We start from the raw sequence: 72,089 nt of genomic DNA on the forward strand, positions 1-72,089 counted from the left end.
GTTAAAGGCTAAGTACTTCCCTACTTGTAATCTGGAGGATACAGTGTTTCCAAATGGAGCGTCACCAACATGGCAAGCTATAGTGCATGGACTTGATCTTCTAAAACGTGGCATAATTTGGAGGGTGGGCAACGGCCGGTCCATTCGCATCTGGAGGGATCGCTTGATACCGAACGGGGGCTCAGGCAAACCTATCACTAGGCAAGGAAGATGCCGGCTGCGGAGAGTTTCTGAACTGTTGGATGACCGAGGAGCTTGGCGTGTAGACCTCCTGCAGCAATATTTCTACCCTGTGGACGTGGAACAGATTGTAAAAATGCGCACTTCACCTCGACTAGGAGAGGACGTCCTGGCATGGGAACCGGAGCGCAATGGTGTCTTCTCGGTTCGGAGCGCGTATCGGCTGGCGCTCGGCGATCGTCTTCGTCCATCATCAGTCGCGGTGAGCAGGGCACCGGACGGGTGACGAGCCGTCTGGGCTTTTTTATGGAGGTGCCCTGCTCCTCCTAAGGTGCGTGTGTTCGCATGGCGGGTGGCTACAGACTGCTTACCTACATGGGTTAATAAGCAGCATCGTACACTTGAAGTTTCTAATCTTTGTCCTGTGTGTGCCGCCGAACCGGAGGACACATTTCATGCTCTTTGCAGATGCCCTCGAGCAGTCGCGCTGTGGCAGGCAATGGCGCAGCAATGGAGTATTTCGGACGTCCGACGACTGGTGAATACAGGGCCGGAGTGGTTGCTCCAAGTGCTAGCGGAGTTGCCGGAGGAGGAGCGTGTGTACACGCTCATGACGATTTGGCGATGCTGGCACGTGAGAAATGAGATCGTCCATCACAAACGGCCGCCACCAGTGGAGGCAGTTTCTCTCCAGCTACATATGCTCCTTACTTGCTTTGCAGGCCAATCCCAATGGTGATCATGTTAAAGGCAAGATGGTGACTGTACCTCAGTACGAGAGGCGTGCATTATCACATGCAGGTGACGTAGTAAAGAAAAGGCAGGGATGGGACGCGCCGCCGGCGGGCTGGACGGCGTTAAGTATTGATGGCTCATTTTCAGAGAAAGATGATACAGCAGGGGCTGGGATGGTCCTTCGGGATGATAGGGGAGCGATCATCTACTCGTCTTGCTGCGAACTAAGACGGTGTGCGTCTCCATTGGAGTCTGAACTACATGCATGTTGGGAAGGCATTTCCCTTGCCATTCAGTGGTCAGCCCTGCCCATTGTTATTCAAACTGACTGCTCAGAAGTCGTCAAGCTAATCACTGAAATGGGAGAGGATAAATCGGCACACATGATGATGGTGCAAGAAATTAAGCAACTTCTTCAGGAGAATAGGGAATTCTTAGTCAAGCATATTAAGCGAGAGCAAAACATTGTTAGTCATTACCTAGCGAACTATGGTAGAATAAAGAAGCGCACTGCGGTGTGGCTTCGCTCAGGACCCGAGAACGTACCTGACCTATGTATTGCAGACTTGGCTGCCGCTTGATTAATGAATTCTCATCCCCCTTGCAAAAAAAAAGGAGGTATGGGATGAGTGATATGCCACCTACGTGTTGCCCATCCACCCCGGCAAAATCTTTGAGCAGAACGCCGATGGGCAGGCGCGGCCGTCAAAGAGGAGCGCTGCCGGATGGCTCCCCTACAACAAGGCACAGAAAAATTTCACAGCGGAGCAGTAGTGCGTCACATGGCGCCAATTATATTTGAATATGGTTCGATTCAAGGAAACGAGTCACACCATATTGGGCCTTGCTCCCATTGAGAAAGCCGTCTCTGACCTCGATGACTACACGAGACAGGAATAGGACGAAAACGAAGTCACCGAACCGTCACACCGCCGCGCGTAGCGGATTTTCTTTATTAGGGAAACTTTCAAGACATGCTTTATTGGTTGGCAGAAATAGTTACAACGCTGGATAGACTATCGACAGAGAAAAGGAGACATGTAAACTAAACTCCATGGGATCTACCTGCAGTTCCCCCTCAGCGTACAATTAGCTTTCCCTAGGCCTATGTACTCAAAGATAACATGATCAAATCATGAGATAAAAGATGTACATTTTTCATGAATAACTGCCGCCGGTCCAGCTGTGTTCTCATCACTACTAGGAAAAAGGCTACAGATGGAATGGACACTAATGGCGCACCAGACATGTAGTGCGCCATTACTATATACTAATGGCGCACCATGTGTCGGTGCGCCATTAGTGTCCAAATACTAATGGCGCACCACATCCCTGGTGTGCCATTAGTAACAATTTTTTTTAATTTTTTTTCAAAACTACTAATAACGCACCAGGGGATAATGCGCCATTACTAGTTTACTAGTTAAACTAGTAATGGCGCACCACATCCACGGTGCGCCATTAGTAAAAAAAAATTCATTTTTTTTTCAAAACTAGTAGTGGCGCACCAGGGGATAGTGCGCCATTAGTAATTTTAACTAGTAATGGCGCACCACATCCACGATGCGCCACTAGTAAATTTTTTTCAATTTTTTTTTCAAAACTAGTAATGGCGCACCGTGGGAGTGGTGCGCCATTACTAGTCCCAAAAATTCCACCGAATGCACCCCCCTCATGTGGACCGCCTTTTCAGTTTTTTTAAAAAATAAAAGAAAATGATAAAAATGTCAAAAAAAATAAAATAACTTTCCCATGTGATATGTGGTCTAATTGTTGGGAAAATTTACAAATATGAATTTCAACTTTATTTGCAAAATCTTTCTGGAAATTTGTAAAATGGGCATAATTTTTGCATACGAACTCGGATTAAAAAGTTTTTTATATGAAAAATCATCTACTCGAAAAGTTACATCCGAATTTAACCGGGGGAACCCCGTTAAACATTTTCAAAATCCCCAAAAACCTAACAGAAGAAAAGTTACGGGGCTTTCAAGATCTAGAGGCAAAAAAAAAATTTCAAACTTACTAGTGGTAAACCGTGGATGTGGTGCGCCACTAGTAACAGAAAAAAAATTGGTTAAAAATTTTTTTTTTGAATTTTTTTTCAAAAAATGATACGTAATATGACCGGAAAGTTTGATATATTTTTCAAAATTTCATCATAGTCATGAACATGAACAAAGTCCTAGACATCAACAAGGTATAATAGGATTGATATGCTACATATATCAACAAGTGCCTGTGAAGTTTGACCACGGAGTGCGATTTGACCTGAGATTAAGCATATTGACCCGAGATTAAGCCATAGTAACCAGATACTAATGGCGCACCGTTGGCTATACTAATGGCGCACCACAGGTGCGCCATTAGAAAAAAAATCTAATGACGTGGTGCTAGTGGCGCACCTGTAGTGCGCCATTAGAAGCGAAAACAGGTGCGTCACTAGCAGCCCTTTTTCTAGTAGTGCATTGGCCGGTTAGAGCATCTAATCCAATCTATTCCCAGAGAATACATTTGTGGTCGTTAAACAAGCGTACTAACTGAAAAGCCTTGTACAGTTGCAGGAGCAAACGCCATAACTATTGAATAATTTCAAGCGTTGGTTAACTCGACGTGATCAATAATGCGTAACGAAATCTTACTTAGCCAGCCATGTATGGCTTGGTTGGTAGTAGTATTGTTAGCCCGACAAGGGCATGTTATTCGAATCATACTACTAATGCATTGGTATACCAGCTAGTACTGTACGCAACGCAACGGCTGGCTAACTGTACTTGGTAACCAACTCGATTATCACTCGTCAGGATCTATCTGTGCGAGCTTGATTAGTTAGCTAGCGAGCTACCTGGCGAACCGCTGAATCATTTGCGGCCGCACATGGCCATTTGGTGGTGATGATTGTGTACGCAGGAGGAATAAAATTCCAAAGTACTACTGCTGATCATGTTCACGACACTGCATGCATTGCTCCGTACGTGCAAGTTGCAAAGTATGTTATACAGTGCTGCATCTCCGATAATACATGCATACGACTTTGATTTGACCGCTGATTAGTTTGCAGTTGGTTTTGGAGGAATGTGCATTATTGTACCTGAATCTTCTGATATTGTTTCTCTATGACAAGATTAATCATGCATGCCGCGGCGTCAATTTAAATGGTTTCTGCTACGTCGGATTCATCTTACTTTGCCGAGTTCGCGGGTGGTTTATGAGCTCGCGAACAGTGGTCACGAAGCAACCATGTACAGTAGATTCCAAGATGGGGGTAATCAACATCTTGGTTCTTATATTTTTCCATGTCAAGCATTTATGAAACCGACTACAGTCCCATAAAAATAGTACTCCCTCGTTCCGAATTACTTGTCTTAGATTTGTCTAGATACGGAGACAAATCAAAGACAAGTAATTCGGAACGGAGGGAGTACCTATGTACCTTCACATTGCACATGATTTTTTATTTTTTGCGTGGAAACATCGCACATGATGTTAGTTAGCCAGATCCACGGGTGAGTAAAGCTAGCCAGATCTGGCTCCGGCTGGCCGGAGGTTGGTTTGATTCCACGGCGGGCGCAGCAATCATTTGCTTGCTCATGTGTATGTGTGGGCGCTTCGGGTAGTTTAATCGGATGGTGACTGTGCTCTGGACTGGGAGCATGTCATGTGCGGCGGCTCGGTCGTCGGCATGCCAGGCGCGCGCGGTCGTTCCACCCTGCTCCTTCACTCGGCAGTCGCCAAACCATCCTATTTGACGCAGGATGTCAAAATGGATGGATGGATGGGGCGACACCCACGCGGGTCGCCCATTGGGTCGGCCCATCTCAGCGTCTTCTGCTGTTTTTCGTTCGCTAGGCTGCTGAAGCGTTTTCTTTTGGTTTATGACTTTATGTTGTCATTCCAGTTGATTTTGGTTTTTCTTTCTGAGGTTTTGTCATTTTTTTTCTGGTTTTGTTCTGATTCTATTTTGCGGCATACTTCTTCTATTACTCAAATCAAAGGGCACAGTCACGCTTAACAGCGTCCAAAACGACATCTGGCCCCGACCCAAGCCATGTAACGGTGCGGTTTTTCCTGCTGTTTCCTTACATTGCTTCAGCTTTCTTTCTGCAGTTTTTCTGTTGTGGTTTCCGTTCCGTTTTTGGTTTACTGTTTTTTTATTTCCCTACCGATTTCTTATATTATTTTTAATTTCCATATTTAATAAATGGTGAATAATTATTTAAATATGGCAGACATTATGTCAATACACGGAAATATTGTTTCAATACATGCCGAACAACTTTTATTACACGGCGGACACTTTCATTAAGCCTGATGAACATTTTCTAATACATGGTGAACTGTTTTAATATACAGTAAACATTACCTAAATACACGAGGAATTTTTTTCGTATACGGAGCAATTTTTTAAATACATGTTACACATTTTCTAAATGCGTGCATAACATTTTCCGAGTGTTTACAGAAAGTAGATCATAAAAAAATCGAAGCAAAACGAATAAACTGAAGAAAACACGTTACCGAGCGTTGCATCGTCGTGTCAAACGTGTCGACATATTTTGACTGTTTTATGCTATGTTTACATCAATTTGGCATTGTTTAATTGATACCATGTACTAACTCCAAACTAAAATAATTCCTATGTATAAATGTCTTACATTTCGGAATGGAGGTAGTAACTACCAAACGATGTTTAGCATTTTTAAAATTATTTTAGAACTGCAGAAATATTGATGGGCACCAAAAGAATTCAACCTCAAATTTGAATAGTTTGAACTAAATTAAAATCCAATTTTTTATTTGATTGATATTCAGTGAACTTTGATCAAAATCGTTATAGTCTTTTTGCGAATAAAAAGGATTGTATTAATCAACGGAGATCATTACAATCCTGTTGGCAAATGGTGCCAATTTCATTAGGTCCATGGCGAAGCCAAACAGCGGTACGAGGTATAGAAATCCTCATCTGAGCTAGGGAATGGCTAGCTTTATGAAATTACTTGGTGGGCAGCGAAATATGTCGTACATGGAAATTCCCGGTTAGATTCAAACTAAATTAAAAATATATTTGGTCAAAATTTAATAACATGTTTATGCTCCGTACGTATATCTTAATCCTATTTAGTTAGAATTTGTTTAGGAGGGGTTTGCTTCGCCCATCACCAACCCCCCCCCCCCCCCCCCCCCCCCCCCCCCACAAAGAAATTGCCTACATGTCTTGAATTTTCATCGGATTATGTTTGTGGCCCAAAATCTACCTATTTTGTTTGGACAGGCACAACTACTGTTAATCTTCTAGACTTTTTCAAAAGTCCCATATTTTGAAAAAATTCTCAAATATAATCTTTTTGCTAGTTCCTATTTTTCACCACATTTCATTTTTTAATAGTTCATTGAAAAATTGTGTAATTTCTCTAAAATCTCTTAATTTTTTCCCAAATTTATATTTTGATTAGTTGACTTAAAAGAAAAACCCGTATGTCATGTATTTCTTTCCCTAATTTCTTATAGTTTTTCCTAAGTGGACCCGCGCGTGTTATGGACGATAGAGATGCTGGGTGGCCATGGATGATGAGAACATCTACAACCTGGCTCTTCAAACGGCCACATATGTTCGGGCGGACAACCTAGTCGGTGATTGTTCACAAAATTGTGACCCAATCGGTCTTCCCAAACCGGTTCTATACATTCGGGCTGACCGACACCCTCCATATTGATCCATATTAGGGGTGGATACGAGGAGGCTTGGACGCGCCTCGGCACTTCCGTCACGTTAGACTGACATGCGGGATCCATGTAGACACCCGTCGTTGCCCAGCAGTCCGATGAGGCCGTCGCTCCTATGTGCTTGAACGGCCAAATCTGGCTATTTAAGCGAGACGCCGGCGCCCAACCCTAGCCAGAGCCCAATTTCCCTCTCCTCCGCACATCCACCTCCCATTCGCTCACAGCTCGGACCTCCGGTAGCCATGGCCCGACAATCACCACCTATGCCATGCTCACTCTGGAGCACCGGTGGCAGCTTCTAGAGGAGATTTAGGCCCGGTGCGCCACTCAGATTGCAGCCAGCCTACCTCCGGACTCTCCGGAGCATGATGAATGAGGAGAAGAAGGCGCTAGACGCAGACATGAAGGAGGAGGAACAGGAGGCGGATCCGGCCCCTCCGAGTGCCGGATTTAGCATGGGCAACGCGCAAGTGGAGGCAGTGGCCGAGCAGCAGGCCATCCTCGACTCCAACCAGTAGGAGGTGAAAGTGGAGGCGAACCGCCGCTTCCTCTCCGAGGCGCCAACGGAGTGCGTTGAACTTTTCGCGGACATGGAGTCCGAGCTGTAGGTGAAATCCAACGACCGGGAAGCCGGTCCGTACGGCACTGCCGGCACAGAGATCGTTTATATCTTCGATGACGAGTAGTAGTAGGCTAGTTTGTAGCTAGTAGTACGCAGCTTTCAGTGTTGCATGATATTGTATGGATTTAGAGTGTTAAATTTGACGTATATGGTTGTAGCGGACGAAAAATGAGGGGTGAGCAGGCCCTGTCCGCGCGCACATTCGGACGTGTCCGCCACCATTTTCCCCCCCTGATAAAGGGTGTTTTGTATTGACTCATAATATAGTATTGAGGGATACAAACATAATGAGTACACATCCGGCCTCTGTATAGTTAGGATGCAAACAGACAACACTAACACACGCACATAAAAGATCATGCTGGCGAAAAGCTAAGTCAAACAAGACCAAAGCTATACCAAGCGAAGAGACAAAAAAAAAAATTGATCCTCGCCGAGCCGTTGCTGAAGCAATAAAGATGAGGTACGCCAAGAACCTTTTATGGATCCAATACCAACTGTTGTTGCCTGGCGAGAGAAGGCAAAACCGCTAAAATCTCACAGTGTCCGCCACCATCAGAGAGGTCAATTCTGTGATATGCGACTGGCTGGCAAAATTAGCCGTTGGCCGTAGATACAAGCACCGTATCGGTCGAGTATACAGATGGTTGGATCAGTAGTCCACCACATGTAATTTCCCGACAGTGGCATGTGGCGGAAATCATGCATGCATGCCTCAACAAACGACTGAAGGCAGGCGTGCGGGTGATCATCCGTCCATCGGACGGATCCGAGATCTGTGTATGTAAGCAGCTCAGAACTACTGGCGAGCGGTCTCATCATGGTGGATATGATGAGTGGGCAGCCACACAAGACTAACCGTCGAATCATTGCTTCCGCACCTCGCACAGTCACCCATCGATCACATGGTTCTTGGTCTGTCAGACCGTCAAGTGTCCCTAGCCCTAGCCGCTGATGATCGATGCCGTCGTTCGCGGCTGTCGACTAATAAATGATTCTGCCACCAAGCTCGGTCGTTAGTATTAGTAGTGGCTAGCTAACTAGTCGTTGCGGATGTGCGTACGTGCAAGTGATAATATTATACTCCCTCTGTTTGAGAATATTTGTCATCAAAATGGGCAAAAGTGGGTGTATCTAGAACCAAAATGCGTCTAGATATATTTTTTTTATTCATTTTGATAACTAGAAGCTAGCATTATGCCTGCAGATACATGCAACATACAGTATATTGCTAACAATGCATGGCGTGCGCACATAGTGTGATGAAGTATCAAATATATGCTTCATCTGTCAATAATTCTGTTTCTGAAAGAAGAAGAAGAAGAAGAAGAAAATAGCAGTATCTAACACACACCGGTTGGCCGTTGTTCTTTTCAGCATACTATGATGCCTAGTTGCCGAATGGAACAACCGTGCATCGAAAACAAATCCACTATACAAATGGAACAGGCCCACTATCATTTAACGGCGCACACCGGTCCTACTGGGCCTCTGCATAGAGTGCTTTGAGGACTTGTGTAATGAGCATAAAAAAGGGTTGGAGTTGCTATGAAGAATAGTCAAGATCTAGCAGCAACTAACAAAGTAATCAATCAAACATGGAGGGAGGGGGGCAGGGACATGATAGAGGGAAGGGAAGCAGAGGTAGAGGGACGACATGAAGGGGCCAGTGGTACAGGAGTTTTTATTCAAGCCAGCGGAGGAGATACCATTTCCCATTAATCATAGCTGCTCCTGCAGTGCTCTTGCCCCTGAATAATTCTCTTCTCTGGGAGGGACGAAGAGCCGAACGACGGAGCACGTAGCCGTATCCGTATGCAGCAGGATGAATGGCGCGGGCGGATGTGGCAGAGCCGGAGAATCCCGAGGCGCGCCAGCGCGGACGTCGGCCGGCGCATTGCCAGTGGCTTCCGCGATCAGCACACAGCGAGATGCAAGCATCTCGACGCCCTAAATGGGCCACCCATAATTACGCAGGTGCATGTATATCTGTTTTTCTTTTTGGTATACATCTTGGAAAATAATATCAGTACATATGTTCTAAAATACTTAATACCCTTCAAGTTTTCAAAAATAATAAAGCAGTGTAACATTTATTTTAGTGATATTTAATTAAAGTGTTGAGAGCACAAACGATGACCATGACACTGAAAATATGTTCGCGAACTTAAAAAAAATGCACGTGATGTATTTGAAAAATGATATCCAATGGAAATAATTTTGCGTGTAATTCAGAAAAACTGTTTTATAGCGTTCAAAAAATATGTTACGTTTTCAAACTAGTCACGAGCTTCAAAAGTAATTTTTCCACATTTGAAAAATATTTATACAGCATAAAAAATATATCCGCATAGAAAAAATAGTATCATTCAAAAAAAAATTCAATGTGTATTTAAAAACTATTTCACATGTACTTGAAAAGTTGTTCAAAGAGATGTATTTGAAAAATGGTAAACATGTCTAAAAGTATTTCACATGCACAAAAAATGTACAATGTGTATGAAAAAATAGATATGAAGACATATGTTTGAAATAAATGTTAAAAACGATAAAAATGTTCATTGTCCATAAAAAATGTGTATGGAAAAGTAGGCTTGTGTTGTAAAAATAAAAAATAAAATTCAAAAGGCAACAAAATCATAGGAAAACCGGTGAAAGCCGAAAAAACTGAGAAAACCACAAAAACAAAAAAGAAACAAAAAAACCCGGAGAAAACAGGAGAAAAACAGAAAATTTTGAAGCAAACAGTGAATATCAAAAATGAAAAACACATAACAATAAAAAAATGCATGCAAAGGCATGCAGCTACAACACTGGGATGACCCACTAGCGTCACGGAAGAGGTGAGCCAGAGCTACGTCTCGCAATAAGTGAAACATAGCTCCCACGATCAGCACTTGCGAACTAGGGCAGCCCCTAGGTCATACCGAGGTTTTCAAAACCCGGTATGAATGTCAAACCCGTGCCAAGGCCGAGAAAATGATGATCTTGTAGTAAAAATATTAGAAGATTATTCAGACATAAGGTAATGAAGCATTACACCTAATGTTCTTGAAAGAAACACCCTCTCATGTTTTTTTCGGCATTTCGGTTGAGCTTCGTGGGGAAAATCAGGGCCCAACCCTGGCATGGACGCCGGCCTAGATGCTAGAGTTGCTCAACTCAGGTTTAGTACTCACATCCTGTATATGGAGAAGTAAGGAAGACCTGAATGCATAGCGGGCTCCTACCTGGCCCAATAAAGGTGAAGAACTACCACCTCCTCTTCCTTGTTCTTCTTCTTCTTCTTCTTCTTCTTCTTCATTTCACACACTCCACTCAGAAATATGAAACTACGTCTTATAATGAATCCAATGATATAGGTTTGGCATTCTAGATGTACATGTTTTTCTCCTCAAACTTGATCAAAATTTCCGAGGTTTGACTTTTCAAAAATCTATATGCACTATATTATGTAACGGAGGAAGGAGTTAGTAATATGTTGTTCTGTGCAAAATCGAAGCAAACGCCATCCTCCGTTAGAAATATATTTTTCATTTGATTTAGCTCTGCAGATTTTAAGAAGTTCAAGGGGGGCATAGTCTAAACTAAGTACAATAAGTCAGGTCATACAGGCATGACCCATATTACAGTACAGAGGTTTGTTAAGCATCCACGGGGATGAATGGATGATCATGGCCGTGACTCGGACGTAGAGAAGTTAATTCCATGGTAGTACGGTCCGATTCTTGTGACTGTACAGTCCAGCTAGCTTAGCTACCTATCCGTTGGCCGGTTAGAGCATCTAGTCCATCACGAGAGAACATATTTGTGGTCGTTCAACATGCATAACTGAAAAATCCTAGTATACAGTTGCGGGAACAAACGCCATAACTACCAATCGTTAATCATGCAGCATGATCTCTAGCTACAGAATAATTGCAAGCGCTGGTTAGCACATACTCCCTCCGTCCTTAAAAGAGTATACTTCCAACTTTGTTGGAAAATCAAACTTGGTTATGTTTAACCGTATTTATACAATAATAGACCAACATTTATGCCATCAAATTAGTAGCATTAGATTCATGATAAAATATATTTTCGTCATATACCTATTTCGCTTCACAAGCATTGATATATTTTTATGCAAACTCAGTTAAACTTTAAGATAGTTTGACCCTCCAACAAAGTTGGAAGTACACTCTTTCAAGGATGGAAGGAGTACTGGGCCGTCATTAACTAGCTGGCTAGCTGACGCGACAAATAATGTGCAACTAGATCTTACTAGTTATGGCTAATACTGGCTTGGTTGGTATTATTAATTATTAGCCCGATCGACAAGGCATGTTGTTCGAATCTTTATTTTTATCTTTATCTTTATCTAATATTAAAGGGAGGACCCAGCTAATTTTCGTCCGTCGTGGAACGCTGGCTATTTTTCTCGTCCGTGATGGGACGCTGGGTTAATTTTTTACGTACGTCTGTGGATGTCATACAACAACGTCACACTACAACCAGTTGACCTAGCAAACTTTACTGGTTATTAGATAGTGCAAAACATCAAGAACCAATCTCCAGTGCAGATACGAATATTTTTTAAATTTCGAACGCAATTGTTTTTGTTAAAGAATACCACAATATTTTGTGAAACAAAGACACTTTACAATTTGTAAACATATTTTAGAAAAACTGAAACATTTTCTGAAAATCATGAACAAGTTTTCAAACCGGAACATTTTTTTAAAATTCCAAAACAAAATGTGAAAACGCAAACATTTTTTAAACTCCCGAGAAAAACTGGAAAACACAAAAAATGAAACTCCTGCAAAAAGAAAAACATGAACATTATTTAAAATTTTGTGGAAACGGGATTTATTTGTGAAATTCCACAAAAACTCTGAAAAGCTGTGAAAGATTTGAACAAAAAAATTCCAATTTTTTAAAAACTCCAAGAAAATTTGAAAACACGTTTTTAAAAACATTTTTGAACAATTTTGGAAACAGGAACATTATTTGAAATTCCTGAAAATGAAAACATGAACATTTTTCAATTTGTGAACAATTTCTGAAACCAGGAACATTTTCTGGAATTCTGAACATTTTTTAATAGTTGTGAAAAATCAGAACAAAACCATTCCGAACCCTATTTCAAAAACACGAAGATTTTCTGAAAATCGAAAACATTTTTAATCTATGTACAAATATGAAAACACGACCATTTTTGAAAAATTTAAAAGCGTGGTCATTTTTCATATAGAGAGGGTTTGCTTGAATACTTATCCCACCTCGATTCGATCCACAAAAATCCACCAGTTTATATACGCCGAAGAGTTGTTGAGTAATCATCAAGCCCAACGAAGGGTAAGGTGCGGGAGTGAAGGAATTAAGATTGTCTCTAATTAAATGAAATTGTGAGAGTAGAGCGTGACGAAAGAATTAATGTTGGCTCTAAACATAAATGTAGGAAGTATGGCTGGATTATTGTTTCGTGATGTGCTTGCATGTCCCATGCAGTGTATGATATTGCTGAATCTAACTAACAAAAGATACAATATATCTGGTTGCAGTGGTATATATAGCTGGTGAGTGACGGTTGAATCTTAATACACACTAACAAAACAACCACCGAGATGTGTGCAACACGGGACATGTTGCTGCCTTCTTTCCATGGGATCAATCGGATCTCGCTAGCAAACTACTCAAAATCGAAAAAAGAAGCAAACGACCTACCTCCAACTTTGATTTTTGGGCGGCTTGTTAACGTTTTCAATGTGCAACGGAATCTTTTTATTTCTCGGTGTTTTTGTCGCTATCAAGTTTGACTGTTTTGAAAGAAAAAATACCGGGTTAATCTACATGCAACTTCGATCGAGCATTGTTGCTACAAACGGCACACACAACCATTTTAGGCCCGCTGCTATTGCACAAAGCATAAGACAATGCTGGAAGGGCAATCGCTTGCTACGTCCGGAAGCATGCCAATGGAACACCCGTCACTGCTATTATTTTTCTATTGGGAAGTTGGACCGTCGTGCTGCAAAACCGATTACATAAACGCTGCCAGGACAACAAATCACACGGACAACGTAGCAAAGACGACCACATGGACACAACAAGGATGACCGCCATTGCCGAACGCATGTCGTAGCAAGGTCAATCAGTGTTGCTACAAGTTGGATGTGTGGAGGTGTAAAGCTAACTAAGTGTAGATGTGAGGATTATAAGGAGAACTAATTGATCCTTAACACCGGTGTTAAGGGTTGTTGCGTGATTAATGGTTGACTGATATGTTTTTTAGAGTTTGATGTGCGTCTCCCTGCCGTGAATCTGAATGCTATCTTGCCACACCGATGGACAAGTTAATTTTTAATTTCATTGCAACATACGGGCATATGTGCTGGTCATATTAATGCATGGTGTGCTACTAATGCAACGGCTGCCTAATTGTACTTTGTAACTAACTGGGTCATCGATCAGGTGGGGGGCTCTCCCTCCCATAGTCCCGTTGATCGGTGGGTGCTTAATTAATCAGCTTGAGCCAGCTATCTGGCGAACCACTGAATCATTTGCGGCCGCACATGGCCTTTTGGTGGTGATGATTGTGTAGCTCCAAAGTACTGTTGATCATGTACACAACGACACTGCATACATTGGTCCGTACGTGCAAGTTGCAAATATGCTAGAGGCCAGTGCGGCCTCTGCAATGATACATACGACTTTAATTTGACCGCTGATTAGTTTGCAGTTGGTTGAGGAATTTGTATTATTGTATCTCAATCCTCTGATATTGTTTTCTATGACATGAAGTTAGCTAGCCAGATCTTGGGTGCACAAAAGCTAGCCAGATCTGCCTCCGGCCAGCAACCCCTACGTACAGCGACGCCATAAATATCGGGCGGCCGGAGGTCGGGAGGGAGGTGGTGGTTTGGTTCCACGGCGGGCGGGTCGGGGCAATCATTTGCTCAGGCGTGGGGGCTCGGGTTGTTTAATCCGACGGTGACTGTGCCGCACGTACGCCGCTGGGACTGGGAGCATGTGCGGCTCGGTCGCCGACATGCCAGCTGCGCGCGGTCGGTCCAGCCTGCTTGTTCAGGTTCCAAGATGAGATCAGATTAAGTTAGGTTGATCATAATGGGCAAGAACATAGTCTAGTAACTTACACACTTCTCTAGACCATGTTACTACCTCCATAATGGGTAGGAACATCTATGTAGTGTCATGCAACAATGTATTTATTATATTATAGACTCATTATTTCTTAGAGTGTGTGATGTTTCGGTAACTTAGCTAGTTACCACAAGCATTTCTCTCTTCATTAAATATGTGACACATAAGCAAAGTTGTATTGGAGTGTGTGATGTTACTCCTAAGTTCCTCCCCATTGTGACCAGCCTTAGCACCACAAGAGAAATCGCGCAGTTCGTATATAATTAAGCACATGATTGTACAATCAATGTACTAACAAGTGGGGATTAATAGTACCATAATCTCTGCGCAAGCTGTTGCATCGCATGATTACAGCTTTACCATGGTGCTTTTGGAGGAGATCAGGGCTGTGATTATTAAGCCTCATTCCAGAGGTTCCATCATGAAATTGGCATAGATCGCAACATGGTAGGGGAGGACCAGCTGGGTAGTTTTTTTTTCACTTGCACGCCTTTGATTCCTCCTATGCGTGTTGAAACTAATCATGTCTGATTGTTCTTAGATGTTGAGTAATGGAGTGTCTACGGCGCATGCAACTTTTTGTTGAGTAAAGTGCGGTTACACAACCAAATTTGCAGTTGAGCAGACGGTCATTTACAGGGGAAAAAAAGAGTGATCGCACATACAAACTGTGCATAAAAAAAGGTGCAATCGCAACAAATATAAAAATAAAATAATAACAAAAGGTGACTAAAATGCATATATCGATTGAGACACCAATAAACAAAAAGGGCCCTAATATCTGGATGGCTTGTCGATTTGACAAGCGAACGTTTCGTTCACTACGGAGCCAACGAACCAGCCCAGAGAGGCCGCCTTTAGCTTCCCCAGGCCTTTAGGCACAACTACATTTATTTTATACACAAAAAATGTAAAAATAAGATTTGCCGTGATGTATATAAAAACTAAATAAAAGCCATATCCGATCAAAAAACTGCCATCTTAGACAAAAACAAATTTGTCCCTGATCTGAATTATGAAAATGCCATGCTATTATATAAAAAATGACATTGCTCTAATTTGTAAATTTACAATGAGTATGATAAAAAAAATCCTATGATCTAGAAAATAAAATAAAATTGCCATGCTAAACTATAAAAACTGCCATGCTATAAGGATGCCATGTTAAACTTTAAAAACTGTCATCCGGTAAAATGCCATCCTGCAAAAATGCCATATCTTAAAATATAAAAATGCCATCTCTTAATAATAAAAAACATACATCTTTAATAATAAAATGACATAACTTAATAATAATAATGTCATCTCTTAATATTAAAAATACCATTCTTAATAATAAAAATATCATCTCTTAAAATATAAAAATGGCATCTCTTAATAAAAAATGGATTCTCTTAAAATTTAACAATTCCATCTCTTAATAATAAAAGTTGTCATCTCTTAATAAAAAATGGACTCTTAAAATTTAACAATTCCATCTCTTAATAATAAAAGTTGTCATCTCTTAAATAATAATAAAAATATAAACTACCATGTTATTTTTTAAGAAAAAATTGCCATGTAAAAGGAGATACCATCGTGATAACAAAAGAAAGCTAAAAAGGAGTGTCTGGGAATCGAACCCATACTCTCAATAGTTCAAATGTCATCCTCTCAATAATAAAAATGCCATCCTATTATTAATAAAAATGCCATGCGCTTAATAATAATAAAAACTCCCATGCCGCTGAAAATAAAAATGCCATGCTCTTAATAATAAAAATGTCGTGTTATTAATTGTTAAAATCTCATGCTCTTAATCAAAAGTGCCATCTAAGATAGTAATAAATGCGATGTTTTGGGAGAAATAATGTCATATTTTTAATAAAACCAAGTTACGTATAATAAATATCCACATGACGAGTTTAGGAAAAGAAGCACCAATAGAAAAAATTATTTACAAAATGAAAAAAACAGGACTTATGGATTTTTGTCCAAATGAAAAAATAAATATAAAATCAAATATTCAAATATACGTACACAAATATGTTTGTGCGCAATTGTTCACAAATCCAGCTTCAGCCCAAGTGGTCAGTGTGCATGGTGCTCCCCTGTGAGGGCGCGAATTTGAGTCCTCGTGGGCGACCATTTTCTTTGAAGAAATAAAAAAGGTATGTTCGCTAGCATAGTTGAAATAGGGAACGACAAAGGAGAGCTGACCTGGCACCCAATGTGCGCTAAGATTTGTGCCGCCAGGTCGGACCATGGAAAGGGCATTCGCTGGTTCTTGTCTCCAGGCTGACGTATGCCAGGTAACATTTCTCAACTAAAAAGGTAACCAAAGCTTCAAAATCTCTTTTTAGTGCCACATATATAAAAGATCCTCCCTGTGTTTCACCAAGCCTAGCCCAATAAATTCCACTCATAAATACTCCATCTGTTTCCTTATATAAGGTTTATTTGTTTTTTGATAAAATTCCACAATGTAAGATGCATTTCTTCTAATTCCTCGTAATTCCGTTGTTAGCTTTCAAATAAAGAAAAGTATGTTTCCCCTGATTGCATGCATCTCTTATTGTAAAGAGGAAAGGGAAAGTATCTCTCTTCTGATTGCGTGCATCTCTTACTTTCCTAGCATAAATGATTTAGTTGCCGCTAATCAATGATTTAGACAAGGTTAATTTCCCCCGAACATGTGTAGAACTATGTGCCTTGGTTACCGTGTAAAAAATAATATACACCTTACATAAAGGGATGGAGGGAGTATTGTAGAATTAGCAAACAAGGTTCATATTTGCACCGAAATTTTGGGGAATACAAGAATATATAGGAATTAACAAAATATTGCTTACGTTAAACTTGGGATGGTTTCAACCAAATTAACAAATTACTGTTTGTTTAAATCACATTGACTTACGATAAAAATACCGTTACATTTATTTTCAATGTCGGTATTTGGTAGGCACCAAAATATTTTGTACGTAGAAACTTTTTGGTTAGATTCAAACTAAATCAAATTTAGTTTATATTTGACATCTACCGTATATTTGGGGAGTACTCCCTCCATTTCTTTTTAGTCTGCATATAAGGTTTGATCAAAGTCAAGCTTTGTAGAGTTTGACTAACTTTATATTAAAAATATAAACATTCACAATATGAAATCAATATTATCAGATGCACCATGAAACGTATGTTTATACTATTTAATTTTAGTATTGTAAATGTTCATATACTTTTATATAAATTTGATCAAACTTTGTGCAGTTTAACTTTGACCAAATTTTATATGCGGAGGAAAAAGAAATGAAGGGAGTATATACATGCACGGTTAGATCAGTTCTGATCAGCAGTCCGCCCTGCCCCCATATAATTTCCCTTTGCGGCAAATGGCATGTGGTGGAAATCATGCATGCATGCATCCATCCATCCATCCATCCATCCGACCCGAGATTTGTGTATCCATCCAGCTCACAACTCGCAAGCGAGGCGAGCTCATCATCGTCGACATGATGAGCGGACTAGGACCAACACTAACCGGCGAATCATTGTGTGCTGCATGCGACGGATCTCACACACACACATCACATGGTTCCTGTCTCATCAGACTGTCAGGTGTGTCCCTATCGAGCTAAATGCGGTCGTTGCTGTCTTGCTGGCGACTAAGGGGTTGTTTGGTTTGTGACTAACTTTGTCAAAGGTTGCCACACCTAAAGTTAGGCAAATTTGACTAATTTAGATGAGTGTTTGGTTCAATGGTAAGTCACATTTGAGCCCTACATAACATATACACAAAAAGTGTGGCAAGATTCCCTTAAGCTTGCCAACTTGTGACTCTCATTTTGATGAACTAATCTTAGGCAAGGTTGGTAAAAATGTGTGGCTAAAGTGTGACAATACTAGGCCTAGAACCAAACAACCCCTAAATGATTCTGCTGCCTAGCTCCCTCTTTAGTGTCGGCATGCAACGGCCTCTCTATTGCCACCGCCGCTATTGTAGCCGGGGCGGGCTGGGTGCATGTGGGTCGGGGGCGACGTTCCGGCCGACGAGCTCCCCCCGAGCCGTCGAGGGAAGGTCTCGAGCGTAGCCTCGCCTTCAAGCGTTGGGCTCGAGGAAGGTGCTTTCGTTGCCTCGAGCATGGCCACCAAGTCAGTGCATGCCGTGATCCATTCAGATGCATTTGCTGTCGTCGCCCTGGTCATCAGGAGAGGTTCTGTCGTGCTCGCTCTCCGGTTGCTCGCGATCGCTCTTCGGTCGCTCGCGGTGGCTCTCCGGTCACATGTGCTCCTCGTCAGCGGAGCCGCTCCCCGCCCGTCCAGCCTTGTCCTTCGCTGGCCAGGAGTTGGGTTGAGGTTGTGGGCCACTCGTCGTTGTGTGTGTCGGTGCCGCCAAGGTCTCAATCTGGGTGTTGCAAGGATTCCAATGTCTGCACCTCTTTGGTGTCTGCTTTGGAGTCGCAGCTTGCCCTGCTGCGCACGGAGCTCCTTCAGGAGGTTGAGCTGCTCCGCACTGAGCTTCGCGACCCTCTAGCCAAGTTTGAGGTTGCATCGGTTGTGCCTTTGCTGCCTGAGCTCCAGGTTGGTTCCATTGATGAGGATGCTGAATGTTGCTTTGGAGATTTTTCTCCTCGTGCTCTGCATGTGACGCCGCTTGTTCGTGGGAATGTGGTTATCACGGAGGTCGTAGCTCCAGTTCTGCAGATTATGCCCGAGTTGCAGGAGCTTTATGAGGAATCATCTATGGTGTTACCGATGGAGTTGAGCGCATTGGAGTCCTTGGTGGTGGCCATGCCACCTTCACTACCACCGTCAGAGTCCTATCAGTCGCCCGCCATTCCGGGTTGTGGAGACTTGGTTGGTTCTGTCAATGCCTCATCTATGGCCATTGTGCATGTGGCGTCTTTGAGTGGTGAGGTTGATGAGATAGGTGTGTTGGCACCTAACTCCGAGGCTCTTTCATGTGAGCAACTGGAGACGCTTGAGTCCATCGTGCCAGTGGTACCCGTGACTGATGATGTTGAGGCGGTTGGTGCGTTGGCGCCTGATCCTTCGGAGCCCAACCAGTCGCTCGCCTCTGTTGAGCGTGGAGGTTCCGATGTTGCAATCACCCACTCGCATGTGACCATTGGGCAGGTTTCTGTGCGTGACAAGTTCAATGAGATTCTCTTCGAAATAGAGCTTCACAGCTTGCTCAAACGTTTGGAGAGGGTGAGCCCTGGATCTGGCAAGGAGATTGTGGAGGAGGCTCTCAGGAGCAAAGGAAAGAAGAGTGACGCCACAAGAAAGGCTTCCGCAGCTGCTTGATGGATGGTTACCAATCTCTTGGGTTGTCCTTATGGTCTGGCTTGTCTTCGTGGATTTGGTGGTGCCCGTGGTTTTCAGCAGAGTTACTCTCGTTGGTGTGTCTTCATGTTGTAACAGTGTGCGGGTTGGTGAACGTTAGGTGTTGGGTATGGTGGTCACTCTGTGAGTAGTCCATCTGTAGTTGGTCTGTATCGATTTTTGCCTGGTTTTCCGTTAATTAACTGCGCAATTCTCTTCTGCTTAATTAATTGATGAGGCAAATCTTTTGCCTCCGTTTCGAAAAAAAAAACTAGTTGTTGCGGAGGTACGTGCGTGCAAGTGAGAATATGGTATTACTAGCTAGTAGTATTATTATGTGTACAGATATACATGTTCAATATATATTGCTAATAATGACATGTGCACATAGTGTACTGAAGTACCAGATGATTCTCTTCCCACATTTTCTTCAGGAATCGCATCCAAATATTCGCTTCTTCTACCAATGGTTCTATTTTTGTGTTTCATCAGTATCTAACACAAGATAGGTGGCGATATTTTTATGTTGATATACCAATGAAACTTATGTGCAGCAAAATGATTCTCTCCTAACATTTCTGCACCAGCATCCAATTATCAGTATCTAACACAAAACAGTTGGCTATATTTCTCCATGACAATTTTGTGTGTGTGAAAAGGCGTAAAGGCCATATATTAAGTATCACAGGTCCTTACAATCACATCCGTACAAAAAGATAAAACACGACATATTCTTCATCCCATTATCAGTATCTAACACAAAAATATTGGCTGCATTTTTGTCACTTTGTTAGCATACATACTAATAAAAGAATTTCTATGCTGTCAAAATTAATCAAACAGGAAAAATCAATAAAAATAACCAGCGAAAAATCCAGTATATATACACTAATTATTGAAAAAGTTTACTAGTATGGAGTATAAATCCACCAAAGGTATAGATCCTACTTGGGCCTCTATATGTATGTTTTTAAGTCATACATACAAACATAAATGGCATATAAAAAGGGTTGGACTTAAAGCCACAGATTTCCCTAATTGTGCCTTTGCATAGAGTATTTTAAAGCCATTTATAAATGTGATAAAAAAAAGGGGTTGGACTTGCCTTGAACAGCAGCCCTGATCTAGCAGGAACTAACAAACTAATCAATCAAACAGGTAGAGGAACGGCGGGAAGGGCCAGTAGTGGTACAGGAGTTTTTATTCAAGCAAGCGGAGGAGATTCCATTTCCCACTAACCATTGCTGCTAATGCTCTGGCCGCTGAATAATTCTTGGGGACCAAGTCGGGGGCGAACCAGCATGTAGCCGTATGCAGCGGGCGCATGTGGCGGAGCCGGGGAATCCACCAAACAGGCCGACCCAACACTGTAGATACTGTATCGGTTTTAGAAAGGTTCTATGGATTAGGACGGACAGGTTTCAGAACCTTTCGTGTGGTTTGTTTCTGCTTCTTTTATTTGTTTGTGTTTTTCTATCAGATTTTCTTTTCTTTTTCACCACTTGTTTTTGATACATGTCGATTTTTTAACCCAGGCTGTGCATTTTTCGTGTTCAACTGAAAAAATACACATTCAATAATTTTCAAATACATGATTAACATTTTTCTACATACGTGTTTTGTACATTATTTTGAATATGTGCTACAGATTTTTTTTAAATACGTGTGGAAACGTTTGTTCAAACGACGAGAACATTTTGTACATTGTATACAACATTTTTAAAATGAATATTTTTGTGAATGCGTTAATATTTTCTTTGAATTACATACAATTCTTTTCATGGTAAAAATATATTTATTAAAAGTACATTTTTAAATTTTTTTTTGAATGTGTGAACATTTTAAAATGTCATAAATTTTCTTTTGAATGCTAGCAGCATTTTTGAAACCATGCTAATATTTTTTAAAATCGTTAACATTTTTAAAATTAGCATTTCAAAATTTGAAGTAATTTTAAGTGTGGGAATATATCTACTAGAATATTTCCCAAAATATGAAGACACAATAAGAAGAACGAACTAACGTGCAAGAAGCTACTTGGTCAGGCCCAATAGTAGCGACTGAGGGCGCCCTTGAGGCAAGACCACCTTCGGTCCCGCAACAGGTGATACATAGCTGCTCCCGGCACTAGTCAACTCGTTGGGCATCCCATGGGTTGTACCGGGCTTTTCAAAACAAAATATGAATGTTAAGCCCGGCCCAAGGCCCAGAAAAAGCTGTTCCTAGACCAACAATATGAAACAATGATTTAGAGATAAGATAACAAAGAATCAAACATATTTTTCTTAAAAGAAACATCTGCTCGTGCTTTTTCAGTTTTTACGCTGAGGTTTAGTGGGAAAATCGAGACCTGAGCCATGCCTGAACACCGGCCTATCAAGCGGGGTTGCTCATGCCAGGTCTAGTCGGCTCATACTCTACGTGGAAAAGGAAGGAACATTTGAATGCATAGTGGGCTCTTACCTGGGCCTGTCAATGCGAAGTATTATCACCTCCTTTTCTCTTCTTCATTTCACACACTCCACTCAGGAAGATATCTTTGAAAGAGTGCTTTTAGGGCTTGCACTACCACCTTCCCTGCAATCTTTGGAAGAGTGATATGACATATGTGTCACTAAGCGAGGAACATAACACATAGGACCCCATAAACATAATCTCCCCGTCCACCGCCTTTCGCCATCGGGCCCTTGGTACTTTTATTTGGGTTGAGGGATGGGGTGGGGTGTAGGCAACGAGCAACAACCATACCACCATCGACAAGTAGATCACCCTCGAAACCAGAAAAAACACAATGGTACTCCACCGAGAGAAACACACGTTATATGAGGAAGTAAAAAATGGGTTTCTTTTGTTTTGAAACAACAAGTGCCATATATTAGAGGCACCCACCATCTAATAAAAATTAAATATTACACATAAGTCATAAGGGAAAATTGATGTTGTCTTCCTCCTGCGCTCTCCGTTGGTGCACCATGAGCGATACTCGATGCCCCATGTAGACCTCCCAAATACAATTGGAGAAAAGGAAACATTTTTGAGGTAGTCGTCGGAAAGTCACTGCTCGGAGCTATAAAGCGCTACAACAGTGATATGGTAAAAAGATTGTCATCCCAAAGAAGAGGTATAAACGACCACCCCAAATCTAGCGAGACAGATCCAGGGAGACCCAACCTCATAATCTCGGTGACAATGAAGCTAGCTAAATGTCGCAAGTAGGGGAAGGAGCCAAAGGACCAAGACACAAAGCAGAACCGTCCGCTCCACTGAAAGAGGCCTTCGAAGAGCACTTCGTAACAGGAAGACACAATCATATCGACCACCCTAGAAGACCAACAACAAGACGATACATCGACCTCCTCTACCCCCACCAATATCACAGAAGATGACGTGGACCGGGAGTCAGGGAAATCTTATTCCTGATCTGCATGACGCAGCGATCACCACCATCACTAGCGTTATTGCCACAGACCTAACTACAATGTTGCAACAGGAATCGGGGGTTTCTACCCTCCTGCCGCTGAAGTGGTAGACAGAGGAGGAGTAGACATGTGGCCTCACTATCAGGGAGTCAATGGGTGGAGCAATGGCGGCTAAGGTTTCTATAGAGGGAGACAATTTGAAGACCCAAACATTCACTCCTTCTCTTGCTGGTGCGTCACCGGCTCAACTTCCTAAACATTCACTAATCAAATATGGGGAAACATGTTTTCATTTGATATCTATGCTTTTTTAATAATTAATAACACAATGTTTTGTAAATCGATGCAAAGATCATCCTCCATTACCAATATATTTTCCATTCGATTTAGCTATGCAGATTTTCAAAAGTTTAGGGGACATTTATTTAGTCTAAAGCAAGTACAACAAGGCAGGTCATACACGCATGATCGATATACAGAGATTTGTTGGCATCAACATGGACGAATGGATGATCATGGCCGTGGTGACTCGGCCGTAGAGAAGTTAATTTGTCGGTAATTCCATGGTAGTACGGTCTGATTCTCGTGACTGTCCAGCCCAGCTCGCTTAGCTACCTACCCGTTGGCCTGTTAGCGCATCTAATCTACTACTCTATCTCGAGAGAATATATTTGTGGTCGCTAAACATTGCAGAACAGAAACTAAAGCCTATATAGTTGCAGGAACAAACGCCGTAACTAATCGTTAATCATGCACCATGATCTCTAGTACAGAATAATTGCATGCGTCGGTTAGCACATAGGAGTATTTGATAGTCATTGACTAGCAAGCTAGCTCGCTGACGCGACAAATAATGTGCAACGAAATCTTACTGGTAGCTAGCTAGCCATGGCTTGGTTTGTACTAACCTTGTATTATTAGCCCGACAAGGGCATGCTATACTGTATATTCGAATCATATAAATGGATGGTGTGCTACTAATACAACGGCTGCCTAAGTGCACTTTGTAACAAACTCCATCATCAGGGGCCCTCCCTCCGATCGATCTATCTGTGGGAGCTTGATTAGCTAGCGAGCTATCTGGCGATCCACTAAATCATTTGCGGCCGCACATATCCCTTTGGTGGTGATGAGTGTATAGGCAGGCAGGACTAAACTCCAAAGTACTGCATACATTGCTCCGTACGTGCAAGTTGCATGAATACGTTATACAGTGCGGCATCTCCAATGATACCACGTACGACTTCCATTTGACCACTGATTAATCTCTACCACATTATCGCAGCGTCAAGGCATCTTTGCATTGGTTTTTTTTAAGCAATCTTTGCATTGGTTGGAAGGAATGCGTGTCATCATTGTATCTGAATCCTCTGGTATCGTTTTCTATGAGATGAAGATGATGAACCAAACATGTCGTGGTGTCGATTTAATTTCTCAGATCCGCAGTTGGGAGAAAGCTAGCCAGATCAAGCTCCGGCCAGCAGCCGCTACACCTACCTCGAGTCAGCGACGCGATAAAGATCCTCCTGGCGGACAGCGAGCCGAGGTGGTGGTGCTCTCCGGTGGTTCCACGGCGGGCGGGGCAATCATTTGCCTGCCCATGTGTGGGGGCTCGTGTAGTTTAATCCGACCGTGACTGTGCCGCACGTACGCCTCCTCGGGCCAACTCCACCTTGCGATTCCAAACGAAAGTCTGTTTTGTCCGGATTCTGTCCGTTTGGGTAGGGATTTGGGGTAGTGTCCGGGCGTGTCCTGGGATGCGATGGGCGCACGGTCCCGTCCCTTTTGCCCCATCCTGTCCATCGCGGCCAAAAATGCCTATATTTCCATCAAAACTAGTTTTTACAACCCAAATGTTTGTCTGAAAATTAAAATAGTTTTACAACCAAATCGAAATTGTCTGCACTGAACATAAAATGGACCAATACATCTATTGGTTGCCAATGTGATCCCACACGTGCTCTACCAAGTCATTTTGAAGATTCAAATGAGTGTGCCAATCACGCATCTCACGGTGGAATTGGGCAAACTGTTCAAATATGGCCGGGTCTTGGTGCAGGGGCTCAATATTTTCACCTTGATAATCAAATCCTTGGTCGAAGATACTCTCGCCACGCTCGTCCTCGACAATCATGCTGTGCATGATCACACAAGTAGTCATCACCTCCCAAAGCTTCCTTTCATCCCATGACAGTGCAGGGTTTCAAACGATACCCCAGCGGGATTGAAGCACACCAAAAGCACGTTCCACATCCTTTCTAACACTCTCTTGCATTTGGGCAAATCTCTTTCTCTTCTCACGTTGGGGTTTCGAGATTGTCTTCACAAAAGTTGACCACTGAGGATATATACCATCTGCTAGATAGTATCCCTTGTTGTACTGGTGGCCGCTGATCTCAAAGTTGTCAGGTGGGGAGTGGCCTTCTGCAAGCCTCGCGAAGATTGGAGAACGCTGCAGCACGTTGATATCATTGTGAAAACCTGCCATGTCGAAGAAAGAATGCCATATCCAAAGAACCTGCCATGCCGAAAAATGTCGAACACCTTGCGGTCGTGGTGGCGAAGAGGCCGCGATGATCACCTCGACGCTGCAGGGGTAGTTGCCAGCCGGCTACTGGCCGCTCTGGAGCTCTCATCGGAAACTGCCGAGGCCGCCGTGGTACATCACCGTCAGTCGTCTCCCCTCTGCGACCGGCAAAGACGGTGACGACCAATCACCTCGATCGACGGCCAAAACTATGGCCAAAGCCCGGGCGCGGTGGCGGCCATGTCGAGACGTGGTTTGGTAGGGACGGCCGGGGGCTACGCGGTGAGGAGGCGGCCGGAGAATAGCGGCGGCGCCGGCGGCGGGGCGGGGCGGGAGAGAGAGGGTGGAAGCGTTGGGAGCGGAGGGACTGCTAGTGTCCCCGACAGGCGGGCCACGGGGGGGGGGGGGGGGGGGGGGGACAAGGGCGTGCGCCGAGGCCGTCCGCGCGCGTCCATTTCACCCCAAACCTAGCGCAAGTTTGAGCCGGGGATGGGTCGAAAACGGACAGAATCCGGACATTTGTCCGTTTGAGGCCGCGCGCTGGGCCGCACTATTCGTCCGTTTTACCCCAAACAGACGCACACAGACAAGATAGGGTCGCGCGATGAAGTTGGCCTCACTGCGTCGGAGCATGTGATGGCTTTGGCTCGGTCGCCCGACATACCAGGTCCGCGTGGTCAGTCGCATGCGCGCGTACTCGGCAAACTGCCATCCTCAGTCAATTTTACTACTCCTTCCGTTCTTAAATAATTGTCTTTCTAGACATTTTAAATGGCTATCACATACGGATGTATCTAGACATATTTTAGAGTGTAGATTCACTCATTTTGCTCTGTATGTAGTCTCTTATTGAAATATCTAGAAAGACAAATATTTAAGAATGGAGGAAGTATTATTTAGGGCCTCTTTGATTCACACGATTTTAAAAACATAGGAATAGAAGAAAAAATGTAGGATTGGAGTGGGGCACCCACTTGAATCCTATAAAATAAGTAAGAAGTGTTTGATGTCATAGAAAAAATTATAAAGAAATTGTAGAAAGAGATTGAAGTGCATGTTATTAGATTACCTATGCAATGTAGTACAAGAGATTTCATAAAAAAAATTCCTATAGGATCCAATCCTATGAATCAAGGGACCAACATAGAAATTTTTTCTAAGGATTTCAATCATTCAAGAATCAAATAGAATTTCTTTGAATCAAAGAAGCCCTTAGTGGAATCATCGGTCAGTTGGCTGCACTAGGCTCGCAGGCCGACTTTCCGCCGGATGCAGAAGATTTGGTCCATAAGCTTGTGTTTTGCTTGGGCCCTGTGGGGACAAAAAGCTTGGCCCAAATCCAAACTCATCAAGCTGGCTCGGGGGCTCATCTCCACCCACCATACAAGTGTTTCTCGACACAAACCCTATTTGCCGCTCTGTGTCCCCTCAAAAAAAAAAAAGTGCCGCTCTGTGCAGCAGACTGTCACCCTGCCACACAGAGGCTAGCGAGCGATTTGGTCAGCCCATTGACCGGAAGAAAAAGTTGTCACGTAACATAAAATATGCCAGCGATTTACAAAAATTAGCATCCACGTGACCTGAATAAAATGGCTGTAGGAAAGTTCACGAGTTAACATTTCACGACATAAAAGGCCAGCGAAAAGAACTACTACCAGCCTATGTGGTGCCGTCAGAGACCTCCTATTAGGCGTGTGATGCTTTGGCCCATGAGCAAGGCTGGATGATCCCTGTTTTTTATTTGCTATTTTCTTTTTGTTTTTTCTATTATGTTCTTTTTTTGTATTCCCAGTAATTTGGTATTTCGAAAAATTTCTATTTTTTTTATAAATTATGTATTATTTTTTGAAATCATAATATGTGTGAGATTTCGTGAAAATGTTCATATATTCAAAAAATGGTCATGAACTAAAAAAATCATAATTTTTCTAAAAATCTTCACATAAATAAAAAATGATCGTGAATTATAAAAGGAGTTCCATGATTCATAAAAAATTATCTGATTCGGGAAATGTTTATGAATTCGGAAAAATGTTCACCAAACAAAAAAAATGTTCATGAACTAAAAAAATATCGGCCAATTCAAAAAATCTTCTCCAATTCAAAAAATGTCCAACGATTCAAGAAATGTTCATCAAATCAGAAAAAGTTTGCCGATGTAAGAAAATGGTCATATATTGTTAGAAATTTGTTCACAAAAACTAACAAATGATTGTGAATAAAAAAATGTTCATCGATGCAAAAAATGTTCATTTATTTCATAAAAATATACATGCATTTCAAAAATTGTTTTCTAAATTCAAATAATGTTGATTTTTTTATAAAATGTTCAGAAATTTAATTATTTTGTTAAATTATAAAATTATCCGCTAATTTTGTTGTAATGTTTGTGAATTTAGAAAATGTTTATAATTTCATAAAAACGTGCAATCGAATTTTTATCGCAAATTACTTTTTTCGTGATTTCAGAAAATATTCATGAATTTTAAAAAGTCACAATCATAAAAATACGAAATCATTAAACGTACAATATTTGAAAAAAAATGTGCACGAATGTGAAAAGATGTTTATGTCGAAGAAAGGGAAGTTAAAATTAAAAATAAAATAAAATGAGAAAGGAAATGAAAATAAAACACTGACAAGAAAAAATGAAAATAAAAAACGATAAAGAAGAAAGAAAGGAGATATGACTAAAATAAAAAAAAGAAAAAACCGTAAGGGGAAACAATAAAAAAGGCAAAAAAAACCCGGTCTGGGAGTGGAGCTGGTTTGGGCGGGCCCAAAATCAGTACGTAGCGGCCTAGCGGGTGCGGAGGGTACGCGGTTAGCGACCTGCGCGTGGTATAGGATGGTGCCCGTACCGTCATCGGCGGCTCGCCATTCGACCCCAGTCAGTCAGTCACATCTCCACCCCCTTCCTTGGTTTGTTCTAGCCAGTGCCCCGCATGCTCTGCATCTTTCGCAGCAACCTCCGGCGGCTCTCCCCCGATGGATCCGGAGGTGGTCGGCGTCGGCGGCGACGGCGAGGGTGGCTCGAGGCGGCGCCTTTCTTGCCTCCTCCTCGCCCGAAGATGACAGGTAGCCCGCGACTTCCATCCACCCCGTGAGGTTAGCTCTGGGGATTTTTGTTGGGGGAATGGAACCGCTGAGTTGAGTCGATTCAGTAAAGATAGCCATTCCGCAGCACCGGGGATGTCTATGCTTAGGATTTCAGTGCAAAAGCTTCTATGCCTGCCTAATAATATGCATCACCCCTTATGTTTATGCTTAGGATTTTTGTTTGTGCTAGGCATTACCATTCCTGCACAAAGAGAAACTTCAACCTCAAATGTGCTGCACTTCACAATCCATCGTTCACCAACGGGAATTTGTCACTAGTAATTAGCAACCAAGGTGTCCGCGTCCGATTCAGCGTCACAATGTGCAAACTAATTAGCCATCTGCTTTCGCTGTTTGAAAATGAGTAGATAGATTGTCTTCCTTTCACGCCACGTTTAACCAAAGGTGTTTGTGTGTTTCTGTCAAACGAAAGGAGCCCCCTAACCTAAGACACTAATTAGAGGCACAAAAAACACATCACGCAGGGCAGGATGTGCCAAATAGTCCACATATCACATATGCCAAAGGTATGTTTGTTTTTCTGTCAAACGAATCGATCCATCAAACGAGGTCAGCTTTGGGGATTATTATTTTTTTGGTTGGAGGCGAGTGGAACCACTACATTGAATCGATTCAGTGCATATGCCAAATAGCCCCACATATGTTTATGGTTTCTGTACAAAGGCTTATGTGGTTGGATGAATAATCTAAATCCACCCTTTTTATTTGTACACAAAGGGAAACACCAACCTGAAATGTACTCTAACTCACAGTTCGTCATCAACAGCTGAGGTGTTTGCTTATGATTCAACATCACAGTATAAACACTGATTAGTCATCTTTTACTGTTTGAACATGTGTAGATTGTCTTCCGTTCATGCCATGTTTAACCAGAGTCCAAAGGTTTGTGCATGTTTCTGTCAGAACTTTAGTGTTAAAACAGAAGGAGCTCCCTCAGCAAAGCAGCAGCACAAAAAAAAAAAAACCGAATCATGCAGGATGATACTACCTGCCTTGTAGAGCAGACACTGTCACATCATTCGCACTAGGGGGCTCTTCCTCTGTTACCCTTATGTGGAAATACGCTGGGTGCTTAGGTTCGGGCAGGGTCATACTTTCACTGCTTAGCATCGCAACCACACTTGTTGTGGTGGGCCTGTCAACTGCATTCTCTTGCACACAGAGCAGTGCGATGTTGATACACCTCATCGTCTCTAATGTGTCAGACTCTGAAACTATTGATTCATCGACGAACTCGAGGCATCTTTCCTCTTTCCACAACTTCCATGCCTAGCAAGAGTTTAGAGACATACAGTATTAAATATGGTTTTCAGATAATCAAATAATTTTAAAAATTATATACAAAAAAGTACTTACATATCCAAGAAGGTTGAAGAAGTCCCCAAATTGATGGAAACATGAGTTCCTTTTTCCATGGATGATCTCAAGAATCAGTACACCAAAGCTGAATACATCAGATTTGATTGAGAAGAGACCCTCTGAAGCATACTCGGGAGCCATATACCCACTGAAAATATAGGGGAAAAATAAACTTCTATTTCAGTGTTTTGTATCTGGCTGACTTGTGCAGGATGCACTAATTTGTAAGAAGAGCTTACTATGTCCCAGCAATCCTTTTTGTGTTCCCTTCAGTATCATTTGAGCTGAATATTTTTGCAAGCCCAAAATCTGATATTTTAGGATTCATTTCACTGTCCAAAAGTATGTTGCTAGCTTTAAGATCCCTATGTATGACACGTAACCGAGAGTGCTTATGCAAATATAGAAGTCCTTGTGCTATCCCTTCGATAATCGCTTTTCTTTTGTTCCATTCCAATAAAGCCTTTTTAGTTTCATCTGCACACAAGTTAATGATATATGTATATTAGAGGGGGAGGAAGGTTGTGGGGATAATTTTAGTAGATAGAGTTAACCGATAGTCTGTAACAGGAAACTACAAGGAGTAATGCCAAAGATAAAGAAATCCAAGCTTTTATTTGCCAAATATTCATAGATTAATACTTTCTCTTCTCCTTGAGAGCAACATCCCAATAGCCTAACCAAATTTGTGTGCTGGAGCTTGGCTATGAGTTGGACTTCATTTTTAAACTCTGTGAAACCCTGCCCAGACTGCGAAGCTAGTCTCTTAATTGCTATTTCCAAACCTTCAGGAAGCTGGCCCTGTAGAGGTTTAAAAGAGCTTGATCAGTGATATCATCTTGCAAAATAGAAGCGGTTTACTTATCTTCTGATCAGTAACCCCCCATGCTTGTGAGTAAAATTAAAGCTACATGTATAAAATCCACTAGGTCGTACAAATTAGTTATCGATACAGACTAGGTTCGATTTTTGTTCTCTTTGTGTACATGGATAAATGTGTTCTTTTACCTTGTATACTGGTCCAAAGCCACCTTGCCCCAATTTATTTTCATCTGAGAAGTTACTCGTAGCATCTGATAGTTGTGAAAAGTTAAAAAGCTTGAGCTCTGAACTCCTCCCTATCCCCCAGACTAGCTCTTCATCTTCCTGAGAGCTCACTTCACCAAAATTCAAAAATCAGAGTTTATGTAATCCTTTCAGGTAAGCGAATATATATGAATCTAAACAGCCTAAGAGATTTGTGAGTACAGCAGCATTTCCATAACTAACCTTTAATGTTCCTTTTGACTAGTTTAAACCATACGATGAAGCACAAAAATGATGCTAGTAGAAGCATAGCAGTGGTAATGATCCATACCTTTATTATATGCCCTAAACGAAAGATTTCACACAAACATAGGTGGTTAGTTGATTAGACAAATCAACGAAATGTAACTACACAATAAACTTTGATATTTATGTTTTGAGGAATATTCTAACATATTATAACCTCTTGTTGCAAAAGTTCACTTTTCAACCTTAAGATCTGAAACCAGTTGTTTTTAACCTTGAAAGATTGAATCTGTTCACTGTAGCCCTTTGGCCCTATCCCAAGCGGTTTTGAGCTGATTTGGATGACACGTGGTAGACACGTAGCATCACTTCTGCATGGCAGCCCCTTGCCATGTTTGCAGCTTAAGTGAAGATAAAAAAATATGAAACATTTAAAAAATGCAAAAAAACCAGGGAGATCAGAAAATAGTATTGTGAGAATTAGTTTCTGTGTTTTTTTTACTCAAGCTACCGAGATGGGAATTTGCCGACGTATAGAGGTACATCACGTGTCGTCTGAGTCAGCTAAAACAACTTGGAACAGGACCAATGGGGTAAATTGAACGGATCCAACAGTTCAAGGCTGAGCACAACCGGTTTTGGATGTTAAGGGAAATACAAACTTTTGTAATAGTTTAGTGTTGAAAAATGGACATTTTCTGTATGTTATAAAGAATATTTCAACATACAATATAGTCTAAGGCTGCATCGCAAGCATGGTTGTTGAATTAAAGCGTTGATCAAAGGGTATCAGTCACCCCACCCAGGTGAATTAATTATGTCTTCCAGAATCATCAAAATTGATTTGCGGTCATTAGATCTATACGGGTGAATTAATTATGTCTTTCAGAATCATCAAAATTAATTTGCGGTCATTAGATCTATATCGAAAGGTGCTCTGTAGTCTGTACCCATAACCCGCTCACTGTTCCAGCACAAATCTACTCGTCAACTGGGTTCCCATCAGACTCAAGCATCGAGTTAAATGAAGTTTTGGAATAGTCAATTTCATTGAGTCTAATGATGCTTGAGTGTGATGGGCACCAATTTCTGTGTAATAAAGATGTGATAGGGATAATATGAATACAAACAGATATAAGATATGGGGAAAATGCTCTTTAGAACAAGGAAAAAGGAAGACTAGGCTAGTTTTGGGGAAAGAACTAACATATTGTCTTACTCTTATCTTTCTGCCTTGGAACACCAACCGGCCCTGGCGCCCAGGGGCGGAGCCAGGCTAACACTGCGCCCCGGGCCTGCTTCGTCGCTACAGTGTTAAACAGTGTCCAAACAGTACAAAATCACTACAGTTAACAAAGAAACAAAACTTCACGCCCCAGGCCCAGGCCCCCCCGGCCTGGGTCCTGTCTCCGCCGCTGCTGGCGCCGGCATGTTTGTTGTTGGATCTACAACATCCGACCAGATGGTCTGCTTCGTGGGCTGGCCATTGTAGAACTGATACGTGCTGTACCTAAAATTGCACCACATACCAGCAATCCATTCACCATGTTGCTTGTGGAAGAAACCCCTTGCTGCGCTCCTGATATTTTCGAGGCAATTCCAGCAGTCAATTGATTGTAGGTCCAGGTTGCACTGCGCCATAGAGTAGAGCAGCGGGAGTTCCTCGGATAAATCCATGCGGCCGGTGGCGTACATCATTGTAGAGTTGTAGGCTGCCTGTTTGGCTGTCTCTTGGAGCAGCACCTTGATGTTGCCATCAATGGTGGCGTCGGTGAAGTTGGTGATCCCATAGCGTTGATTGCTGGGATCCTTAGTGTCCGCAAAGATCAGCAACCTGTGTAGCACAAAACTGGAGTTGTAGACAAGGTCCTCGGTGGAGACGTGGACGATGCAGTCCCCATACAAGAAATGCATGTCCATTTGCGATCCGCAGAGCCGCCAAGCATCATGGAACGCGGTGGTGATGCAGTCGGAGCATGCAGATGCTGTAGCATCGCCGGGTGAGGGAGTCCTGGATTAGGGGGGTGTCCGGATAGCCGGACTATACCTTCAGCCGGACTCCTGGACTATGAAGATACAAGATTGAAGACTGCGTCTCGTGTCCGGAAGGGACTTTCCTTGGCGTGAAAGGCAAGCTTGGTGATACGAATATGTAGATCTCCTACCATTGTAACCGACTTTGTGTAACTCTAACCCTATCCGGTGTCTATATAAACCGGAGGGTTTTAGTCCGTAGGACAACATACAGAACAACAATCATACCATAGACTAGCTTCTAGGGTTTAGCCTCTCCGATCTCGTGGTAGATCTACTCTTGTACTACCCATATCATCCATATTAATCAAGCAGGACGTAGGGTTTTACCTCCATCGAGAGGGTCCGAACGTGGGTAAAGCTTCATGTCCCTTGCCTCCTGTTACCATCCGGTCTAGACGCACAGTTCGGGACTCCCTACCTGAGATCCGCCGGTTTTGACACCGACATTGGTGCTTTCATTGAGAGTTCCTCTGTGTCGTCGCCATCAGGAAGGATGCTTCGCCCCGTCTTTAAAGACGGCACCATTGCTAAGGGAGTTTTGGCTGTCGGCCAAACCCTCCGGCTAGGTGGTTTTCTTATGACCGCATGTTCGGCTTCTACGCCGACGATGACCTCTCGAGCCATCGAAAACAATCTTCATGTCAGCTCGGAACTTGCCGAGCAGTTAGATCCAATGGAGCTCTCCTCCATAAACGAGCTCTTGGATCGCATCGCCGCCCTGGGAATCGCTACGGATTACGACCAGATTGGGGCTAAACCCGATCTGAGAGAGATTAACTCTCCCCAAGTTACCCATCACGTTGCCGTGGTAGAGAGACAGTGCGGCGACCCTTCATCTATCTTAAGGAGTAGCTACACCCGGATTCCCGATCCCTCCAAGCCGGATACCCACGGAGGGGAGGATATCACTCAAGACCTGAACTTAGAGTCAGGCGACGGGCTGGATTCATTGGACAACATCCAGGAATCCAAATTTTCGAGTTCGGAAACTCCTCAGCCTCTGAGCCTTAGATTGGGTGAGGCTTCGGATTTAATTCCACCCACCCACCCGAACACAAGCGATCTATCCCAAATCAGGCAAGAGCCCGAAGAAACAGTACATCATTACTGGGCCAGATTCCTCCTGATTAGGAACATGATAAGGGACTGCCGCGAGGAAGACGCAATCTCAATCTTCTGCAATAATTGCACGGACTAGGGAATCCTCAACGCCATAAGTCGCCGTGATATTACACGCTTCGCTGACTTGGCGTCAATCGTACGAAAGTACTGTGCGATGAAAAGCGCCTGGAAAACCGAAATAAAATTTTGGGACGATCCGACCCTGAATACAAACCCAGTCCGAAATAAAAGGGTGCATCATCGCCACACACCGGGGTCAAACACCAAAAAGCAAAAACCCTCTACAGGGCATGGAACCGTACTGAAAGGATGGCTCAATGGACCCTGTAAAATTCACAGTACAGAGGACGCCACACCAACTCACAGCCTTAGAGCATGTTGGATACTCCGGCAGGTGGCCAAAATTGGCGAAGATCTCCTAATTCCGGAGGCCACAGAAAGCCACCCCAGAGACACCAATACGGTATTAACAGTCTTCGAGACTTTTACATCAAATAATATGCGGAAAAGGACACTCCGCAGCCTTGCCGAAGTCTACCAAGTAGCAACAATAAACCCATGGAGTGACACGGCTATTACCTTTAACGCCAGTGATGAACCTAAATTCCGAATAGTCCGAGCACCAGCCGCATTGGTCCTCAGTCCAATAGTGGATGACTTTCGTCTTACCAAGGTACTCATGGACGGCGGCAGCGGATTGAACCTCATTTACGAGGAAACCCTTCAAAAAATGGAAATAGACTGGAACCGCATTGAGCGAAGCAGCACAACCTTTAGAGGAATAATCCCCAGTCGGGAAGCGCGCTGTACAGGAAAAATCACACTAGATGTGGTGTTCGGCATGCCGGATAATTACAGATCCGAAGAGGTCACGTTCCATGTGGCTCCGTTCAGCAGCGGTTATCACGCTCTGCTAGGGCGGGAAGCGTTTACAATCTTTCAAGCAATACCCCATTACGGGTACATGAGGCTCAAGATGCCCGGGCCTAACGGGATCATCACTCTCGCTAGTGATCCGGACATAGCACTCCGCACCGAAAACAAGACAGCCGCACTGTCCCTTGATGCACTATCCAAAGCCCTAGCGGCTGAGGAACTGACTGCGCTGCGCCCCACGATGAATAGGGACGATGTGGTACTCGACAAAAGATCCAAGTCCACCTCCTTTAAACCGGCGGACGAAATAGTCAAATTCCAGGTCCATCCAACGGACCCCAATAAAACAGCTTCCATCGGGGCACATTTAAACCCTGATGTAGACGCCGCACTGCGAGAGTTCCTACGAGAGAACTGGGACATTTTCGCCTGGCACCCTTCAGACATGCCAGGAATCCCACGCAGGCTGGCCGAGCACAGCTTAAATATACTAAAAGGATTCAAACCTGTCAAACAAGCTCTTCAGCGTTTTTCCGAACCGAAGAGACAGGCCATGGGAGAGGAGCTAGCAAAGCTATTGGAGGCCGGATTCATCAGAGATATAAAACATCCGGACTGGCTAGCAAACCTGGTGATGGTACTAAAGAAGGACAAATTCTGGCGCCTATGCGTTGATTTTAAAGACCTTAACAAGGCTTGCCCAAAGGATCCCTTCCCCCTCCACCGCATCGATCAAATTATCGACGCTACCGCAGGACACGATTCGTTGTGTTTCCTCGACGCATATTCCGGCTACCATCAAATCAAGATGGCAGAATCAGACCAAGCCGCAACGGCATTTGTCACACCATACGGCCCATTCTGCTTCAACACAATGCCCTTCGGGCTCAAAAACGTCGGCGCAACATATCAGCACATGATTCAGACATGTCTGGCAAACCAGATCGGCAAACCAGTGGAGGCATATGTAGATGATGTGGTCGTCAAAACAAGACATGTCGAATCTCTAGTAGACGACTTGAGGCTCACATTTGATAACCTCCGAACATACGACATCAAGCTCAACCCGAAAAAAATGTGTTTTCGGCGTTCCAGCCGGAAAGCTCTTGGGCTTCATTGTATCCGGTAGAGGAATTGAAGCAAATCCAGCCAAGATCCGAGCTCTGTCACAATTGGATATCCCAAAAGTCCTCAAACAAATACAAAAGTTAACCGGATGCGTGGCGGCTCTAAGCCGCTTTATCTCCCGCTTGGGAGAAAAGGCCCTCCCCCTTTACCGCCTCCTTCGGCGCACCGAACACTTCGAATGGACGGATGCAGCCACGGCCGGACTCGATGAAATAAAAGCCATATTGGCAACAAACCCAGTCCTGGCCGCGCCAAACATTGGCGAACCAATGCTATTGTACATTGCAGCAACACATCAGGTTGTAAGCGCAGTGCTCGTCGTCGAACGAGAAACGGACGGACACAAATTCCCCCTTCAAAAGCCGGTCTATTATGTGTCCACTGTCCTCACTCCATGCAAATCACGGTACCCGCATTATCAAAAGATTGCTTACGCGGTATTCATGGCATCCCGGAAGCTACGACACCACTTTCAAAAGTGTTCAATAACAGTAGCCTCGGAAGTACCACTTAACGATATTATAAACAACCGTGACGCAATGGGCCGGATTGCAAAATGGGCCATTGAGCTCCTCCCGTTCGACATAACTTATAAGCCACGGCGAGCCATCAAGTCGCAAGTTTTGGCCGACTTCGTCGCAGAATGGACGGAGGCCGAACTCCCTAAAGAGTACGACACATATTCAAATTGGACCATGCATTTCGACGGCTCCAAGATGTTGGCCGGACTAGGGGCTGGCGTCGTTTTGACATCCCCCACAGAAGACACAGTTCAATACGTACTCCAGATTATGTACACAGACTCCAACAATGCAGCCGAATATGAGACCCTTTTACATGGTCTCCGAATGGCAATATCCATGGGCATTCAACGCCTAGAGGTGCGTGGGGACTCGAACCTCGCAATATCCCAAATAAATGGAGACTTTGATGCCAAGGATCCAAAAATGGCAGCTTACCACAATGCCGTCCTCAAAATGTCAGCTCGGTTCGAAGGGCTTGAATTTCACCATATAGCCCGGGAAAATAATCAGGCGGCAGATGTCCTGGCACGCATCGGCGCAAAACGCGATGTAGTCCCCCCCAACATCTTCTTGGAAAGGTTGTTCAAGCCATCCGTAGTATGGGAAGGGGAGCCGAACAATAACATCCCAGACCCAACCGCACTGCCCGACACCGAACATTCTGACACAATCGGAGGCTCTGCCAATGAAATAACACCTTCAGCCCACGTAATAATGGCCATCATCGCCCCGTGGACAGAACCATTCCTCGCCTACCTTACTAGGCAGGAACTCCCCGAGGACCAAAACGAGGCATGCTGCATAGTGCGGCGATCCAAAGCCTATAAAGTTCATGAGGGAGAGCTTTATAAGAAAAGCACTACCGGAGTCCTTCAAAGGTGCATCTCCGAAGAGGAAGGGCGGAACCTCCTGGCTGAAATTCATGCCGGACTCAGCGGTCATCACGCTGCAGCTCGGTCCCTTGTAAGCAAGGCCTTCCGCACAGGCTTTTATTGGCCGACGGCCCGGGCAGACGCCCAGGACCTAGTCCAACGACGCGCCGGTTGCCAGCTCTTCGCAAACCAAAGGCATATGCCACCCACCGCCCTCCAAACTATCCCCATCACTTGGCCCTTCGCGGTCTGGGGGCTTGACATGGTTGGACCCCTTAAAGGCGGAACCCACAAGCAAAAATACTTATTGGTCATGGTGGATAAGTTCACCAAATGGATAGAAGCCAAGCCTGTTAAGACGGCCAAATCCGGACCGGTGATAGACTTTATATCCGGGGTTGTACACCGCTACGGCGTCCCCCACAGCATCATCACTGATAACGGCACGAACTTTATGGCCGACGAGGTAAAACACTGGTGCAAAAACATGGGCATCAAGCTCGATTATGCTTCCGTCTATCACCCACAAACTAACGGTCAGGTCGAACGTGCAAATGGTCTTATCATGAGCAGCATCAAACCCAGATTAGTGCGGTCCCTCAAGGAATCTAACACGAACTGGGTAGAGGAGCTCGACTCCGTACTCTGGGGGCTGCGGACCACGGCGAATCGCACCACCGGATACACACCATTCTTTATGGTGTATGGCGCAGAGGCAGTTCTGCCTTGTGACATAATTCATGACTCACCTCGAGTGCGCATGTACGAAGAAAAAGAAGCCGAACTCGATTGGCAGGATAGTTTGGACGCATTGGAGGAGGAGCGTGACGTGGCAAAAGCCCGTTCCGCATTCTATCAACAACAGGCTCGAAGATACCAAAACAGAGAAGTACGGGCCAAAAATTACAACGTTGGCGAATTAGTTCTACGCCTGCTGGACAAGAAAAAGGACAAAATCAAGCCCAAGTGGGAAGGTCCCTTCATAATTGACCAAGTCCTGACTGGTGGAGCGTACCGCCTGCGAGATGCATCGGATAACCGACTCGAGCCGAACCCATGGAACGCAGCCCGTCTCCGAAGATTCTATGCCTAGCGCCGGACTCTGTGTTCGTCTCCTTCCTCTGTCCATTTTTTATATACTGTCTGTCTTACATTTCTCTCCTTCTCCCCTTCCTTTCTCTTATAACCTTTAAAGGCTCATCAAATGACGTGCTATTCGCACTCATTAAACCTGGGGGCTTCTTTTACCAGAAGCTTATTTATACGGGCTTCATGCCCAACACATATGTGACACTTCCGCATGTACCTTTTATTTCACCATTATATGCATCGATATGACTTAAGTTTTGGCCAAGCTAGGTTGCCTGGCTCCTGTGCTTACCCCTACGTTCCCGATTATTCGGCTAGGCGGTAAAGGGAGCATCTCTGTGATTGTTACTGCCGGATCAGCCAGATGTGTACCTCAGACTGGGTGAAGCCGAAAGCTAGCGTTTTTAAGGGAATATTCGGTTGGTGACCTAAAAGATGATCTTTTTACTTATTTATTTATGCGCCCCCAGATGCTTTTTTCTGCGTCTTTTTCGCAGAATGGGCATGCACTTTAGGGCATGCCTCCCAGGGAAAGGAACCCCCTAACGGAACTATTCTCCATGGAAGATGTTTCTTACTAACCATGTAATATAACATAACTAGTCGGGCACTTGTCTGTTCACGCACTAATGACCCCTACGCCTGGTCTCCATGCATTCCCCGGTTCTTATATAACCGCATGGAAATTCGGACACACTCCGGACCGTCAGGTCCCGAGGCTGAAGCGAAAAGGTCGGCCATGACAAACGATCTACAATCCGGCTAGAAGGCATCATAAATGTCAATTAAATTACATAGTCATTCTGACTGATTGTATTCCTCTTCAATACCATCCAACAGGCTATCTAATTTACAATCCTGTTGGGAATACTTTGCGGCCAATTCTACTTGGCCGTATACTAAGCTTACAGGGATCTCCTTCCCATCGGGCCCCACAAGACCGACCTCGGCCATGTGGTTGGGGTCAGCCTTTGTGTACCGTGTCTTCACCATGGCCCATGCCTCCCTAGCGCCTTGACAGCAGGCCGATATCTTCCACAATCGGAAGCGCCGCCGTGCTCCCTTTAGCTTCTCCGCAAGCTCTCCAAGACCTTCGGGCATGGATATGGATGGCCACAGGGCCTGGGCAACGCCTCGCATCGCCTTCCGAACTCGCTCGAGCAGTTGCGAAAGCTCGGGAAGAAGGTCACCCGTAGAACCGGGCATCTCCTCTGCAGGACGACCTGTTAGCACACCTACAGACATTACTCTGTTAGTCGACTTCCCCGCCGAACTTCTTTTTCTCCAAAGGTTCGCTCAAGCACTTACTAAATATGCCGCGTCGAAGCCGCTGATTCTCCTTAACGGAGTCTGACAGCTGGGCACGAACATCTTTTAGCTCGACGCCCAGCTTGGTGTTGGCATCTTGGAGATCGTTCTTCTCCCGCCTCACCTTTGTCAGCACCTTCTCACCAGCCTTCAGCTGGCGTAGGAGCTGTTGCCTTTCCGGATTCAATCTGGCGCCATCTGCAATTTCATTTGTCAGATTCACACCCATGCCGTGCTTCACAAAATACTTATCTTTCGAAGTGTATATTACCAGAGGGGGTCTCCTTGGGCTCCCCTGCCGCGGCTAGTGCGGCCTCAAGTTGGGCTTTGCACTCTTCCAGCTCCTGGGACAGTAGGGAATTCTTTTCTGTAAGAACCTGCATAACATATGATCCTTAAATCAGTTATTCTAACTGTTTCAAGTCTCGGAGGCTACTGGTATATACATATATAATTACCAAAATTTTCTTATCCGTATGTCTTTTACATATTGCTCCGTGGCTTTGGCTAGACCATTTTGAGCGGCACGGAGGTACGCATCTCCCGACTTGAAGGCATCTAATGCCTCTTGGGAGAAACAAGCGTCGCGAAAAATTGTCCGGCGACGCCTGTGGTTCATGGCACTCACCACCTCAGAGTTGGTGGCAGACAACCTGTCCACATCCTTCGTCGGAGGAGCGTCCAGTGCGCGCCTTGTGTTCGCCTCCGCCTCTGGACCAGGCTTTGGAGCCTGGCTGGTGGAGGCGCGATTGGCAGCCTCTCCGAATATAGTCCGGCGAGGTCTCTTTGTCCTGGAGAGAGCACGAGTGTTAATATGCCTTAAAGGTATAACACATGGGATAAGGAGGCGCGCCATACCTTTGCGCTGACGCCTCGGTCCGGACTGCACCTCTTTTCTGCCCACGGGGCCCTGCGGCCCCTCGTTGGCTTGTCGCCGCAGGTTCGGCCTCCCGTCTCGGAAACCTCCCCTGCAAAGTTCGGTTGTAATCAGGAAACTGAAAACACGAGAGGGCGGACCCCTATTCGGGGTACTGGGACTTCGATCTCAGTTACCTAGGAGGCCGGGATTAGCCCTGGATAATCGGCCGTAATGGCCACCAAGGCGTTGTCCTTGCTCAATTGATGGAACACTCCATCAATCAGCTTCACAGATACGTCCGGATCCTCTTGAGAGGCCGGATCGAGGGACCGTCCTGGGTCCTCGGGTTGTGGAGGAGGGCTGTTTATTTCTTTAACAGCCTGGCGCAGTTCCTGCGTTGAAGTCGCTAGACTGAATATTTGATGATGGGGATATAAAACGGATGGGCAAGATGCGACCACTTACCCAGCTTGGAGGATTGTACATAGAAAATCCACCCTTCGGGTCGACGCGGAGAAAATCCTCCTCTTCTCCATTGTACAAAGCGGACAAGGTCTTTGCTAGAGCCGCAGCCGAATCCGGCCCCTTACGGCCGTAGCGGGTGGCGTCGTCCTCCCCGTTGAAGTCCCACATGGGGTGGCCTCTATACTGTAGCGGCTGCACCCCTCGCATGATGCATGCAGCCATGACCCCGATCATGGTCAGTCCGGAATGAGCTAACAATCTTATCCGGCCCATTAGGTAAATAATGTCCTTGTCACTTTCCCTGGACGCCAACTTAGGCGCTTCTTTAGTGGGGCATTGTCGAACTCAGGGAGGCCGATCCGGACAGGATCCGGCAGCGGGACGTCCTCTATGTAAAACCATTCCGAAGGCCAGTCCTCGGACGCCTTCTTTGGGGTTCCGGATAGATATCCGGTCCCGGCGATGCGCCACACTTCGCCTCCGCCCACTTGATATATTGACCCCTTCTTAGAACGGGGCACGAGGCAGAATAGCTCTTTCCACAGCCCGAAATGAGCCTCGACACCCAAGAACAGCTCGCAGAGGGCTACGAAGCCCGCGATATGCAATACGGAGGCAGGCGTGAGATTGTGTAGCTGGAGGCCATAGAACTCCATTAGCCCCCGGAGAAATGGATGGATTGGAAATCCGAGCCCTCTTATTAAATAAGGGACGAGGCACACCCGCTCTCCTTTGGAGGGATTAGGGGCACTCTTCGCTTGCTCTCCGCCATTATAGATGGCAAGACCGGCTCAAACCGGGACCATATAGGCCGGGGGGAGAAATTCCTTGGTCTGGAGCATCACTAGCTCGCTATGCGGGATGGAGCATCTCTTCCAATATCCAGGCTGAGGGCTGGAAGGGCGAGAGGAGGAGTTGCGACGGCTAGCCATGGTGGTATGGACCTTTGTCGGATGCGCTCTGATGAACACTCGCGAAGGGGAGAAGGTGTGGTTTGGATCTAAATCCTCGTCCCCTTAAATGGGCGGCTCATTTACGCGGCTAGGGGTGTGGATGTAAAAACACTCAGACTTTTCATATTCGTTTGACACGTGGGAGACGGCCATTATTGGGCGTAGAAGCCGAGTAGCGCAACATTTACAAGAAACCGGACTTTATTCAACAGGTACACGGAATTTGGAGGAGAACCCGCCTTGCAATGCCGAAGACAATCTACGCGCCGGACTCATCGTCATTGAAGCCTGATTCGGGGCTACTGAGGGAGTCCTGGATTAGGGGATGTCCGGATGGCCGGACTATACCTTCAGCCGGACTCCTGAACTATGAAGATACAAGATTGAAGACTTCGTCCCGTGTCCGGAAGGGACTTTCCTTGGCGTGGAAGGCAAGCTTGGCGATACGGATATGTAGATCTCCTACCATTGTAACCGACTTTGTGTAATCCTAACCCTATCCGGTGTCTATATAAACCGGAAGGTTTTAGTCCGTACGACAACATACAGAACAACAATCATACCATAGGCTAGCTTCTAGGGTTTAGCCTCTCCAATCTCGTGGTAGATCTACTCTTGTACTACCCATATCATCAATATTAATCAAGCAGGACGTAGGGTTTTACCTCTATCGAGAGGGCCCGAACCTAGGTAAAGCTTCGTGTCCCTTGCCTCCTGTTACCATCCGGTCTAGACGCACAGTTCGGGACCCCCTACTCAAGATCCGCCGGTTTTGACACCGATACCGGAGCACTGCGTGACGCCATAAATGCGGTCTTGGTCAGTTCCAGCGAAGCCCTTGGGCTGGTTGGTTGATGAGGCACTCCTGGATAGCACAGTAGATAGGAGCTCAAGGTTAGCTTGGTAGGTACTATTATAGGGGATCCTGGTGTGGCAGATCCGATCCAGTGGATCACCGGCGGCGGTGAATGGCTTGAAGGCGAGAATGAGCAGTAAGAGGATGAACATGGCTAACTAAAAGGTTATTCAGCCCAACCTCTGAAGCGGCTCCTTATTATCGGCATCATTTGGGAAACTTTTCAGGCTTATGGTTTGACTGCTTACTTGATTATTAATGATTAATGATAACATCAGCCTGCAGGCCGTGCAATGAAGTTGCATAGAATACAATGCTGCTGCCGTCCAGGCATCATCAGCCTGTGTAATCCAAATTAGTTGGTAGTACAAGTGATGCAAGACAAGCGGAGAACAAAAATAGGAAAAAGAACAAATCCAGTTTCAGTGTTTCAGGCAAAGGAGAAGAGGTCTTCTTGTTCGGACCTTGAACGAGCAGCGAAGTCGAAGATGATTCTGTTGTGACTGTTCGGTAAGCTGTGGGCTATCTGTTAGAAGCTAGATCCAGAAAGATTGTTTCTTATACGGAAACGATTTGCAAATTATGTAGGCTCCTTTCATGCTGGCATTTGTCATGACATTGAAGATCTCAAGTATGTAAACTTGATTGGAATTTTTTATATTATGTAATGTTGTTTGTAAACCAAGTTTGATATCTCGACAGTTTGATAACTAAGTTTTGACAGGTATCGTTTGTTGTTTGTTTGTTTCTACTGAACTCTGTGGATAGCCCTGAAACAATAATGCTGTTGGGTGGGTTTTTTAGAGAGGCTAAGGCCATCGGCGAAAGCGACACAAAATGAGGTGTTGGTCGAAGCTGAAAGCTGGAAATAGAAGTGCAATGTGGCTTGTTGTCGGCTTTCATCACGTCAAAATCCTAGTACTTTTTTTGAATGAGCCTGATGCCATTCCATTCCACATGGCCAGTATGTCCTGTTCTTTTTTTTCTGCACAATACATGTACAGAAGCAGGTAATCAAATAGTTAGAATGCATAAATATCTGATACAAATACAGCGAACTGAGCAAAATGCTCATGCAAAAGTACTAATTTGGAAGAAAGAAAACAACATCAACTCTGCATAAATATTTGATACTAATTCCCAACAAGTCTGCAAAACAATCTCAGAAAAAAAATGTCAAAGGTGGTTTTAGAAAAAACAAAAAAACCCAATGATTTTTCATTTAGGAGTCATTCACATTTTGGATATGGCTGCAGAACACAACACAAAGCTATAAGTTCTCCAAGACCATGGCACATCCGCTTGGCATGTACTAATTGATTTGAGAATGTGCACTGCACGATTCCCTAGCAAGCTCATATGTATATTGATTTGGTGTGTACTATACTCCCTTCGTCCCAAAATAAATGACTCAACTTTGTACGAATTTTAGTACAAAGTTAGTCTAAAGTTGAGTCACTTATTCTGGGATGGAGGGAGTATTTGGCTATAGCATGTGAACCCATGGGGTTACCTAGCTGACCCATCCGAGTACAACATTGATCTTACGTACTATTTGGCTTGAGAATGTGCACCACGCGATTCTCTAGCCACCGCATATAAATATATTGATTGCTGTGTACTATTTGATTTGAGAATGTGCACCACACGGTTCCTTAGCTGGCTCATATGAATATATTGATGTATCGTATATTATATTTGGCTAGACCATGTGAACCATGTGGTTACATAGCTGACCTGTACGAATACAATATTGATTTGACGTACTATTTGGCTTGAGAATGTGCACCATGTGATTCCCTAGCCGTTGCATATAAATATATTGGTTTGTGTGTACTGTTTAGCTTGAGAATGTGCACCACACGGCTTCCTAGCTAGCTCTTAGGAATATATTGGTTTGACATGTACTATATTTGGCTTGACCATGTGAACCACCTGGTTCCCTAGCTGACCCGTACGAGGACAACATTGATCTGACATACTATTTGGCTTGAGAATGTGCACCACGCAGTTCCCTAGCCGCCACATATAAATATATTGGTTGGTGCGTACTATTTAGCTTGAGAACGTGCATCATGCGATTCCCTAGCTAGCTCTTACGAATATATTGGTTTGACGTGTACTATATTTAGCGTGTAGGCTTGAAAATATGCATCACCGGTATGAATATTTATTAGTTTACATGAACTATTTAACTTGAAAATACGCACCTAGAGTTACCTAGTTGCCCCGTACAAACAAATCAGACAGATCCGCCTGTCTAACCAGCTAGCTAGCTGTCACTTGATTCTTGAAATGTGCTGTACTTTCACTTGACAATTCATGTCTAAGAAGCTAGCTAGATAAGTAATTCGGGACGAAAAGAGTATTTGTTTAAAGTGGGAGGACTACTTTCCCTTCCAAATCACCATCCACGAACACAAGGTTGTCAATAGCAACTTTCTTTTAACAGGTCAATAGCAACTGAGGTAAACTTATATTCAACATTACATGAGGAGACCGTCTTCCTTTCAGTTGCAGTAAAGTAAACAACACTAGCACCGATGTACAAAATTTGCATAAGAACTCATTTTTGATTTGGGAAATCCAGAAATTCATCACGGACAGTTGGAAGTTCACAATTCAGTTTCACCCGCATGTCCATGATGATTCCTTTCATGAACTTATGCTGACGAAAATGGAAAATCATGGACCTAATAGTAGAACTGGGGATCGGACAATGTGTGCTTATCTATTCTACTTTACGGCACTTTGTGCAAATAGAGGAACCGATGGCATATGTTCATAAATTATGATGTCAAAAAGAAATTGATATCAACGAAAAGTAGTAGACCAGGATAATCGCAGGGCTACAAGCAAACATGCTGCCCGAGAAATAGAGAGCATACCCAAGCTAATCCATGCAGGTAACGCGACCCAATAACAGATATAACATCAAGAAAAACAGCAGCTCAAATGCACAATGAAATCTTGTTGAAACAAGAAATGCGAGAAATCTAACAACAAATAGAAGAGAAAACGGTGGAAAAGTACCCAGAAAGAAACCCAAGAAACAAAGCGAGAACTCATTTACTCCAGCTGTCAAACGATAAACAAAAAAAAATCACAAAGTCTGAATTTGTTATTTCTGACAAGCATACAAAAATCAATGTTCAGGTTTTCTAGGAAAAATACACAAATTAAATAACAAATATGTTTCTCTAACATCCAAAGAGAAACCCAAATTGCAGAGGCAAAGAAATCTTGGAGGGGGAAATGCCGGGTTTTTCCCCTTGAAAAAGGGAGAATAGCAGAAGAAAAATTGATATACTGCTCAAGGGGGAAATACTGGCTTTAACAGCTAATGGGAATATGGGATATCTTACCTGCATAGCTGACTCAATTGCAAGAAAAAAAAAACACAGCATCATCCTTCCTAGTCATGCAAACCCACTGATACTAGCTCAAATCACACTCAAAGTACTTATAACTCTGCCTACATTTGACGAACATAAGAAATTACGGACTGCTGTTCTATTTCTGCAGCAAATCAATGCTACTAATCTGTAATACAAAAACTGAGGCTCTTATGAGCAAAGCTACCAAATTGCAGAGTTAGTAATTAGCAGAGACACCAAAATAGCCCATGAATCTGAACTTTACACCCCAGAAAAAGCCTTCATAGAAAGTGATAACAGCACAGTAACATTCCAGTTTGATCCCAGTTAAAAAAATGTGAGTTGTAAGTTGCATCAACACTAAGCAAACTGGATCAAATATGACAGGTCTACTAGTCTTGTACGACAGGGATTTGAATCAATAACTAGAGGGAAGAGCGACAAAAGATGATGCAAACTACGGCCACATAACATACTTTCAGATTTTAGACGCAGTAGGCAGCATAGTTCTCCAAACCACGAGGTAAAACTATTGGGTGTCACTTATGAAAAAATTCCCAGGGAATCACACTTGGACTGGATATGCCTCCAAAATACTGATCTGACTGATGGAAGACAAAAAAAAACAATGGAGCAGTGCGGCATTCTGCGGGAACACATCAATCATTCTTCGTTTGCTTAAGTTCCATAGTACTGACGTTGCCGACCATATGGACGAACTAAGCTGTCCTCGCACAACACCGCAGAAAAGAAGCGTGGGCAGGAGTGCTGCAGACTGCTAGTCGGAAACACGGTCTCCAATGTCTGGTTTCTTGGATCATAGTACCCCAGCGCCCTTCCAGTGTCGAGTAAGATCCGGCCGGCGTCGTCAACAGCCAACGGAATCACAAGCCTCGCCGCTGTTCTCAGTGAGAACTCTGGCCACTGTCCAAGCTGTATCCAGTGCTCTATTGTCCATCCTTGGCCATCGTCAAGTGTAACTAGCTCCCGCTTGCGCCATATGGTCATCGTCTCTGTATTTGGGCAAATGTGCACGACACGAATCTGCCTGGCGAGCTCCGCCACGAGCATCCTACCACTGTCGCCCATGGTGCGTGGTGCTGGTAGGACATTGAAAGCCTTGCTGCAGATGTCAAACACAAGAACTGATGAGCAGCCCGCACTGAATCGTGACTCCCCCATCCAGTACATCTTGCCACCTGCATAGACCGGTGGTACATCGACGGTCACTGGGATCGGTGGCGAAGGAGCCACCTTCTTTGTCATGCAATCCGTTAGCCTCCGGATGCTGCACTCCATGGTGTAGCTCCCAGTGTCAAAGTTGCGAGATTTATAGGCAAGAACCATGATGATATGCTCTTCCCTCAAGAGGTCGTACCCCAAGCCAACGCAACCGGGGTGAGCAGCAGCAGCATCCGATGGCTGCTCAAAAGGCAAACTGCAATGGAAAACATGTGCTCCAGTGACAGGGTTGCACACGTGAACACCATAGTTGTTGTGGGCCATGAGGAGGAGGCCATGGCAGGGCTTCGAGCTCACCACCCTACGATGTAGCTGCTGCATTTGGCATGCCAGTTTCAGGTCGTTCAGGCAAGAATCCAGTGAGGCGAACCTCCGACTATGAGGCATGGAGAGGACGACGCAAGCAAGGGAGCTCTTGCATGTGTGCTCGTAGTGCAGCCTGATGAAGCGGCCAGACTCGATGATGGCGCACCAGGTCCGACAGACACACTTGAGCCGCCCAAGGGTGCGGGCTGGTAGCCGACGCAGCACCTGCACCAGGACCTGTGAGGAGGTGGACGAGAAGATGATGTCCTCATGCGGCCGCCCGGTAGACTCGATGCTTTCCTCATACGGTGCCGCGGGTCTTCGCGCCATGGTGTGGTGAGAAACCATGCTGCCGCCAGCAAGAAGGTCCTCGACATCTCCGATCGCAGGGTCGTACACAACAAGTTGATGGGCACCCAAATTTTCTCTACAGATATTGCGAGGCTCTGGCCTGAGCAGCACGCGGTTGCCATCATCAACGATGTCGAGCGGGATGACACTCGTGGAGCATCTCAGTTGTGGTGCTGCTGGAGACGCCGCGTCCAGGTTGATGCGGCAATGCAGGTCCCAAGCGCCCGCCAGCGGGTCTCGCAGAACCCAGATGTCGTACGAGCACACGGCGGAGATGTCTTTGAAGAGGCAGAGGCGCCCGCCGAGCTCTGTTATCCGCCAGTTCGCCGTGTCCATGTCTGGTGGCGGCAAAATCCCGAACACCTCGTCGGCCATCGAGAATGACATGACGACCCTCTCGCCGGTGTACTTCTTGTGCGGCTGGGCGGCCCAGTACACGTGGCCCTGCGCAAAGACGCTCTGGTCGGTGCAGTAATTGGTTGCCCAGGCCGGCGGCATCGTCCTGGCGGCACCGGACGGCGGCCGCCAGTACCCTGTGGAGTCGAGCACATAGACCTCGCACGCCGGAGGGAGCTCGCCGCGGCAGTAGAGGCGCACCACCTTGTGCTTCCGGATGCCTGTGTCGTAGCCGAGCCCGAGGATGGCATGGTTCTGCGGCCAGACGCCGGACGCTTCCTTGCCCTCCGGGAGCGCCGTCACCTGGCCGGTGGACGGGTTGTAGACGTAGTGGTCCACCGTGTAGCTGGAGTGCCCGCGGGCCGGGTTGCAGACGGAGATCAGGTTATCCCCTTTGGCCTCAAGAAGGACGAGGCCGCGGCACTGCCGGGTGACGGCGGCAACGCGGCGGAGGCGCTCGTCGCGGAGGACGGCGACGAGGGGGCGGCGGGGCGACCACGCGTGCACCGTGGTGTCGTCGCCCGAGCCGGGATCTGGGAGGAAGAAGAGGCTGCGGGAGCCGTCCCGGCGGTTGGCGAGGCGGAGGTGGCGGTCGGCGAAGCCGCTGGAGGAGAGCACCGCAGCCCAGGCGCGAGAGAGGCAGCGGCAGCGCTGCACCGACTTGGCCGGCATCCGCGCGAAGATGTCCTCCAGCAGCTCGTCCGGGACGCGGGAGCCCGATTCCGCCGCCTGCTTGCACGGAGGATCCATGGGGCGCGGCGCCGGCGGGGGGCGGAGGTCGGAGACCCTAGCTCGGGTGAGTGACGGAGATGGCGGCGGCGGCGGCGGCGGAGACCCTAGCTCGGGGGAGTGACAGAAATGGCGGCGGCGGGGTGATCTGTTCTGATCGGTGGAGTGATCGAGAGGAGATGCGTCGGCCCATTTTCATCAACTTGTTGGGCCGGACAGAATCCAAGCCTGAAGCATGAGCCCATGTATGTCCGTGGAACCCCTCAAAAAAGAAAATGTATGTCCTGCCCGCCCCTCAAATGTTCGCCTGTTCAACCATATGCAAATCTATACTTTTATTAAAAAAACAAACATAAGTCCCTCTAAGGCCATCCAACAAATTGTACACGGAATAACCAGAACCTTTCGATCAAATACAGTTAAACGCATCCTACTGTCCATATTATGTTTAATGGTCTGCCACTTTGATCAACGTTTCAGATCAAATGTTCTGCCGGCGTGGTCTGCCAATCCCCGCGGCCCTTCCCCTAAATTTGTCGATCGACTTCACCTTAGAGCCTTGATCGAGAAGGACGGATCATGCGCCGCCGCTCCTCCCTTCCCCTCCTCACACCGTCCCTCTCCCCGCGCCTGCAAGGATGTCCATCTTCTCTCGCCGCCTCCTCCCTCCCTCCAGAGCCACCGCGCCGCGGCTTCCCCCTCCCTCCTAGCGTCGTTGACGCACCCCGCGCCAAGGTCCCAGCCGAACGGCGGCAACTATTGTCGGCGTCATTCCTCGCGCGCCTGAGAGAACTGCTCACCGCTGAGTCCGTCCCACTGCAAGCATGCAGCACCACGATCTACTTGCTCCTCCCTCGCCGTAGGCAGGCAGATGGTGAGGAACCTTAATCCCTAGGCGAGTTTCATTTTGCCTTTGGTCGATTTGACTGTTTTTTTTTTGAAACGAGGCAAAATATTTGCCATTTTCATTGATTAAGAAGAAGAGAATTGCCCGGTTAATTGACGGAAAACCAGGCTAAAACCGATACAACCCAACCCACATGACATGGGCACCACCGGCCATCCTGGCCACCGACATGGGACACAACCTCGACGGCACATGCCACCAAATGGCCACACGCGCAAGCAACCGACAGCTCCGACTTTGACGGCGAGCCTCACAAGGAAGATATGCAGGACTTGCGCCGACCGTGCCCTCCGCAAAAAACCACCGAGCGTCTGTCATCGTCACCACCCGGATCCGCTCCACCGCAGCTCCGACTTCAAAGCAACCAAGCAACCCACGGAAGAGCACCTCGGACACGCCGGGAAGAACCGACTACCGAAGTCCAAGCCGCGACCCGAGCTCCTCTCGACGCCATCATCGTTGCCAACTAGAAACCAGCGCCCTGCCTCAGCAAACCACGCAGTGAAGATGCCACCATCCACGGCGAAGATGCCGCAATCCACTAGTCTCTCGGTCGTAGCCGGCTCCGAGACGATGCCCCCAAGGAGGAGAAAGACGCGAAGACGCCTCCATCACCCGATCCAACGGATCTGAGGTTTCCCTCCGGAGCCAAAGCCGTGGGGAGGAGCACCTCCACGACGACGCTTTCAAGAAAGATCACGACACCTGCGGGCACCGCCGTCGCTGGCTCCGATGAAGACCGGAGCAAGGATTTCTCCCGAAGAGCACCACCCCCACCGACCGCCGCCCACCAATCACCACCCCTGCTGAGGCTGACCTCACCCTAGCCACGGGATCCCACGATCCACCGCGCCCAGGCACGCACCACCCCCTGGCCGTAGCCGCCGTCCACCACCGCAACACCATAGTGACCACCACCACCGCAGCAACCATCGCATCGCAAGGAGCAGCAGCAAGATCAGAACCACCAAGGCCAGATCCAGATCGGAGCAGCTCCAGCGAAGCAGCAGGGTAGACGAGCAGGCCCTGAACCGCAGCACACCTCGAGCTCCGAAGATGCCACGCCCGCCGCGCCCCACCAGCCACCGCGCCCGCCGCACGCAGTCACCGCCGCGCCCGGCCAAGGCTCTGCGCGCGAGTAGGACTGATTTGACTGTGTGTGTTTGGGCTGCTACACATATCGTTTCTATGCTCTGTGTTTTATGGCGATCATGCCTCCAGCAGAGTTGCGTTAGCATGAGGCTGTTCTGTAATATGTAGGACCACTCCCGAACAAGCATTCAGATTCTTGAAGATGTCTCCACATGTTCTATTTCCAATACGTAGAACATTAGAACCCAAGCATATGCTTTCTGGATGTCTCAGGTATGGAATTAGTCACTACTGCAAGCTTTGTCTACACTTCACAAGTTATATGGATCAAGTTAATTTTTAGCAAAATAACATGTGAAATATGAGCTGTTTTACGGTGATTGGGTTAGTACTCGGAGTACTTAGCAGTACTTACATGTCTGATCACGTCTGATTTTTATTAGCCGTCAGATCTTGCGGGGAATTTTAATTGATTAAACTTAATATGTTAATTGCGATAAGGGCATAATGGTCCAGGGGGAAATATCTTTTCTTGAACCGATCACCTGAGGACCAGATCCATGTCTACTCGATCCAGTTCAGAATCCTCCTCCGATCTATTCATCGCCGCTCGCCGCTCCTGACCTTCTCCGTCCTCGACCTGCCCGGCGAGAGGAATAAATTCATCGTCCTCGTCCTCCACCCAACCAACCCCAGCCCCCCACGCCGTCACCGAAGAAGAAGAAGGCCGGATCTGCGCCGGCTGAATCGGCGGCGACCGCGGCGGGCGATCCCATCTCTTCGCGCGTACCATCCTTAAGGTATGAATTCGGCTTGGCGTTCTGCTCGTTCTCTTGGCCGTTGCGCCCCTCCACCGTGCATGCAGTACAACCTCAACCCCACAAGATCCGGGTACGGACTAGAACGCTTCATCGTGGGATAGTTTCTCTTGAGCTAATCGCATCATGTTTGTTTAAGTAAGATGTTGACGTTTGAGATGAGATATACTAAAGGAAGATGAGATATTGGTTCCATAGTTCACTTAATTTAGTTTATGAAAGTCATCATCACTTTAGGTTTGCATAGCGCATGAAATATAGTTTAAAGGAAGATGAGATACTACTTGTTGGACGTTGATAATTGGTTTCCCTCACATGTCAAACTAGCAAAGTCTTTTCCATGCACTTGTCTTTGCCTATGAGCTATTTTACACCTGCAACATTGATAAACAGAAAGATGTTGATGATTGGTTTCCCTCACATGTCATATGCAGGAAGACATGGCGTATGCAAGTGATGAGAGTATGTTCGAGTATGTAAATGTTGTCAGCAAGATGTTTGATAGTGAGGCTGAAGGCTATGAATTCTACAACAAATATGCTCTTGAAAAAGGTTTTAGTGTGAGGAAAAGCTACGTTGAGTGGGATGGATCCAACAAATACATAATTTTAAGGAAAATTGTGTGTAGTCGTCAAGGGTTTCGCAAAGATAAGCACATGAAAAGAAAGATGGAAGATAGAAAGAGGAGGCCACGAAGTTTAACTCGTGTCGGGTGTAATGCTAAATTGGTCATTACGAGACAGGAGGAAACCGGTCGGTGGTTTGTCAAGGATTTCATCGATGAGCACAACCATCTTCTAGCCCCACGGGATCTTTCTTGTCTGCTGCGTTCGCACAGACGAATTAGCGATGAGCAGAAAGCGGACATTGCGGACATGGAAAAATGTGGGATCCGCAAATACCGTATTATGGATATTTTGTGCTTTCAATACGGTGGATTTGATAAGGTTGGATGCATAAAGAGGGACATTTATAATTTCTGCCATGCTAATAAGCAGGAGACAATCAGTGCCGGTGATGCTAAAACGGTGATCATGCACATGATGGCGAGGCGAGAGCGAGATGTGGATTTTTTCTTCAAGTACTTGGTAGACGACCATGGCCATCTGAAGGGACTGTTCTGGGCTGATAGTCAATCGCAACTTGACTATGAGGCTTTCGGAGACGTCATTGTTTTCGATAGCACATACAGAACCAACAAATACAATCTGCCATTCGTGCCTTTTGTCGGGTTGAATCACCACCGCAGTACTGTTATATTTGGTTGTGGTATAATTTCTCATGAAACAAGCCAGGCATACGAGTGGATGTTGCTGACCTTTTCTGGTTGCATGGCACAGAAGCATCCGATATCTGTGATCACAGATGGGGACCTTGCAATGCAGAGAGCAATAAGAGTGGTCTGGCCAGACTCAAACCATAGACTATGTATATGGCACATTCAGCAGAACATTGTACGCCATCTGCATGATGACGACGTAAAGGAGGAATTCAGATCTTTCATTTATGATACTTCTTCCATTGAAGAGCATGAGATAAAAAGGATACAATTCTTACAACGGAATAAAGTAACCAGTGAGGAGTCTTGGCTGCATCAGATGTATCAGATGAGAAAGTTGTGGTGTGCTCCATATCTTGAGGGGCGTTGTTTCCTAGGATTGAGCAGCAATCAGAGGAGTGAGAGCTTGAACTCTGTGCTACATACGCATCTTGAGGGTAAGATGTCGTTGTTTGAAATGCTAAAGCACTATGAGCGTTGCCTTGCATCGCGACGGATTAACGAAGCTCTCCATGACGTCGAAGCCTTGCAGTCCGTTCCATTTACAGAGGAAAATGCTTCACTGCTTGAGAAACACACCGCACCAGTTTTCACACCTAGTGTCTTTAAGATGGTCTTATGGAGCATAGATGCTGTCAGCAAATGTCAGATTAGAGAGATACTAGATGGATCAGAAGATTCCACTTATGTTGTGTCCAAGCAGGAAAGAATGGATAAAAAGTTTGGAGTGCGCATTGAAGAGCAAGGAGGTCTTTTGCACAGGGTGAGTTGTTCTTGCCGTAAGCTGGAATGCGCAGGCACACCATGTTCCCACATTTTTCACATATTGGGGATTTTAAAACAAACAATTCTGCCTGGTTGTTGCGTTCCCACTAGGTGGACTATGAATGCAAAATGTGCATACGCACCTACCAGAAAAAAACCAGATGTATGACTATTCGGTAAGCCTGCAGAGGTACCGCGAGTTGCAGAATTGTAGTCACGCCGCAAGTTTCCAGGCATGCCACTCTGATGAGGACTATCACCATCTAAAGATGCTTTTGCAAGCACAACATCATGGCAAGCAATCAAGTTTTGAACAAGCTGACAGCAAGGAGTCAACTAATGCTCAGCATAACAGCATTAGGTTTGGCCCGTTGATGCCGCACTCGCAGAAAGTTGATAAGGTTCTGGATCCCGTGCATGTGCCAGGACGAGGTGCACCGAAGAAAAGGCTGCAGGCAAAGACAAAGAAGTCAAGATCACAGAATATCTGTGGCTATTGCAAGAAACCAGGTCACAATCGACGTAAATGCGCTAAATTGCTAGAGGTACGAAATATGTTCATTTTTTTGCATGTGTTTTACTCATAATTGATGTCCATGTGATTTATTGTATTCTTCTGTGTAGGATCTCAAGGCTGAACTGTGATATCTACATACAGCATGAACTGACGATGAGCCAGAGAAAGTCGTGTGCCATTCAGCTTTGTGTGACGTGGTCTTTACATTCTATTTCATCATGACAGTAATTTAGTGAAGTGCGGTTGTACTGCCATGTTACTGTATTAGTTCGACATCTTTCGTTTCCATTTTCTGTGTGTATCATTTGATGTCCAACTTTAAGAATGATGATGTATTTCGACAAATTGGGCACTATGATTCTTCACCCTTACTATGGTTGTCATGCATATTCATAATCATCATGCATATTCTTCATTTACAGAGCAATAATGACTGACGTATTTTTTAAATAAGCGGGGCCCACTGGGGTGTGCTTGGAAATCTTTGAAAAACCTCCATGCACGTTCATCTTCGCTGCATGCAAATCGGGCGGCAGCCGCTGTGCCAGTAGCTGTCAAGGCCTTGATGAATCACTATTCACATGCAGGTCCCCGACTCTTGCATGCAGGTCCCCGACTCTTGCATGCAGGTCCCCGACTCCTGCATGCAGGTCCCCTTGAGGCATAGACCGATGTTTTCAGCAGTCAGTCTAGAGGGCATTATAAATTCAATAAAATTCAAAAAATACAAAAACTTGGAAACCTAGTTTTGTTTATGGAAGAGATCATGTGTGCCAAAACTGAGGTGATTTGGAGGTGGTCGAAAAAATGCACATTTCTGATATTTTCACAGGTTACAAAATATATTATTGGACAGAATATAGACAGCACCACACAGCAACAGCACATTCATCGAATACAATAGAAGATAGCTCTCCGAATACAATTCATCATATTAGTCTCCGAATTCAAAAGACCGAACAAAGATAGAACATTACAAGTCTCGAGACCGCGAGTAGCGAGTTTGTCTTCACATTACAAGTCGATATCGATCATCTAAACTACCATCACATAGAAGAGAGTTGCGGTCATCACGATGAGCATCATCGCGATGAAACTGGTCTTCATCCGGTTCCTCCAACGCTCCCTCCTCTCTCCCGTTAGATAGCGGGCGTATCTAGATTCCGCCTCCGCCCTAGTGGTGTACCCTTTGTAACTGTTACCGCTGAAACGGTGAACCTGTCTCCGACACTCCTCCCAGTCGTTGTAGACTCCGGGAACCTTACCCTTGTACACGACATACGACGGCATCTCTATGCACAAGCCAAACAACAGACAATACATAAGCAATAAATAAGTATGCAACAAAAGGATCGAAAGAGAAAAGCAAGACATTAATAGCACAATTCATGGTCCTAGTAATAAATAGCATCGATTACATCTAAGTTGAACGACTGTCGAAACCAAAGAGACATACAATTCATTAAAGTTTAATTACAACATGAGCCAATCAATGTTTCAGAACTACACATAGCATCACTACTTTCGACTCGACTCATGGGACCGGAGCATGGATGAAGCCGCCGTCTGTCCTGATGGTCATGAAATCGCGGGCGTTGTCAGCCTGCATTTGTAGCGTTGTGTCTATCTCACTGCACAGAACACGGAATGTTAGAAAAAATAAAGAACGATCGATGGATGCATTTTTTGCTGTTTTGGCTGATGTTGTTTGGTGCTGTTTTCGTGCCATTTAGGATGGCTGCAGTGACTTTTTGGTGCCATTTTTGATCTCTTAATATGGTTGCAGTGAGAGCAAAATATGGCTGCTATTTTTTTTGTTTTGTTTCAGAAACAGGACAAACCAAAGGGCCCACGTCTCCCCTCCAGATTTTTCAAGGGCCAAAGGGCAGGACGTTTGAGTTTTCGAGGCAACTCCCCCACGTCTCTGTTGGGGAACGTAGTAATTTCAAAAAAATTCCTACCCACACTCAAGATCATGGTGATGTATAGCAACGAGAGGGGAGAGTGTGACCTACGTACCCTTTTAGATCGACAACGGAAGCGTTTGGTTGATGTAGTCGTACGTCTCCACGGTCCGACCGATCAAGCACCGAAACTACGGCACCTCCGAGTTCTAGCACACGTTCAGCTCGATGACGATCCCCGGACTCCGATCCAGCAAAGTGTCGGGGAAGAGTTCCGTTAGCACGACGGCGTGGTGACGATCTTGATGTACTACTGTCGCAGGGCTTCGCCTAAGCACCGCTACAATATTATCGAGGACTATGGTGGTAGGGGGTGCCGCACACGGCTAAGAATATGATCACGTGAATCAACTTGTGTCCCTCTGGGGTGCCCCTGCCTCCGTATATAAAGGCTCAAGGGGGGGGGGTGCGGCCGGCCTAGGAGAGGCGCGCCAGGAGGAGTCCTACTCCCTCCGGGAGTAGGATTCCCCCCCCAATCCTAGTTGGAATAGGATTCGCGGAGGGGGGAAAAGAGGAAGGGGGTCCGGCCCCCTCTCCTTGTCCTATTCAGACCAAGGGAGGGGAGGGGCGCATGGCCCATCTCTGGCTGCCTCTTCTCTTTTCCACTAAGGCCCACTAAGGCCCATATATCTCCCGGGGGGTTCCGGTAACCTCCCGGTACTCCGGTAAAATCCCGATTTCACCAGGAACACTTCCGATATCCAAACATAGGCTTCCAATATATCAATCTTTATGTCTCAACCATTTTGAGACTCATCGTCATGTTCGTGATCACATCCGGGACTCCGAACAACCTTCGGTACATCAAAACGTATAAACTCATAATATAACTGTCATCGAAACCTTAAGCGTGCGGACCCTACGGGTTCGAGAACAATGTAGACATGACCGAGACATGTCTCCGATCAATAACCAATAGCCGGACCTGGATGCCCATATTGGCTCCTACATATTCTACGAAGATCTTTATCGGTCAGACCGCATAACAACATACGTTGTTCCCTTTGTCATCGGTATGTTACTTGCCCGAGATTCGATCGTCGGTATCCAATACCTAGTTCAATATCGTTACCGGCAAGTCTCTTTAATCGTTCCGTAATACATCATCCCGCAACTAACTCATTAGTTGCAATGCTTGCAAGGCTTAAGTGATGTGCATTACTGAGAGGGCCCTGAGATACCTCTCCGACGATCGGAGTGACAAATCCTAATCTCGAAATACGTCGACCCAACATGTACCTTTGGAGACACCTGTAGAGCATCTTTATAATCACCCAGTTACGTTGTGACGTTTGGTTGCACACAAAGTGTTCCTCCGGCACACGGGAGTTACATAATCTCATAGTTATAGGAACATGTATAAGTCATGAAGAAAGCAATAGCAACATACTAAACGATCGGGTGCTAAGCTGATGGAATGGGTCATGTCAATCAGATCATTCAACTAATGATGTGGTCCCGTTAATAAAATAACAACTCTTTGTCAATGGTTAGGAAACATAACCATCTTTGATTAACGAGCTAGTCAAGTAGAGGCATACTAGTGACACTCTGTTTGTCTATGTATTCACACATGTATTATGTTTCCGGTTAATACAATTCTAGCATGAATAATAAACATTTATCATGAAATAAGGAAATAAATAATAACTTTATTATTGCCTCTAGGGCATATTTCCTTCAGTCTCCCACTTGCACTAGAGTCAATAATCTAGTTCACATCGCCATGTGATTTAACAGCTATAGTTCACATCACCATGTGATTAACACCCATAGTTCACATCGATATGTCATCAACACCCAAAGGGTTTACTAGATTCACTAATCTAGTTCACATCGCTATGTGATTAACACCCAAAGAGTACTAAGGTGTGATCATGTTTTGCTTGTGAGATAATTTTAGTCAACGGGTCTGTATATTCAGATCCGTAAGTATTTTGCAAATATCTATGTCAACAATGCTCTGCACGGAGCTACTCTAGCTAATTGCTCCCACTTGCAATATGTATCTAGAATGAGACTTAGAGTCATCCAGATCGGTGTCAAAAATTTGCATCGACGTAACCCTTTACGATGAATCTTTTGTCACCTCCATAATCGAGAAACATATCCTTATTCCACTAAGGATAATTTTGACCGCTATCCAGTGATCTACTCCTAGATTACTATTGTACTCCCTTGGTAAAAACAGTGTAGGGTATACAATAGGTCTGGTACACAGCATGGCATACTTTATAGAACCTATGGTTTAGGCATAGGGAATGACTTTAATTCTCTTTCTATCTTCTGCCATGGTCGGGCTTTGAGTCTTACTCAATTTCACACCTTGTAACACAGGCAAGAACTCTTTCTTTGACTGTTCCATTTTGAACTTACTTCAAAATCTTGTCAAGGTATGTACTCATTGAAAAAACTTATCAAGCGTCTTGATCTATCTCTATAGATCTTGATGCTCAATATGTAAGCAGCTTCACCGAGGTCTTTCTTTGAAAAAACTCCTTTCAAACACTCCTTTATGCTTTGCAGAATAATTCTACATTATTTCCGATCAACAATATGTCATTCACATATACTTATCAGAAATGTTGTAGTGCTCCCACTCACTTTCTTGTAAATACAGGCTTCACCGCAAGTCTGTATAAAACTATATGCTTTGATCAACTCATCAAAGCGTATATTCCAACTCTGAGATGCTTGCACCAGTCCATAGATGGATCGCTGGAGCTTGCACATTTTGTTAACACCTTTAGGATTGATAAAACCTTCTGGTTGCATTATATAAAACTCTTCTTTAAGAAATCCATTAAGGATTGCAGTTTTGTTATCCATTTGCCAGATTTCATAAAATGCGGCAATTGCTAACATGATTCGGACAGACTTTAAGCATCAATACGAGTGAGAAAATCTCATCGTAGTCAACACCTTGAACTTTGTCAAAAACCTTTTTCGACAAGTCTAGCTTTGTAGATAATAACACTACTATCAGCGTCCGTCTTCCTCTTGAAGATCCATTTATTTTCTATGGCTTGCCGATCATCGGGAAAATCCATCAAAGTCCATACTTTGTTCTCATACATGGATCATATCTCAGATTTCATGGCCTCAAACCATTTCGCGGAATCTGACCTCATCATCGCTTCCTCATAGTTCGTAAGCTCGTCATGGTCAAGTAACATGACCTCCAGAACAGGATTACCGTACCACTCTGGTGCGGATCTCACTCTGGTTTACCTACGAGGTTCAGTAGTAACTTGATCTGAAGTTACATGATCATCATCATTAGCTTCCTCACTAATTGGTGTAGTAGTCACAAGAACAGATTTTTGTGATGAACTACTTTCCAATAAGGGAGAAGGTACAATTACCTTATCAAGTTTTCTACTTTCCTCTCACTCACTTCTTTCGAGGGAAACTCCTTCTCTAGAAAGGATCCATTCTTAGCAACGAATGTCTTTCCTTCGGATCTGTGATAGAAGGTGTACCCAACTGTCTCCTTTGGGTATCCTATGAAGACATATTTCTCTGATTTGAGTTTGAGCTTAACGAGATGAAACTTTTTCACATAAGCATCGCAACTGCAAACTTTAAGAAACGACAGCTTTGGTTTCTTGCCAAACCACAGTTCAGATTGTGTCGTCTCAACGGACTTAGATGATGCCCTTTTAAACGTGAATGCAGCTATCTTTAATGCATAACCCCAAAACGATAGTGGTAAATCGGTAAGAAACATCATAGGTCGCACCACATCTAATAAAATACGGTTATGACGTTTGGACACACCATTACATTGTGGTGTTCCAGGTGGTGTGAGTAGTGAAACTATTTCATTTGTTTTTAACTGAAGGCCAAACTCGTAACTCAAATACTCTTCTCTATGATCAGATCGTAGAAACTTTATTTTCTTGTTACAATGATTTTTCACTTCACTCTGAAATTCTTTGAACTTTTCAAATGTTTCAGACTTATGTTTCATCAAGTAGATATACTCATATCTGCTCAAATCATCTGTGAAGATCAGAAAATAATGATACCTGTCGCGAGCCTCAATATTCATCGGACCACATACATCAGTATGTATGATTTCCAACAAATCTGTTGCTCACTCCATTGTTCCGAAGAACAAAGTCTTAGTCATCTTGCCCATGAGGCATGGTTCGCAAGTACCAAGTGATTCATAATCAAGTGGTTCCAAAAGTCCATCAGTATGGAGTTTCTTCATGCGCTTTACACCGATATGACCTAAATGGCAGTGCCACAAATAAGTTGCACTATCATTATTAACTTCGCATCTTTTGGTTTCAATATTATGAATATGTGTATCACTACGATCGAGATCCAATGAACTATTTTCATTGTGTGTGTAACCATATAAGGTTTTATTCATGTAAACAGAACAACAATTTATTCTCTTACTTAAATGAATAACCGCATCACAATAAACATGATCAAATCATATTCATGCTCAACGCAAACACCAAATAACACTTATTTAGGTTCAACACTAATCCCGAAAGTACAGGGAGTGTGCGATGATGATCATATCAATCTTGGAACTATTTTCAACACACATCGTCGCTTCACCCTTAACTAGTTTCTGTTTATTCAACAACTCCCGTTACGAGTTACTAATCTTAGCAACTGAACTAGTATCAAATACTGAGGGGTTGCTATAAACACTAGTAAAGTACACATCAATAACATGTATATCAAATATACTTATGTTCACTTTGCCATCCTTCTTATCCGCCAATCACTTGGGGTAGTTCCGCTTCCAGTGACCAGTCCCTTTGCAGTAGAAGCACTTAGTCTCAGGCTTAGGACCAGACTTGGGCTTCTTCACTTGAGCAGCAACTTGCTTGCCGTTCTTCTTGAAGTTCCCCTTCTTCCCTTTGCCCTTTTCTTGAAACTAGTGGTCTTGTCAACCATCAACACTTGATGTTTTTCTTGATTTCTACCTTCGTTGATTTCAGCATCACGAAGAGCTTGGGAGTTGTTTCCGTTATCCCTTGCATACTATAGTTCATCACGAAGTTCTACTAACTTGGTGATGGTGACTAGAGAATTCTGTCAATCACTATCTTATCTGGAAGATTAACTCCCACTTGATTCAAGCGATTGTAGTACCCAGACAATCTGAGCACATGCTCACTAGTTGAGCGATTCTCCTCCATCTTTTAGCTATAGAACTTGTTGGAGACTTCATATCTCTCAACTCGGGTATTTGCTTGAAATATTAACTTCAACTCCTGGAACATCTCATATGGTCCATGACGTTCAAAACGTCTTTGAAGTCCCGATTCTAAGCCATTAAGCATGGTGCACTAAACTATCAAGTAGTCATCATATTGAGCTAGCCAAACGTTCATAACGTCTGCATCTGCTCCTGCAATAGGTCTGTCACCTAGTGGTGCATCAAGGACATAATTCTTCTGTGCAGCAATGAGGATAAACCTCAGATCACGGATCCAATCCGCATCATTGCTACTAACATCTTTCAACACAATTTTCTCTAGGAACATATCAAAATAAACACAGGGAAGCAACAACGCGAGCTATTGATCTACAACATAATTTGCAAAATACTACCAGGACTAAGTTCATGATAAATTTAAGTTCAATTTAATCATATTACTTAAAGAACTCCCACTTAGATAGACATCCCTCTAATCCTCTAAGTGATCACGTGATCCAAATCAACTAAACCATGTCCGATCATCACGTGAGATGGAGTAGTTTCATTGGTGAACATCACTATGTTGATCATATCTACTATATGATTCACGCTCGACCTTTCGGTCTCCGTGTTCCGAGGCCATATCTGCATATGCTTGGCTCGTCAAGTATAACCTGAGTATTCCGCGTGTGCAACTGTTTTGCACCTGTTGTATTTGAACGTAGAGCCTATCACACCCAATCATCACGTGGTGTCTCAGCACGAAGAACTTTCGCAACGGTGCATACTCAGGGAGAACACTTCTTGATAATTAGTGAGAAATCATCTTATAATGCTACCGTCAATCAAAGCAAGATAAGATGCATAAAAGATAAACATCACATGCAATCAATATAAGTGATATGATATGGCCATCATCATCTTGTGCTTGTGATCTCCATCTTCGAAGCACCGTCGTGATCACCATCGTCACTGGCGCGACACCTTGATCTCCATCGTAGCATCGTTGTCGTCTCGCCAATCTTATGCTTCCACGACTATCGCTACCGCTTAATGATAAAGTAAAGCATTACAGCGCGACTGCATTGCATACAATAAAGCGACAACCATATGGCTCCTGCCAGTTGCCGATAACTCGGTTACAAAACATGATCATCTCATACAATAAAGTTTAGCATCATGTCTTGACCATATCACATCACAACATGCCCTGCAAAAACAAGTTAGACGTCCTCTACTTTGTTGTTGCAAGTTTTACGTGGCTGCTACGGGCTTAAGCAAGAACCAATCTTACCTACGCATCAAAACCACAACGATAGTTTGTCAAGTTGGTGCTGTTTTAACCTTCGCAAGGACCGGGCGTAGCCACACTCAGTTCAACTAAAGTTGGAAAAACTGTCACCCGCAAGCCACCTATGTGCAAAGCACGTCGGGAGAACCGGTCTCGCGTAAGCGTACACGTAATGTCGGTCCAGGCCACTTCGTCCAACAATACCGCCGAACCAAAGTATGACATGCTGGTAAGCAGTATGACTTATATCGCCCACAAATCACTTGTGTTCTACCCGTGCATATAACATCAACATATAAAACCTAGGCTCGGATGTCACTGTTGGGGAACGTAGTAATTTCAAAAATTTTCCTACGCACACTCAAGATCATGGTGATGTATAGAAACGAGAGGGTAGAGTGTGATCTACGTACCCTTGTAGATCGACAACGGAAGCGTTTGGTTGATGTAGTCGTACGTCTCCACGGCCCGACCGATCAAGCACCGAAACTACGGCACCTCCGAGTTCTAGCTCAAGTTCAGCTCGATGACGATCCCCAGACTCCGATCCAGCAAAGTGTCGGGGAAGAGTTCCGTCAGCACGACGGCGTGGTGACGATCTTGATGTACTACTGTCGCAGGGCTTCACCTAAGCACCGCTACAATATTATCGAGGACTATGGTGGCAGGGGGCGCCGCACACGGCTAAGAATATGATCACGTGGATCAACTTGTGTCCCTCTGGGGTGCCCTTGCCTCCGTATATAAAGGCTCAAGGGGGGGGGTGCGGCCGGCCTAGGAGAGGCGCGCCAGGAGGAGTCCTACTCCCTCCGGGAGTAGGATTCCCCCCCAATCCTAGTTGGAATAGGATTCGCGGAGGGGGGAAAAGAGGAAGGGGTCCTGGCCCCCTCTCCTTGTCCTATTCGGACCAAGGGAGGGGAGGGGCGCACGGCCCATCGCTGGCTGCCTCTTCTCTTTTCCACTAAAGCCCATATATCTCCCGGGGGGTTCCGGTAACCTCCCGGTACTCCGGTAAAATCCCGATTTCACCCGGAACACTTCCGATATCCAAACATAGGCTTCCAATATATCAATCTTTATGTCTCGACCATTTTGAGACTCCTCGTCATGTCCGTGATCACATCCGGGACTCCAAACAACCTTCGGTACATCAAAACGTATAAACTCATAATATAACTGTCATCGAAACCTTAAGCGTGCGGACCCTACGGGTTCGAGAACAATGTAGACATGACCGAGACATGTCTCCAATCAATAACCAATAGCGGGACCTGGATGCCCATATTGGCTCCTACATATTCTACGAAGATCTTTATCGGTCAGACCGCATAACAACATACGTTGTTCCCTTTGTCATCGGTATGTTACTTGCCCGAGATTCGATCGTCGGTATCCAATACCTAGTTCAATCTCGTTACCGGCAAGTCTCTTTACTCGTTCCGTAATACATCATCCCGCAACTAACTCATTAGTTGCAATGCTTGCAAGGCTTAAGTGATGTGCATTACTAAGAGGGCCCTGAGATACCTCTCCGACGATCAGAGTGACAAATCCTAATCTCGAAATACGTCAACCCAGCATGTACCTTTGGAGACACCTGTAGAGCACCTTTATAATCACCCAGTTACGTTGTGACGTTTGGTTGCACACAAAGTGTTCCTCCGGCACACGGGAGTTACATAATCTCATAGTTATAGGAACATGTATAAGTCATGAAGAAAGCAATAGCAACATACTAAACGATCGGGTGCTAAGCTAATGGAATGGGTCATGTCAATCAGATCATTCAACTAATGATGTGATCCCGTTAATCAAATAACAACTCTTTGTCAATGGTTAGGAAACATAACCATCTTTGATTAACGAGCTAGTCAAGTAGAGGCATACTAGTGACACTCTGTTTGTCTATGTATTCACACATGTATTATGTTTCCGGTTAATACAATTCTAGCATGAATAATAAACATTTATCATGAAATAAGTAAATAAATAATAACTTTATTATTGCCTCTAGGGCATATTTCCTTCAGTCTCCCCTCCACTGGCAACTCCCCACGACTCTCCTCCACTGGCAACTCCCCACGACGCAGGGAACTCCCCTCCTATTCTATTGCCGCTCCATCTGCCTCCCTCCTCATTCCATTGCCGCTCCATCTTCCTCCCTCTACCTCGATCCCTCTGCCTCCACGATCAAGCAACTTCCCTCTGCCTCCACCATCGCTGGCCAGGAGGGCAATGGCGGAGGAATCGTGGAGCAACTCCCCTCCGTCTGCCAAGAGAATGGCGGAGGCATCGTGGAGCAACTCCCCTCCGTCTGCCAAGCATCACCTAGGTGAGGCGTCTGGCAAGGAGCCGCTGGTGGTCGACAACGACGTTCCGGTCCCCGGGCAGAAGCAGGACTACACCGTGCCGCTCATGGTTGATATCCACCTGAAGAAGGAGAAGTTGGATGTCGTATGCACCAGCAATCCAGACAAAGCCGACAAGAGGATCCGCGAGATCAGGAGGAGACTCGGCGGCATGCTTTCTCGGTCGATCGGCGTTGATGTCGAGTATACGAGGGAAGATGAACCTCCGTAAAAGGCTGTAGTTCTACAGTTATGCATGGAGGATCTCGTCCTGGTATACCACATCACCGCGGCAACCAAATGGTAAAAACATCCAGTTCTGAAGTTTCTGAAGTTCTGATGTTTCTGAAGTAGATGCAATAGTTCTGTAGTTCTGAAGTAGATGCAATACTAGTTCTGAAGTTCTGAAGTTTCTATCTAATTAGTAGTTTCTGTAGTTTCTGAAGTTTCTGAAGTAGATGCAATAGTTCCGAAGTTCTGAAGTAGATGCAATACTAGTTCTGAAGTTCTGAAGTTTCTGTCTAATTAGTAGTTTCTGAAGTTTCTCAAGTAGGTGCAATAGTTCTGAAGTTTCTAAAGTTTCTCAAGTAGATGCAATAGTTCTGAAGTTCTGAAGTAGATGCAATACTAGTTCTGAAGTTCTGGAGTAGATGCAATACTAGTTCTGAATTTTATGTCTAATTAGTAGTTTCTGAAGTTTTTGAAGTAGATGAATTTGATGCACCATATTAATTTGATGCAGGCCCAAGGAACTCCGCCCGCTCCTACAGGAGAAGAAGCTGTACACCTTTGTTGGCTTCTCCATTGGAGGTGACAAGGAGAAGCTGAAATTGTCTGGTTTGGAGATCAACCCCGACAAGTACGTCGACATGCAGCGCAAATGGAGAGTTCCAAACAATGGAAAGAAGTGGCAGGCTTTGGCTGAGTTTGCAGCCAGCCTCATCCACCCATCGTACAAGGAAATGAAGCAGAAGATCAACAAGAAATTGGACCACAAACTATGGGGGGACAGCCCACTGCCAAACAACCTCATCGAGTACGCAGCGAAAGATGCGTACGTCACCTACGAGGCATGGAAGAAAATCGAAATCGTCAAAGAAGGTTTGAAGTACTGGCAAGAGGCGGAGGATCATTGGGATGACCCCTACTACTGGGGATATTGAGTTGTTTGTGGTATTATGTGTCTCAGTTTGCAGTTATGTGGTTGAACAAGTTTGCTTTTGTAATGCTGAACAAGTTTTCTTTTGTTATGTTGAACAAGTTTGCTTTTGTAATGATGAACAAGTTTGCTTTTGTTATGTAGTTATGTGATTGTTATGATGCTGGTGCAGAACACTTATGGTTGTGATGTGATGCAAAATCCTTCAACTTTTGGTGATCATTTAGTTCAAGTTTTGGTCAGATCATACAGAATGTTGTCTAGAAGTTTTTGTGATCATTTAGTAGTTTTTTTTATACAGAAGCCTTTCACTATAACTGAAAAAGCTGAAGTTCTCAGCATGAAGAATCACACAACACAGCACCTACATTATGATGATACACTATCAACTGCAGACCTGAATGCATCCAATTCGGCCTTTCCCAAGCAGTGATGGTAACTGAAAGTATAACAACTAAAAACGCAGCTCTACTGTATGTGTCCAATAGTGCCATCATAACCGAACTTTGAAAAGTCCTATATTATACAGTAGCAAGCATCACAAGTTTCAGATGGTTTTCTAGCAAGTATTTTCCAGAAAAGTGGATTGGTGGCACAAAATTGCTACACTCAGTTGATCTACCTAGCATTATCAGCATGGATACCATTGAGACGTGAACAGAAACTGGGGTACCTGCGTTGTCCTGCGGTGGTTGAGGAGATGGATCCGGCCAATCCCGTTCGGGGGGCGCGGGGGCGGCCGGGGTGGAGTCGCCGACGGCGTGCAGGGGCGGCGGACAGAGGGGGACGAGTGGGGGATCTGGCGATGGAGGGAGGGAGGCCACAGTGTGAGGGGAATAGGTGGAGTGGGGGAGGGTTCTAATGGCCTACTTCAGATGGGCCTAATTCGGATGGGCCTAATTCGGATGGGCCGTCTCGTTGTCTGCGCCTGAGGCATGCATGCATGGGAATGGCGGCGACGTGGGTTTGCATGCGCGGGTGGCGGACGTGGGTTTTGTAGGCTATAATGATTACGCACACATGTAGATGAAAGGCACGAAAAAACAGTTTCAACAAAGACAACATAAATGATTTTTTACAAGTTTTATAGATGGAAACTTCTTTAGATGCAATGCCATCTCACAAACAACTCAGAAACAACTGTACGATTGGTCATAAAACACATGCATTGTTGTTCAACGAACTGTCTCATGAATAAATTGTACCATAATTGCGAACATAGTGTGAAACTAAAAAAATGTTTGTTTGCAACAAAATAATCCTGGTTTGAAGCTTAAACTGGTCTTGTGGTCCTAGGTGCTAGTACTTTATTACAAGTTTTAGAGTGGTTGGGCTTTTTTAGAATTGTTTTCGACTCTGAAAACAATTGAGCCTACTCCATATGGTCTTCTGCACTGCCAAAATCCAGTGACCTCTTGCGTTGCGTCGTTGGAGATTGCGTCGGGCTTGGCGACGACCCATGTGCTTCAATATTTTTCTCTTTAACATCAATGTAACCATACAACTGAAGTTGTTCTTGGTCTTTCTCCGCCAACTCTCTAGCAAGACCCTCCACTTCTTGGATTCTCACTTCCTGTAGAAAACCATAGGAATTGTATTAGGAAGAAATCAAAAAAGACGTAGCCATAAACTAGATGCATGTAAAATTTAAAATTTAAACCTCTGGATCAATGTCATCCTCGGGAAAACAACCCATAGTTCTATTGTACACAATGTACAGGTGACATGTCTTGCTGCCATTCAGATCAGAAATCATTTTTTCTACATCATCTGGTCCTGCAATCAAGAACATTCCTTCTGGCAGCTTCCACGCGGACCCGGCAAAGAAGTAGTACAGTTCTTCTCCCATTTTGCAACCAAAAGAATCTCTCATTTCACTCATAATGAGATCGTAGGTTACTTTGGCGGGTTCAAAAATTCTGACTTCTGCCGGGTGTTCATCAAAGTATGCTCTCGGGACATGTGACATCTCATCATCCCTACTAACAAAAAATTCCATGACCAGCACCTAGTATCTCACATCAGAGTTAATACATTCAATGAGTAAAGGGGCAAACATAATTTTGTATGTGCATAGCAACATTGCGGCGTTGTTACCTGCTTTTGTGGAATGTATCCTTCATGTGGAGTGACTGGGGATTGTGCCATCTCAAACCTTCTCACCTTGTTATGTGGAATGTATCCTTCATGTGGTGTGACTGGGGACTCTGCCATCACAGGTTTCTTATTCTGCGTATGAAACGTCGACAGTGGGTTTACACACAAGTTTTGAAAGGTCATACCATATCTTGGGTATGCATCGTTGCGAGGTACTTACAAGGGGAGAATTGACGATATGTTGTTGGGGTGGACTGATGTGGCATTGAACGGGTGACTCTATCGCAATGTCTCGAGTGAATGGCGACTGTGCCGTCTCATGATGCTTAGCCTACATACAATCACCGACATAAGGTTGCCACAAATTGAAGATGTTTATATCATAGAATACGTAGGTCCTTAATATATAGAATCGGTGCGAGATACTTACAGGGGGAGAATAACTGAAGACATGTTGTCGGGGTGGCCGTGAGATCGCACGGTCTTCTAACATATGTCCTTCCAAGCGGACCTTCTCCAGCATGGCCTTATAATCCATGTCCGACCGCTCCTGTAGCAGCTTACTGTCCATATCCGCACGTGCCTGCAACATATAGGCATCCATCCTGACTCGCTCTGTTTGTATAATACTGTCCACAAGCTTCCGGTCCTTCTGCAACGTTTGATGCATTTCCTTGTAGCCTAAGACAAACTTTTTTTCCATGTACTCACAGTCCCTCTTATACTTTTCTTCAATCTCAAGACGCATCTTCGCCATCTTACGGGAAAACTCCTCACGCTCCTCCTTTATCATCCTGTCCACGTATGAACGTTCTTTTTTCAGTTTCTTATCTACCTCAGCGCGATCCTTTTGCACCTTCAAGTCGATCTCCCGACGCGCTTCATGCAAAGACTTGTCGTACTCCGCACGGTTGTTATGCGCCTCTGAGACCATGGTCCCTATAGCAACACATATACCCATAGTATGAAAACTGTATCCACACCCTCATCCAACTAATTCGAAACAATACGACCGTGAAAAAATATTCATAATCAGTTCGTACGATCAACTAGTACAAACTATCAATCAAAAAGCTCTTGCATGACATCCTGTACTCGAATCACACCAGAACTACTCAACTATGGCAAAAGCTGGATTTTCTAATCTCTTCGGAAATTACTTGTTGGTCGAATCAATGGAAAAAATAATCAGCACTGCAATCGAAGATGAGAGAAGCCGTGGAGGAGACCTTTTTAATCCGGCGTCAGCGTGGTCGCTTGAGAAGCGATGGCGCGATCCCGGCGATGGCTATGTGAGGAGAAACAAGGTAGATGGGGGTGGTTAGGATAGGGTAGATATGCGGTAGAATGGGAAGGTATATATTCGTGATTGTAGGGTTAATTAGTTATTTTGAAGTAATGCGCTTCGATGCAAGTTTTTTTTAACGAGCGTGATCTTTTCGGGGCTTCGAAAACATGTGCACTGACCGCGGGTCGAACCACATATCACACAAGCCTGAGCCATCACCATGCCCGTGCCAACCTGCCGCCCACCATTCTAACTTACTGTTCTCTAAAAAAGGAAGAGCAATAAATTCAGTCCAAGAATTTCCAAATATAATTGTCAACCCATTTTCGTTCGTAATTACGAGATATGTTTGGCGCAATTAGTGGCTAACTAGGTTCTCTTTTTTTTGAGGAATAGTGGCAACTTGGTTTGATACATGCCAAACGTTACGTTCAGATTAGTTGCATTATTTCGTTCATTTTTTACCAAAAAGATCTATACAAAGTGTTAATTGGACAATGTGAACAATGTGGCACGAAGGTTGTCGGCCCAGCCAGTGGATGGAACGGATGGTACATGTACACGCAAGTACGATCTCTGACACGCGCATTTCGGTTCCTGTACATGTACATGTAAACCAACCCAACATTGATCCGGTTCAGTGGATGCATGCATGCTCTATGTGGCACGAAGTATGTAGGCCGAGCCAGTCGACGGACCAGATCGATGCTATAGGAGGGACTCCATAGTAGACCAACGCTCCATCAATGTCCGGTGTGTGTGCTACGTCCACCGTAAGACAAACATAGTTCCGTCAACCCTAAAACCCTTAAACCCTAAACCCTGATAACCCTAACCCCCCTCCCACTAAACCGTAAAAACATTCAAATTTTTGCCCCACATGGAAACCATTATGCATGCATTCTCTATGTGGTCATGGGATGCCATGAAAGATTTTTGGGATTATACACGCAAGTACGATCTCTGACACGCGCATTTCCGGCCTAGCATGTCAACACCCCGAAAGCACTAGTTGGGTTCCTCACCTGTATGAAACCAAACAAACATCGATCCGGTCCAGTGGATGGATGCATGCTCTATGTGGCACGAAGTTTGTCGGCCGAGCCAGTCAACGGACCGGATCGATGGTACCAGAGGGAATTCATTGTAGACCAACGCTCCATCAATGTCCGGTGTGTGTGCTACGTCCACCGTAAGACATAGTTCCGTCAACCCTAAAACCCTTAAACCCTAAACCCTGATAACCCTAACCCCCCCCACTAAACCGTAAAAACATTCAAATTTTTGCCCCACATGGAAACCATTATGCATGCATTCTCTATGGGGTCATGGGATGCCATGAAAAAAGTTTGGGATTATACATGCAAGTACGATCTCTGACACGCGCATTTCCGGCCTAGCATGTCAACACCCCGAAAGCACTAGCTGCTTTCCTCACATGTATGAAACCAACCCAACATTGATCCGGTCCAATGGATGGATGCATGCTCTATGTGGCA

The 72,089-nt window shown here is 44.9% G+C and overlaps 4 protein-coding genes and 1 pseudogene across 4 annotated transcripts; 1 reads left to right on the forward strand and 4 right to left on the reverse strand.

The window, feature by feature from the left end:
• Window positions 1-25,327: 25,327 nt before the first annotated feature.
• Window positions 25,328-28,828, reverse strand: LOC147957823 (uncharacterized). The gene is made up of 2 exons (XM_087531861.1): window positions 28,621-28,828; window positions 25,328-25,605 (listed from the first exon to the last, which is right to left on the reverse strand). Exons 1-2 carry the CDS (start codon window positions 28,826-28,828, stop codon window positions 25,328-25,330), a joined length of 486 nt encoding a protein of 161 aa, XP_087387987.1.
• Window positions 28,829-29,129: 301 nt separating this feature from the next.
• Window positions 29,130-31,466, reverse strand: LOC125518314 (G-type lectin S-receptor-like serine/threonine-protein kinase RKS1). The gene is made up of 6 exons (XM_087531862.1): window positions 31,400-31,466; window positions 31,139-31,287; window positions 30,723-30,931; window positions 30,370-30,612; window positions 30,128-30,278; window positions 29,130-30,040 (listed from the first exon to the last, which is right to left on the reverse strand). Exons 1-6 carry the CDS (start codon window positions 31,464-31,466, stop codon window positions 29,756-29,758), a joined length of 1,104 nt encoding a protein of 367 aa, XP_087387988.1. The 3' UTR covers window positions 29,130-29,755.
• On the reverse strand, window positions 31,125-34,798 carry LOC125518315 (cysteine-rich receptor-like protein kinase 6). Its single transcript, XM_087535176.1, has one exon. The coding sequence runs from the start codon at window positions 33,320-33,322 to the stop codon at window positions 32,771-32,773; it is 552 nt and encodes a 183-aa protein (XP_087391302.1). The 5' UTR covers window positions 33,323-34,798; the 3' UTR covers window positions 31,125-32,770.
• Window positions 34,799-46,804: 12,006 nt separating this feature from the next.
• On the reverse strand, window positions 46,805-50,132 carry LOC147957824 (uncharacterized). The gene has a single exon (XM_087536820.1). It carries the CDS (start codon window positions 49,911-49,913, stop codon window positions 47,547-47,549), a length of 2,367 nt encoding a protein of 788 aa, XP_087392946.1. The 5' UTR covers window positions 49,914-50,132; the 3' UTR covers window positions 46,805-47,546.
• A 2,298-nt stretch (window positions 50,133-52,430) lies between these two features.
• Window positions 52,431-55,398, forward strand: LOC147957825 (protein FAR1-RELATED SEQUENCE 5-like; annotated as a pseudogene).
• Window positions 55,399-72,089: the final 16,691 nt, after the last annotated feature.

This window comes from Triticum urartu, chromosome 7A, assembly GCF_056163025.1.
Source record: "Triticum urartu cultivar PI428250 chromosome 7A, HENAU_Tu73, whole genome shotgun sequence".
NCBI lineage: Eukaryota > Viridiplantae > Streptophyta > Magnoliopsida > Poales > Poaceae > Triticum > Triticum urartu.

Coding starts and splice junctions, on each gene's coding strand:
- LOC147957824 (XM_087536820.1), bottom strand. CDS start 49,913: ATGGATCCTCCGTGCAAGCAGGCGGCGGAATCGGGCTCCCGCGTCCCG.
- LOC147957823 (XM_087531861.1), bottom strand. CDS start 28,828: ATGGCTATCTTTACTGAATCGACTCAACTCAGCGGTTCCATTCCCCCA. Junction 25,606..28,620: donor TCGGGGGAGAGCCGCCGGAG/GTTGCTGCGAAA, acceptor TCGACATGGCAG/GTTTTCACAATGATATCAAC.
- LOC125518315 (XM_087535176.1), bottom strand. CDS start 33,322: ATGGACATGCATTTCTTGTATGGGGACTGCATCGTCCACGTCTCCACC.
- LOC125518314 (XM_087531862.1), bottom strand. CDS start 31,466: ATGCTTCTACTAGCATCATTTTTGTGCTTCATCGTATGGTTTAAACTA. Junction 30,932..31,138: donor GCTTTGGACCAGTATACAAG/GTAAAAGAACAC, acceptor AAACCTCTACAG/GGCCAGCTTCCTGAAGGTTT. Junction 30,041..30,127: donor TCTTCAACCTTCTTGGATAT/GTAAGTACTTTT, acceptor AACTCTTGCTAG/GCATGGAAGTTGTGGAAAGA.